This window comes from Oncorhynchus keta, unplaced genomic scaffold, assembly GCF_023373465.1.
Source record: "Oncorhynchus keta strain PuntledgeMale-10-30-2019 unplaced genomic scaffold, Oket_V2 Un_contig_19212_pilon_pilon, whole genome shotgun sequence".
NCBI classification, from domain to species: domain Eukaryota; kingdom Metazoa; phylum Chordata; class Actinopteri; order Salmoniformes; family Salmonidae; genus Oncorhynchus; species Oncorhynchus keta.
In genome coordinates this window covers 7,109-79,197 of record NW_026281343.1, presented here as the reverse complement: position 1 = coordinate 79,197, position 72,089 = coordinate 7,109, and the positions used below count along the sequence as shown (strand labels likewise).

Sequence of the window (72,089 nt, the reverse complement as noted above, 5' to 3'; positions counted from 1 at the left end):
ATCTCCACACAATACTCCATAATGACAAAGCAAAAACAGGTTTTTAGAAATTGTTGCAAATTTATAAAAATAAAATAAAAACGGAAACATCATATTTAAGTATTCAAACACTTTACTCAGTACTTTGTTGAAGCACCTTTGGCAGCAATTACATCCTCGAGTCTTCTTGGGTATGACGCTAGAAGCTTGGCACAACTGTATTTTGAGAGTTTCTCCCATTCTTCTCCGCAGATCCTATCAAGCTCTGTCAGGTTGGATTGGGAGCGCCACTGCACAGCTTTTTCAGGTCTCTCCAGAGATGTTCGATTGGGTTCACATCCAGGCTGGGTGAACAGGCAGTGGCTCGGATGGTTGATGTCCTTGATTATCTTTTTGGCCGTCCTGTGACATAGGTAGGTGTCCTGGAGGATGGGTAGAGTCAAAGGCCCGGGTCACCTCCATGTTTATTTAAAAAATCTTGTTTCGTGTTCTGGGGCCGCATGTCTTGTTCTGAGCATATATATATTATAATGCGTCTGCCACACCCAATACCCCCAGACATTCCTGTTTCATAGACAATAGCCCTAAGGTCAATAAAACAGGGGGTGGGGGGGCCATACTCTTTGAAATGTTCAAACACATCCCCCCTGTTCAAAGAGGTCCCTAGACATCAATCATCATGACAACTTCAAAGGAATAGATGCAATAAATGCATAAATTAGCACACCCTCTAACGAGTGAGAACAGGAACATATTTGCCATATATGGGCATAAGCACGTGATAAGTTCCTGCCAGGATACCCAAATATGGGCACTAGAGCACGTGATCCCTTCCCGCCAGGATGTCCTGACCGGATGCCCAAATATGGGCATGCACAAATCAACCGGACATAGGGTCATGAATCAAAAGTTTGACATGTGCCGTCTACTTTATTCTCTCTAACAGGGTCATCAAAATAGTATGCTTGAGGTTAAGTGTTACCAAAGTTATTTTCAAAATATATGTACCAGAAAGGTTTACAGAAAACTTGCAGATCAGATCTTGGCCCTCAACAAATTCCCTTCCCAAATGAGGCTGTGCTGACTGGTATGGGGTCCTCAGGGTTGTGAACAAGGAATGCTGTGTTGACCCAACATACCTTCCAACTTGATAACGTAACAAACAATTGGCGAAATTGACAAGATACATAATAAATTAAATTATATGTAAAAACAAAATGACAATACCTAAAAAAAATATATAGGAAAAGAGTTTGCCGTAAGAACATTTGTCAGTTATTCTGTGCTTTGGCACACTCAGACGAGAGTGCTCTAAAATAGGAGTAGATAGCCAGAACAAATTTCCAGCTACGTCTATCAACAGTTGTCGCAGTGACATAATTAACATTCAATTGAAATGGTTACTTGCATAATGAAGTCTTTTGTTAAGACATGTGGCTACAATTAACCATAATCCTAACTAATGATGTTACTACCCTGAATTAATTTGCAAGTGGCTAACCAAACAGGTTCAATGTTAGCTAGCTAACATTAGGCTGTAACTAGTGGCAGGTGATTGGAGCGTTGGGCCAGTAACCAAAAGATTGTTAGATCGAATCCCTGAGCTGACAAGGTAAAAATCTGACTTCTGACTTTCTGACAAAATGAGAAATGTGTAATATCTGAAATTGTAGCTAGCTAGACTATCTTACCCGTACATGGGATAGATGCTTCTCCCTTTCTGTCACGGATGCCACGGTTGCCCTTAGTTTGAAGATGTAATCCGGAGACAGGTGTTTTCCGCATCTCCTTAGCTATCATACTCTAATTCCACTGATTTCAAAACTCGGCCCTCCAGAAAGTGGAGAGCGACACTTATGCAGTTCTACTACGCAATATATATATTTTAAAGCTGCATTAGAAAGGATTACCTACACTTACTGACCAGCTCAAATAGACAGAAGCTGCTACATGGTAGACCAATCCGAAATCATCTCTCGACCAGCTCACTCTTTATCTCAGCCAATCATGGCTAGTGGGACATTTATTTCCATATTTACAGACATTTTGTTTTATTAAGGCACATCGTGAAAGTTCACATGTTCCAGAAGGAATTTATGGCCAAAAACCTATATATATTTTTTTTTAAAGTTTACGTTCAAATGGATCAGCTGTGAAGTAGTTACACGTGACATATACCTATTTTCCTGAAACAAGTCACAAATGCCTTATTTGCATATAGGCCAAAAGTGGCTCTTTGCTATGGTGCACCGGTCTGTGTAGACGCTGGTCCTGGACGAGACAGGTGTTTTATTAGGTTTTATTTGCTGCAGTGTCTATTGTCCAAATGCACGGCTGCTTTCCCACTCTATATTGCTATTGAATTTTCACAAATGCCTTACTATACGTCAATTCCCAAACATTGTATGAATCTGTGATAACCATAATCTAAGTGCTCGCTTCTCATTTTCTTCCTGGGGGTGAATATGAACAGATTTTAATAAGATTTCATGTTGCAAAACATCTGTCAGTTCCACTTTAATGTCAATAAAAAATACAATATAAATCCAGAGAAAGTGTAAAAGATTGGTGAAGAATCCAGCTACAAACTGGTCTGTTTGGCACAACTTGGGAAGCTCAAGAGAGATGGTGTGGCCACATTACCATAATATAATTATATAATAGCCTCAAATATGAGTTTTACATCTAATTGTTGTATAAGACGAATGAGTGAGTATGATACTGTTTGTATAATTGGGTAATATGATTGTGGACTGTTTAATGAAGAGAAATACAATTCCCTTTTGATTTGAACTAAATCAGAGGAACTGGTCCGTTTGAGCCCAGTTAGGGTCAGACATCCTGGGACAGCCCTCTTCTGCCATTCCGATTAAAACCCAACTTTGAGAAATTATCAGCAGACCATTTTTTTCTCCATTTGAACTATCCCCTCTAACCAAGACAGAGAGAGAGAGGGAGAGAGACGGACAATTCTAAAAAAGAAAGACTCTTCACCAGCGATCAAGACGACACGCTGAGCGTAAACATATATATTGATTACAATTGTTCCCGAATGAGTGAGCGTTCATGTGTAAAGGATTCGCATTTTAATTGTTATAATTAACTCTGTAGTGGCCCCTTTGTCTAACAAGCCGCCATGCCGGTTCAGCCCACTAGGGCACATCCTATAATTTAATGTAACCATATTTACTGTTTGTTTATGCATTTCTGTGAATTACTTAGTTAGTAATAAATACATTTAAGACAATTGATGTATGGATGACTCATAGTGAAGACTGGGTTCGTGCAGATAACCAACCATTTACGATGTTTGGAATGAGGCTAACGTGAGGTAAAATAAATAAATCATTAATCAGAAGACTATTGATCAGATATGAAAATATCTGAAAGGTTATATTGGGAAATTATAACTTTCTAATCTGAATACTTTCCTTGGTGCCCCAACTTCCTGGTTAATTACAGTTACAAGTCTATCCAACACTTGTTGAGGCACCAAGTAAAAATTTTGTGCCATCACACTCTGTGTTCAACCCCCACGTCTGGCAGCAATACGTCTGGTGATGTAGGGCACCGCTTTAGTTAGCACAGGCAGAAGAAAACCCCCAGACTGTTGTATGCTATGTCTTTTCTTTTGAAGACTGGCTCTTTTATTGGCAAAGAGTTTGATCGCGGTCTTTTGTCTCTTTAATTTTCTTAATTGGGTCAGGGTGAGTGGAATGCGTCCTTTGAGAAGATTAAAAGCAATCTCACATAGGGATAATATGAGATCTGAAGAACAGTGACCCAAGATGGCCTTCCGTTCTTTAGCTGTAGCCGTTCTTTAGCTGTAGCTTCTTAAGAGGGGTTTAAACGCAGAGACATAGCGGTTACTTTTTAGGAATGTACGCAGCCGGCCACTCCTATGAGGAGCAGGCCGGTTCGGAGCCTCAGGTTTTCTGAAGTATCTGAAGACAGGTTTCTATGATGAGTATATTGGGTAAAAGCTTGTGCAATTTCAGGATGTTCGCTACCTTCCAAAACCAGCAAACGGGGGTCAAAACCTTCTACAGCAGCCATTATATCTTAAGCTTTAAGAAACACTGGGGCTTGTAGCATAAGTCAGTAGCCAAAGGGCAATGTGGTCCCGTCAGGTAAAAGCAGTCTCTTGTCATAGTCTACCCTGAATCTTTTAGTGAGTGGGGCATTCCTTAGATGGAAGCTCTTTTTATCCTTAACAATTTTTTTGTAGGTGCTCAAAATCTCCAAGTCACTATTCGTTAATGAAGCCTTCGATCAAGCGTGTAATTGATTCCAAGTTTACACACGGGGCATTTTCATAGTTTTGAGTCACGTCTTTGGCTTTCAACACCACGTGATTGTCTTTAGTCCTAAAAGCATAGCTTTTGGGACCACAGGAGGACCATTCAGTGATATGGTCACCATCTTCGAGTTCACTCATTAAACCACCCAGATAGTTGCTAAGTGGGGGGTTCCAGTCACCCTGTTTGCTTACATAGACCACAGAGTCTGTGTGGTGGTAAAGAACCCGCCTCTGAAGCTGCTCCATGAGGGCGTACAGTTCAAGTCGGCCATAGGCCGTTGTAAATGCTGCAAGAAACACATGTATATTACCCGGGGGTAGAACCCACTTCTTGTTACGTCTCCATTGCACCAGGGCAATATCTTGACTCATGAATGAAAAATGTGAAATTTCGTATTGGTCTGAAAAAACTAATTCCAAAAATCCTTTGGGGTCTTTAATGATTGACGTTGTTAGCATATTGCATCTCTGCAAAAGCTTCCCCCAAAGAGAGTTTAAGTACAATTTCGACACATTTCTTATGGTTTTGTTGACCTCTATTCTGTCAGGGTCAAGAAGTATGCCTTCTCTGCTGTGATAGTCTTGAATGTACTTGTCTTTGCTCTCTTAATCTGTGACCGATGCAGGATAGCCTGAAGCCATTTGCTTGCATCTCAAGAAGGTCTTTATGTACTCTTTAAAAGGAGTGTCTGATTTCCTGGAAAAGTTCCACACTTCAAAGATTTTGGCCACACGATACCCCATCTCTAGAGCCTTAGAGAATTCAACTGTGACCCATAAACCTGTCAGGGCTATTTCTTGATCTGAGTGATCACAAAGTTTTTCCTGGTTGTTGTTTTCACTGCAGGTGCGACAAAGGGGAAATAAAAGTTTTCCTTGAGGTCCCTTGTAAGGCAACACTGGTATAAACAAACCCCTAGGAGGGTAGACAGTTGCGTTGATCAGACCAAAATAGTTTTGGGGTAAGTCAAAGTCCCGGTGAATAATTTCAGGATGCCCCATAGTATAGCATGAGGAACTCATTACATGAGGATAAAGGGATGTACATATCCTATTGTCTCGTCGGGTTGCGCTACATACCTCAATGTTAAAGCATTGGTACGGCCTCCATACAAGGCCTGTCGTGGTTCCAAGGGTTCTGGTGTGTCAAATCTGGAAAGGAAGGCTCGAACATGAGGATCAGACTTTTTGAGTGCGATCCATTCATGCTCCCACATCACATTCACTTTTAACCCATAAGTAGCCTGTAAAGATTCCAATTTGTCTTGTAACTCTTGGTACATTTCTCCAAAAGTCTTTTGGGTTAGAACACACATGGCCTTGGGCACAAAGCAAGATTTACAACCGTGGAAGAAACAACCGTTGTACTCAAACATGGTCTCAACACCGTCAATCTGTGTGAAACCATCTACATTGATAAGGCCCAAACGCTTTCTCACCCCTTTTCAAAGCATGTTGGATAAAAATGTCTTTATCCTGGGCCAAGTACTCCAACCATTGAATGGACCTACTAGAGTATGACTTGAATTGGCAAAGAATGCTGTAGGTAGAAAGTGTGTACGATAGGTGCCGATGCAATAGTTGTACAACTCCAGGGGTAAATGCCTGCATCTTTGACTAACTCTTCTCTGAATCTGAGGCATCCTTCACGAAGTATAAGTACATCGTTGTCACAGTACGACTACATCTCTTTGTGGAAATCAAAAGTGCTGTGACATACTGTCTCGTACCATGTCATGAATCTCTGTCGCTCTTTGGAAGATATCTGATCACAGCCGTATATTTTGGGGCTGGGATAAGATCCATTATAATGTAGATTCTCCTCAGATGTGAAGAAATGTGGAAACCAACCTTTCACAGAGTTCTCAAAACCCAAGGCCTCTGGCATTTGAGCCAATCTCATGGGAAAGAAGCTTAAACTGTCAATGTATCGCTGGTTGAAGGCGGGGTCTACAAAACACAAGATTTTACTACCTTGAGCTATGACACTGGGTGCAACGCCTTACTGTTTCAAGGGGTTCAAAAGAAGGTAGGAGTCATAGGCTCTAGAATTGTGCGCTACAAACGTGAAGTTTCTGTACTGGGGTTTTCTAAAGTGTTTTAGAAAGAGGAGTGCACAATTGGGCCCCTCTGCCGAACACTTATCAACCTTGAAAGTCATGGTAGATACAAAAATAGGCAAATTAAACCCTGACTGCTGATTAGTCTCAAAATCATAAAACACATATTTCTCTGAATGTTCATCTTCAGCCAAGGGCTGAATATGACACTCGTGTGGCACTTCTTGAACCACTTCAGCATCTGCTTTTCAAAGGCTCTTTACAGATGGGGCAATGTATGATTACACATAAAATTGTAATATCCAGACAATTCCCAGAAAATGCCTAACATATCCAAATCTAATATATTATTTTCACTAACTCACCTTCAGAAAGCTCCATTAGGACGGATTCACAGATTATCTTTTAGCTTTTCTGGGCTGATAACTCTTCGGGGCTGTTGGCCTGGTGTCTGGAGTTGCGCTTTTGCCGTTCGTACAGAATGGATAGTATCTGTTTCACTAGCCTCGCTCTGCGGTCATGTCTCCAATGAGAGACTAATGAGATCTTGTATGCAAAAATGTTTATATTGTACCCCAGAATGTTTAGAGACCCAAAAACATCAGGAGAGATGTCTCAACATATTCTGTCTGCCGGTATTTCCTTTTTGATTTCCTACAACCTCAGGGGTAGCAGCTTGGGGGGTGTCCGATGTAAATTTATAGACCGAGGTGGGGAGGACCGTTACTATATGCGCTGATTAGAAATATCATTTGTTTTAAACAGTAAGAGGTTGTCTAGACATTATATATTCTGCCACCCACATCCTTGGGGGTGAGATAAATTCGTATTTGAAAGGCATTTGTGGTAATGAATCAAAGTGCCAAGCCCAATTGTAGAGACAAACAATCCTAAACAGCCTCACGCACCTTTTTGGTTTCAAACGCCCCATGCAGAGACACACACCCCCACCCCCCTTTGTTATGAAACAAACACACACATACATGTCCCGCACACGCACACACCCCCGCGCACGCACACATCTTTTCCGAAAGCCTTTTTCTCCGGGACATGCATGTTGATAGAGCGAAAAGCCAGAGCCCCTTCCTTAAAGGTGAGATACCGCTTTAAAACCATTTATTTCATTCAGAATATTTAGTACAGACCTTTTTAAAACATGTTATAATTAGTTTTAAAAAATTACTGCGCACTATTTAACTTCTTTGGGGTAGGGGGCAGTATTCGGAAGTTTGGATGACTGAAGTGCCCAAAGTAAACTGCCTGCTACTCAGGCCTAGAGGCTGGGATATGCATATCATTGGTAGTATTTGATAGAAAACACTGACGTTTCTAAAACTGTTTGAATGATGTCTGTGAGTATAACAGAACTTATTTGGCAGGTGAAACCCCGAGGACAAACCATCCAGGAATGTTTTTTTTTTAGGTCACACTTTTTTCAATGGGTTTTCTATGGGGATCTAGATTGCTTGCAGTTCCTTTTGCTTCCACTTGATGTCAATAGTCTTTAGAAATTGGTTGATGTTTTTCCTTTGAGAAATGAAGAAGTAGCCCTGTTCAGAACGAGGGTCTAGTCTAGTGTACTGTTTTGGTGCGTGACCTGAAAGCTCGCTCCACTTTGTTTTTATCCACTATTGAACACAGTTTATCCCGTCTTAAATTGTATCGATTATTTACGTAAAAAAATACCTAAAGTTGTATTAGGAAAGTTGTTTGAAATGTTTGGACAAAGATTACAGGTAACTTATTATATATTTTGTAGACATGTTGCGTGAGTTGGAACCAATGTTTTTCTGGATCAAACGTGCCAAATAAATTGACATTTTGGAGATATAACGACAGAATTAAGCGAACAGAAGGACCATTTGTCATGTTTAATGGACATATTGGAGTGCCAACAGAAGAAGCTCTTCAAAGGTAAGGCATGAATTACATCGTTATTTCTGAGTTTTGTGTCGCGCCTGGCAGGATGAAATATGATTGTCTGTGTTTGTTTTATAGGGAGTTGTCCTCAGATAATTACATGGTTTGCTTTCGCCGTAAATCCTCTTTGAAATCTGACACCGTGGCTGGATTAACAAGAAGTCAAGCTTAATTTGACATATTGCATGTGTATTTTCAAGAATGTTAAATATTTACAATTCTGTAGTTTGAATTTCGCGCTCTGCAATTTCACTGGATGTTGGCCAGGTGGGATGTTACCGTCCCACGTACCCTAGAGAGGTTAAACATGCACGTATGTTTTATGTATAAATAGTGTAGGACTACAGTTGTACATCATGTCACACCAGACACAGTACTACACTTTTAATAACCTTTAAATGTTTATAATATGCTGTTGTAGGAAAGACTGTATTCGTATAAAATAAAATATTGTTTGAAACGCACATGCCCATTTTCCCAGAAATGCATTTTCTCCGCGACAGACCGGGCGAGAGAGAAAACGACAGATTCCCTTTCGTTAAGGGGTGAGATATAGCATTAATACCCTTTATTTAATTCTAAATCTTTAGTACAGACCTTTTAAAACATACAATAATTACTATTCCTTTCTTACAGATAAAGGGCCCTGCTATACAGTATGTTAACCCTGACATCCATTCGTCTCCAATTCACCGTCGTCAAGGCCTACTCTCTTGCACGCTCCATCTAGGCTTTGTAAGTTTTCACTCCATGGATAGACCAAACGTCTTGCATGTAGACCTTGGGTATGTCTTAAGGATAGAAGCGGCCAGCGACGTAATTGTTCACGATTTTGGAAAAGACTGTCCAGCTTATTCATCAGAGTTATGAATATAGGGAAATCAATCCATTTAAAGCTAAACACTGGCGTAAAAAAAGTTTACATCCTTGCAGGCTTTGGAAAATACATATGAACTGACAGATTTCGAGACATGGTGTGATGAAAGAAACATACGGGAACTCAAGTCCTTCTGTTCACCTGATTTAGAATTCCTCACAATCAAATGTCGACCACATTATCTACCAAGAGAATTCTCTTCGATTATAATCACAGCCGTATATATCCCCACCAAGCAGACACATCGATGGCTATGAACAAACTTTATTTGACTCTTTGCAAACTGGAATCCATTTATCCGGAGGCTGCATTCATTGTAGCTGGGGATTTTAACAAGGCTAATCTGAAAACAAGACTCCCTAAATTTTATCAGCATATCGATTGCGCAACCAGGGGTGGAAAAACCTTGGATCATTGTTACTCTAACTTCCGCGACGCATATAAGGCCCTGCCCCGCCCCCCTTTCGGAAAAGCTGACCACGACTCCATTTTGTTGATCCGTGCCTACAGACAGAAACTAAAAACAAGAAGCTCCCACGCTGAGGTCTGTCCAACGCTGGTCCGACCAAGCTGACTCCACACTCCAAGACTGCTTCCATCATGTGGACTGGGATATGTTTCGTATTGCGTCAGATAGCAATATTGACGAATACGCTGATTCGGTGTGCGAGTTCATTAGAATGTGCGTTGAAGATGTCGTTCCCATAGCAACGATTAAAACATTCCCTAACCAGAAACCGTGGATTGACGGCAGCATTCGCGTGAAACTGAAAGCGCGAACCACTGCTTTTAATCATAATGCGCCAAATACAACAGCTGTAGACCTGAGAGTGAAATGCTTACTTTATAAGCCCTTTTTTTTAAGCGTTTTTTTAAAGCGTTAAATAAATAACTAGATAAGTAAAACATTGAAAATAAAAGTAACAAATAATTAAACAGCAGCAGTAAAATGAAAATAGCGAGGCTATATACAGGGGGTACTGGTATAGAGTCAATGTTAGTCGAGGTAATTGAGGTAATATGTGCATGTAGGTAGAGTTAAAGTGACTATGCATAGATAGTAAACAGAGAGTAGCAGCAGTGTAAAAGAGGGGTCTGGGTAGCCCTTATGGCTTGGGGGTAGAAGCTGTTAAGAAGCATTTTGGACCTAGACTTGGCGCTTCGATACAGCTTGCAGTGCGGTACCAGAGAGAACAATCCATTACTAGGGTGGCTGGAGTATTTGACCATTTTTAGGGCCTTCCTCTGACACCATCTGGTATAGAGGTCATGGATGGTAGGAAGCTTGTTCCCAGTGAGGGACTGGGCCGTACGCACTACCCTCTGTAGTGCCTTGCAGACTGAGGCTGAGCAGTTGTCATACCAGGCAGTGATGCAACCAGTCATGATGCTCTCGATGGAGCAGCTGTAGAACCTTTTGGGGATCTGAGGACTAATGCCAAATCTTTTCAGTCTCCTGAGGGGGAATAGGCTTTGTCTTGCCCTTTCCACAAATAAATACATAACATACCAAAATGAACATATCATACTAATTTGAGTGTCCCGGATTTTTGTTTGCTATGTTACTTTTACACCAGAGTCCAGATTGACTCTCAATCCAACATAACTTTCTTTCTGTTTTCACATTCGGATAACCTAATATTCAGTCATAGTTAAAAGTCATGTTCATGCGAAAGGACAAAACAAGAGTTATTTTCTCATACGTTCACAGCATTCTACTGTCCTGCCAACAGCTACTACCAAATCTGTGCTGAAACCTGTGCAACCCCATGTCCCGGCCACCATGAACTTTTCCACCACCTTTGCTGAGGGATCTGCCTACAACAAAGACTTTTATTTCAATGGCACAGGCTATGTTAGCTGGTTCCAGTGCAGCTGCTATGCTGGTGGACACACCCTTAAAGTGGGGCAATACAAGCTGGATATTTAAAGTGTATGTATATTTACATATTTGATATTTGAATTGTTACGTGAAAAAAGGTCTTACTGATATGTGTCAGTGATCTTATAGGGCAATCCGTGATGTCAGACAACTGCTTTGCTGTCCACATCTGCCGGAAGTCTGGAGTTGTTCTGTCTCAGTCCGTGGCTAGGGTGAAGGGAGCTGCCAGGTCAAGGATGGTATACGGGAATTCTATCCCATCCGCCCCTTAACCTCTCTGCGCACTGAACCCGGTAGCGGGAGGAAATTCGACAACATACAGTGATCGCTAGGTAAATAGTCATATTAATGCAGGGGTACATGGTTGAGTAAGTAGCCTCTGACTTCCCCTAATGGTGTGCTACTTCCCCATAATCATATGATTATGAACCTAACCCTCAATACATGAGACTGTTATTCAGTCTAAGGAATCAAAATATAGAGCATTACCAGCATGGTGTCAAAGAATGACGTTTGTGGGATTATGGACTTGAAACTTGTTTTAACATCCATAATGAATGTTTGAACATCTTTTGAAAACATAGCAGCAGGTGTTACATGACAGATTTCAGTGGGAGATTATATGCACTCACAACAACTCTCCCTTTCTCTTTCACAGTGATATGAGAGAACTGACTGTGCTACAACTGAAGGAATTACATTTTCTGCCAAACCCTCGCCTTAGATTTTCAAAACAATTTCAGAAAGTGATTTGGAATGGTAAAATCATTACAATGGTAATCAATTCAATTCAAAATATTTACTATGTAATAGAAAGTACTAAACTGGATTTGCTGGATTAATTATCTCTAGATGTAATTTGATATCTAAATTATAAATTAGTGCAGTGATAAAAGCATCCTTCCGAATACACATTCATGGAATAAAAATTAAAATCTCCCTTCATAAAGGCATATGTTACTTCAAGGAAATAATGCTGTGGTGACTAGTCAAATACAAGCTTGTTCCTTGTTCATATAAAACATTCCCCATGCCCAGAAAACACTAGTCACCAGTGAAAGTCTACATACCCCTTGCACAGTCTTCACATTTTGCTGCCTTAAAATTACATTTAAAAAAGGATGAAATCTCTGGATGAAAATGAATACAAATGTAAAAAACGAAGATGTCTTCACATCCCAGAGTTGATACTTGGTGGAGGCACGTTTAGAAGCCATTACATTAATAAAGTCTGTAAAAAGCAGTACTCACTGAAGTGTTTTTAAGGACTAATGCAGTATTTACTGTAGTGTTGCGGACATGACTGTAGTGTTTATATTTTACTATAGTTAAACATACTTTTAGTATAATATAGTAACTACTGTATTAATGTCCATCATCATGTTTTGGGCATGCTTGTCAGCTGCAGGGACTAGAGAGTTTTTCAGGATCAAAATACATATGAAAGGAGCAAATCCCAGGGAACTCCCAAATGTAATGAGCTTGAGGAATTTTTTACAAAAACAATGGATAAATGTTGCCATAAGAGTTTGACAATGTTGAAAGAATCTTCTCCAACATTTGTCACAGCTGTAATCCCTTTTTAAATTTAATTTAAAACAGTGAAATATGAAGATAGTGGAAGTCTATACACCCCTTGCACACTGTATGTCCTGCCATGACATCTGAAGGAGGCCATATACTTCTGTGTACATAATCAACTATTTTCTATAGTCTGTCCCTAATGTAATCCCCTATGCAGAACATAGTAAAAGACCATGGAATGAATTATCATCTGGAGAAGTACAATAGAGACAATACATCAGTTCTTGATGCTTTTCTTGTCAACATTTTATTGTTTGGTTTTTACAGAATAATTTCACAAAATGTAATTGTTCGGTAAGAATAGAATTAAAGTTATCACAAACATTTATTGAAGACTGATTCTCTATCAGAGGTGATTAATCTGGGTAGTTAAAATGTCTTGTGGACGAAAGAATGTTCCATGGTGTTCAAAGGCCGCCACTGTAAGGGGTCAAAGAGCATACAACTGAGGTAGCTTTAACCCTAATTAAGTATACATTTTCACAACTTGAATGTTATTGATTGCTTTTCAGATTTGAATCAGTTCCAGATTTATACAGTTACTCACCTGCAGGTTGGGAAGTCCAGTGCATTCCAGCCATCCATGTATTCCTGCATAGTCCGGTTGAGACTAGGGCCCGGGATGTCTCCTGAAGGATTCAGTCTTCCACAAGCTCCACACACCTTGTCAGCCATGTGGGCACTCACTGTCACTATGATCTCCTGAGAGAGGCTGTATGACACCTGAAGGCCTGACATCCTCTCAATCATCACTGTCTTGTGATTGACCTTCACTGAGACCTCATTACTCATCAGGCGTGGTAGAGTCACCTTCTTACCGTTTATCTGTGAACAACATTGAAAGAGAAAGTAACACTGATGGAATAGTAAACCATCTGACAATCCTAGATACTGAAGGGAATTGGTGTCATCCATAAACGATATTTAACAATCTATATATATATATATATCAATCTATATATATATGAGGTGACTCACCCAAGTTTCATGCTTGCTGTTGACAGTGACGATCAGGTCATTAAAGTAGACATACACAGCAACAACGCTCTTGAGGCCAGTCTTCCCACAGGCCTGCAAGGCCACCACCACTCTGAACCACTCTTCCACAAGAGCATTGTCACAAACTTTGATGATCTCATAGGCCCCCATGGCTGTGATTGCGCCACTTCTTCCATTGAAAAGGGTGAAGGCACCATTAGTCTCCAACAAACACTTTTTGAGATAGCAGCCCGGGTGACCATCCTTGACCTGGCAGCTCTCGTCAGCCTTGCACTTGGTGGCCTCACACTTCACATCACCGGAGGCAGAGCAGGTGCAGAGCTCCTGGCAATCCTCTGACAACACAGACTCACCAATCTGAGGGAGATAAATAGGTATAGTATATTGTTTTTGTGGCAATGTACTGGACAAATACATGAGAGAATCTAGTTTGAGAAACAGATGCCTCACAAGTCCTCAACTGGCAGCTTCATGAAATACTACCCGCAAAACACCAGTCTCAACGTCAACAGTGCGGAGGCGACTCCGGGATGCTGGCCTTCTAGGCAGAGTTTCTCTGTCCAGTGTCTGTGTTCTTTTGCCCATCTTAATCTTTTATTTTTATTGGCCGGTCTGAGATTGCTTTTGCTTTTTCTTTGCGACTCTGCCTAGATGGATAGCATCCTGAAGTCGCCTCTTCACTGTTGACGTTGGGATTGGTGTTTTGCGGGTACTATTTAATGAAGCTGCCAGTTGCGGACTTGTGAGGTGTCTGTTTCTCAAACTAGATTCTCTAATGTATTTGTCCTCCTGCTCAGTTGTGCCCCGGGGCCTCCCATTCCTCTTTCTATTCTGGTTAACGCCAGTTTGCACTGTCCTGTGATGAGAGTAGAACACAGCATTGTATGAGATCTTCAGTTTCTTAGCAATTTCTTGCACGGAATAGCCTTAATTTCTCAGAACAAGAATAGAGTTTCAGAAGAAAGTGCCATTTTGAGCCTGCAATCGAACCCACAAATGCTGATGCTCCAGATACTCAACTAGTCTAAAGAAGGCCAGTTTTATAGCTTCTTTACATTTTCTTTAATCAGAACAACAGTTCAGCTGTGCTAACATAATTGCAAAAGTGTTTTCTAATGATCATTTAGACTTTTAAAATGATAAGCTTGGATTAGCTAACGCAATGTGCCATTGGAACACAGGAGGGATGGTTGCTGATAATGGGCCTCTGTACTATGTACTATGTACTCTGCCTATGTAGATATTCCATACAAAATCAGCCGTTTCCAGCTACAATAGTCCTTTACAACATTATCAATGTCTACACTGTATTTATGATCAATTTGGTGTTATTTTAAATGGACAAAACATTTGCTTTTCTTTCAAAAACAAGGAAATGTCTAAGTGACACCAAACTTTTGAACAGTAGTGTATATCTAATAATAATGTGTATTTGTGGAACATATTCTTCTATTGTAAAGTAAACACTACACATTGTTGGTGTATGTTCTAGGTAAACCCCACCTTGTATGTGCGTCCTTTGTGGTAGCAGCTGCACATGTCCCACTTAACACAGCCTGTCCCATTGAAGTAGTTGTCTGCATTGCAGGCACAGCCCTCGGCACAGGTGGTGGGGCAGGTGATAATGTCAGAGAGGCCGGGACATGGGTTGGCACAGATCTCAGAGCAGCTCTGGTAGTGGCTGTTGGCAGGACAGTCCAGGGCTACACAGGAATAGACTTGTGATTAGAAGTGATTAGACATGCAATATTGTGTCCAGCCACAACACTCAAGAATCAAAAATCACCTTTATTTGCCAAATACATTTACATGTACCAGGAATTTGACCTGATGAAATGGTGCTGAAAACAATCATCAGAATATACAGACCGAATATATATACAAAAGAAAGCCAAAGCCAAATGTGTCCCAATCCACAGACTTCTAAATACTTACGACAGAAGGTTGCTGTTCTCCAGTTACTGATGTTCACCCCAAAGTCCTGGCAGTCAATCATGTACGCTGATATGCTCTGACAGAGAACCTTACGGTCTCCCTCAGACAAGCAGACATCATAGACACAATCTCTGAAGTAAGAGGTGGGGTCTATCACATTGTGGCAGGCGACGAAGGGACCTTGAGGGTTTGTGATGATGCTACAGTCAGCCTCAAATATGAGTTTCTTCTTTGCCTCACACTTGGGGCAGAAGTCTCCGCTGCAGCCATCCTCACAAACCACATGTGGCACACTGATCTTCCAGGCTGCGCCAAAGGTCAGGAGGTCCTTGGTTAATTTCCCATCAGGCAGTTGAAACTCATCATTCTTGTTATCGTTGAAATTGCCACACAGACCACAGGTCTTGCCCCGGTAGTTGCCAGGGACGGTGACAATGATGTGGTACACAAGGTCATAGGTGACTCTCAGGCCGAAGTCTGTTGTGATGACATCATAGGTGCCCTCTTGGTAGGCCTGCACTGCTCCATTGTTAAGATTCACAGGGAGGCTCATCATAATTCCATTTACCTGGATGAATGGCATATCAAATGTGACCATAACAAATGGCTAGTATCAAGCCTCTTCTAATTATATGCACTAGGTTAGTTGTATACTTTATGACCTCTTATTTTCTGAAAGTGATTACGGAATTGTCTCATGTTAATTAATCAAACACAAAAAGAGTATGTGTGCATTTGTCATACAGTCAAATGAAATACTAACCATTATCATTCCTGCTTGATTCTTCCTTAGAACCAGGGTATTACCATAGACTTCTACAGCCACAAGCTTGGCAACAGACACCTTTGGATTATTTGACATGGCGTACCACTTCTCATTCTCCACCACAACAGAGAAGGGGTTGAGGCGTGTGCCCTCTAGATAGCAGCCTTGAGCTGCAGTGTAGGTGCAGGTACCTTGGAAGTCATATAAGCTGTTGTCAAAGGTCTTGTAATGTGGGTCACCTGAGATGGTGCAGACTCCCTTTCCAACAGCCTGGCAATCCCTGACACCGTTCTTCACCTCACACGTCTCATGGGGGCCACAGCTGAACTTCACACAATTCACCTGGTAAATAACATAACACATACATAATTAAGCCATGAAAATATACTTCACATCAAAAATTGTATTGTTTAGATGTATAGCTTAACACTTAATTTGATCAAGGTCAAACATGTTTCTTTTCTCAAATATTTAAATGTTCAACTAAACCATACATTGTTTCAAAATGTTAATACACATACAGCTTCATTTGAAGTATTTACAGAATTTAAACAAAAATACAGAAAATGGACTTAAAGGCAAATATATGACATTAGGCATACCTTACTAAGATCAAAGTAAACCTACCTTGCCATTGCATGTGCACTCCTCCTGACAGAGCCCATTGGGATGGAAGACTTGGCCATTTTTGTAGTATCTATCATTGTAAAGACAACCACATTGCGACAGGGGCACACATTGGTCTCCACTGAGAATGAAACCAGCATCACAAGCCCATCCTTCCTGACACAGAGTCTTACAGCTGGTGGGGGCAGACATGCTATTACAAGTAGCAGGGCAGCCATTTGCACAAATCTTATAGTGACTATTCGCAGGGTGTTTGAACTCTGGAGATAAATAGAATTAATGAACATTTGATTAGTGCATTTTGGGCAGCAACTGAAGAATAATACTGATATAAGTTCAATTTAAAAAATGGAAAGTCTGACTCACCGCAGAAGTCTTTGGACCTCCATGCAAAGACCTCAGCTCCATTCTGCTGGCATGCTGCAGTGTACGTTTGGAGGCTACTGCAGAGTGTGTTCTTGTTGCCATTGTTAAGGCATACATCGTAAACACAGTCATCGAAGAAGCTGCTGGGGTCCACCTTGGCGTGGCAGTTGCGGAAGGGTCCTTTGGGGTCTCGGATTTTACCACAGAACTCATTGGTCTCAAAATTCTCTTTCTGCGTGATGTCACAGTTTGGACAATGGTTCTTGTCTTTACAGCCATGGACGCAACCAGGGATCTCTGCAACTCTCCAGCTCTGACCTAACTCCTCTGGAGTGGCGGCTTGCTTTCCATTCTTCATCTGCATGTCATCGTTGAGTTTGAAGTTGTAGTTACCACACATGCCACACATTGCACCAGAATAAGTGTGGGGGATGGTGACAAATGATGTGGAGTGCCAGTCGTAGGACACTTTCACCCCAAAGTCAATGTGAATCACTGCAAAGCCACCACTCAGGTACACTTGCACCTTACCTTTCAGCAGTTTGACTGGGAGGTTGGTAAGCTCTTCATCTACCTGAAGAGAAAATGTAGAATGTTTGAATATGGGTGGAATGGATGAATCAAGAAGAGATACAGATATATCTATTTACAACAAACAGTGAATAATTAAGCGATAAGGACCGAGGAGGTGTGGTATATGGCCAATAAACTACGGCTAAGGGCTGTTCTTATGTACAACGAATCGCGGAGTGCCTGGACACAGCCCTTAGCCGTGGTATAGTGGCCATATATCACAAACCCCGAAGTGCCTTATTGACATTATCAACTGGTTACCAAAGTAATTGGAGCAGTAAAAATCCATGTTTTGTCATACCCGTGGTTTATGGTCTGATATACCATGGCTGTCAGCCAATCAGCATTCAATTTTCGAACCACCCAGTTTATAAGAGTGAATATATCCCAACATAACTCACCAGAACTAAACCTTTGTGCTCTTTACTGATGATAATGGTGTGTCCATAAACAACAACCTCCACCAACTTAGTGCTGGACCCTGCTTTTTTACCACGGCCATCATTTTGCACTAGGACATCAAAGTGCTCAAGGGCTTTGTTGTTGGTGCAAACGCCAGCCATCTGATACACACAGGTACCCTGGAAGCTGTAATGGTGGCCATCGAAGGTGCGGTAGTGTGGGTCACCAGACACCATACATGTGGAATAGACCATCGGGTGGCAGTCTCTCTTCCCATCAACCATCTGGCACTCTTGCCCAAGAGGACAGCCAGTGCTCTTGCATTCCATTTTCAAGCTGGATGAGTTGCAAGTACACCTCTCGATGCAGTGCTCATCAACCCAGAGGGATGCTCCAGCTTTCACAAAGCGATCATTGTACAGGCAGCCACACTGTGCCTTGGGAACACACTTTTTTCCATTAAGCACATAGCCCTTGTCACACGTACAGCCCTTCACACAACTGGTTTTGCACATGGAGAGACCTTCTGGGTCGTCACAGGTGGCAGGGCAGCCCCTTCCACACACCTCATAGTGACTGTTCTTTGGGCATTCGGGGGCATCTTTTGGGAGGATTAAGGGCAGAAATGATAAGAAAAGTATGGTTACACTGTCACAGCTAGTGTTCACCAGTCACCCTCGGGAGAATCCCTGTTGCTTGATACAAAATATGACACATTTGATTGACATACCTGGGTTACCAGAGGCAGGGGATCCATAGCCATTGGCATAAGCCCCACCAATGCTGTAGATAGCGAATGGGGAGTTTGTGTGGGCTATCTGGTGGAAGCTAGCTCCAGTACCATACAAGACCTCAGCCCATGAGTACTCGGTTCCGTCCACTTTGTGCCACTCGATGTTTAAGGGCATTGGGAGCTTGTCTACCGTGAACCCACCCAGGTCCTTGGTAAGAGCCACCATTACGAACATGTTGTGGAAGCCAGCTTGCCCTTCTAGAGAGTATGAAGTGCTGAATTGATCAGTTGGTAGAATGGTGAACAGAAAAGGGTCGTAGTATTGCTTCTTTCCTACGTCACCTCCGTTGAACTCATACAGGACCTGAATGCCTTTGTCAGCACTCAAGTAATAGGAATTTGGCCAGGTGACAATGAGCTCCAACGATTGTCCTGGGAACATTGGTAGTGTAAGGAAATCGATACCAGTTTGAATGACTTTGACTTGAGTGAACTGAGATGTTTGGATATAAAGACTATCATATCTGTTGATGTCTTTATGGAAAGGCAGTGGTGCAACAATGAATTCCTTCCCCCAACTCTTAACGGGCTGGAGCTGCTCATAGACATGGTTGCAGCCAGTGTATTTCTTAGTACAGCTGTGTCCTGAGAGAACTCCTACTGGAAACTTAGAGATCACTTTGGTGCTACTCAGATCAAACTGGCTCTGAATCTGTACACTCTCAAAGGGCAAAAGATCGATTGTCAGCTTGCTGCCTGCAAAATACTTTTGTCTTTGGAATGTCACCGGGCCAGTCAGATAGACCTCAACCCCAAAGTTCTTCTCTTTGTAGTTGATGATGGAAAACTCTTTGGAGAACCTATCACCAGCGGTCGACATGGGGGTGAAGATGAAGTACTCTGTTCCCCAGTCCTTCACGGGGTAGACAACAGAGGTGTCAGCAGTTTCCTTTTTGTAGTTGAGTGACAACACTGTGACCTCCTGGGAAGCTTCGATCAGGACAGTGGGGAGGTTCTTTTTACTGCCAATCATCTCTACTCCTTTGGGTAAGTCAAAGGACACGCTTTTACCAGGGTCAACTGTCTTCTCATAGACCTTCCCAAGGGCAGTTACCTTGACCTTAGTGGGTTGGAGGGAGGTGGGGGGAGATGCCACTTCAATCTTAAAGCTTGCGCCTTTATAGTCTTCAATATAATTTTGCATGAAGGCTGTGGCAAACTCTTTCCCTGCCGGCCCAGCAGAGCAAAGTCCTAGAAAACAATGTTTCAAAAATGTTCATAAAATCTATGGGGGAAAAATTAAAGTTCACTAAGGATAATAATTATTCAAGCCATCAACATCACACTATCTATTTTTGAGGCAACATAAATTCTGAAGGTAAAGTTAATAGTAAGGTTAATGCTACATAGTGCTACATAATTACAATATTATGATTTAGTTAGGGAAAAAACCTTTGTTATCTGACTCAGTTTAGCTTGAAGACAAAGACAACCTTGGTCATTTTCAGGAGAAAAACAACAAAATTACAACAGTTTACTATAAAATTCCGTAGTAAAGTGTAATACAGTATACCATAGTATACTTCACACTGTAGTATCCCTAGATCATGTATAGAACTTAGGGACAGTTTGAAATTTACTGGGGGGAGAGGCAGGTCCAACTCAAGGTGTCATCCCCCAAAAATGCATCCCCCCAAATATTTCCACATGACCCTCCCCTTGTACTGTAAAATAAAATTAACACCCTCCCCCTCATATAATTAACTCAAAATAATGTTGACAAGAACACATAACAATAACTGTAGCGATCCTGTGTTTATAAATGTTGGTATGACTTTATGCTTTTGTGGCACAATAGACCCCAGACAGGGCTACGGGCAAGAAGCTTGAGTGTTCACCAACCACCACAGACGAGCTCATTCTTCCTGTCTATTTCTGTAAGTACAGACGCTGGGAGACGAGAAGCAAGTACAGGGAGTGAATAGTTCATGAATAAACAGACAGGAAACAAAACACAAACAGTGTCTGGACAAGGGACACATAACGACAATAATGCTGACTCTGACAGATATAGGAGAGGTAATTAATAACGTCATTGAGTCCAGGGGAGTCCGATGAACTGTTGATGCACGGAACGATGGCGGCTACATGCACCAGAGGGAGCGGGAGCAGATGTGACAGTACCCCCCTTCTAGGGGCACCACCTGGCGTCCTACCTGGGCAAGCCTGACAGGCCGGCCGAGGCGTGGAAACCTGACGAGCCGGCTGAGTCATGGCGTCGTAGCCTGCCAAACCAACCAAAGCTTGATAACCTCTTGCACCAACTGAGGTATGTGGGAGCCTGACGAGCCAGCTGAGGCATCCCCGGTTGCTTCGACAGTGGCACCCGGACCCGACGTCACCAACAAAAACTAAAAACTCCCTGATGCTTCAAATAGTGGTGTCAGCATTTTGTAAGGATAGACGCTAGGAGACGGGAAGCAAGTACAGGGAGTGAATATTTAATGAATAAACAGAGAGGAAACAAAACACGAATAGCGTCGGACATGGGAAACATAACGACATTAATGCTGACTCGGGAAAGAAACTGAGGAAGTGACAGATATAGGGGAGGTAATTATTAACGTGATGGAGTCCTGGTGAGTCCATAGAAGCACTTATGCGTGTAACGATGGTGACAGGTGTGCATAATGATGAGTAGCAATGCCGGCCTCGAGCACCAGAGAGGGGAAGCGGGTGCAGACGTGACAGTTTCATTACACTGTGACCAATGATCAGCTAGGGGGAAATCAGATTTTCTACATATTCATAATTATATAAAATATATGCAACAAATTTTCCACCGAAGGTTTCTGTGCCATTGCCCCACACAACCAATTAACAAAGCAAACCGACTTTGGGCACTTCAATAACATCGATTGCTTGTTCAACACCAAAGTAGTAGACTGTTAATCTGGATAAAGAGAAAATACATCCCTCCCTACTAGAGCTGGCCCTATTTTGGTCGACTGAGATTTCTTTATTTAAGCAGTCTCAAACAAATATATTTTTTGATAGTGCACAAGACACCAATCTGATTTGCGCCTGTCTCAGTGGACTAATCCATTGTGGAGGCTGTAGGGGTGGCACAGTCCATCACTCTAAGACATGTGCTACTGAAATTGTATATGGTTATATTATGTAAGAACAATGGTGCAACTAGGGTTGCAAAATTACTGGAACTTTCAGTAAATTCCCTGGTTTTCCCAAAATACAGTTTAGAGGTGAACCTGAATCAGGATGGAATAAACAGGAAATCCGGAGTCTTCCAATTAGTATTTTTGGAAACCCAGTGAATGTATAGAACATTCCTCGAATTTTGCAACCCTGGGTGCAACACTAATAAAAAGTTGTATTATTTTATGACCAATGTGCTTTCACCCACGTTAGATAGCGGTCGCTGTCCGCAGTTCTGAAACATAGCTTAATCTTCTATGCGCAGTTGAATTGGTACCTTTTCCTAGACCATGTTGCTATGTGCATAATGGAAAAGTTAAACAGTATATTGGTGTTGAGAACAATGCGGCGGAGGCAGCAGTCGAGTGAGAAGAAAAAACAACCCTTGCCTTGTCTAAGAATAACACAGATAACACTGCTACTCCTACTGCTCTCTCTTCGTCCGCCCACGTGTTCTCGCACACCCCGAGAGCTTCTGGTCAGCGGGGTGGTGGCACCGGGATCCTCATCTCTCCCAAGTGGTCATTCTCTCTTTCTCCCCTTACCCATCTGTCTATCGCCTCCTTTGAATTTCATGCTGTCACAGTTACCAGCCCTTTCAAGCTTAACATCCTTATCATTTATCGCCCTCCAGGTCCCCTCGGAGAGTTCATCAATGAGCTTGATGCCTTGATAAGCTCCTTTCCTGAGGACGGCTCACCTCTCACAGTTCTGGGCGACTTTAACCTCCCCACGTCTACCTTTGACTCATTCCTCTCTGCCTCCTTCTTTCCACTCCTCTCCTCTTTTGACCTCACCCTCTCACCTTCCCCCTACTCACAAGGCAGGCAATACGCTCGACCTCATCTTTACTAGATGCTGTTCTTCCACTAACCTCATTGCAACTCCCCTCCAAGTCTCCGACCACTACCTTGTATCCTTTTCCCTCTCGCTCTCATCCAACACTTCCCACACTGCCCCTACTCGGATGGTATCGCGCCGTCCCAACCTTCGCTCTCTCTCCCCCGCTACTCTCTCCTCTTCCATCCTATCATCTCTTCCCTCTGCTCAAACCTTCTCCAACCTATCTCCTGATTCTGCCTCCTCAACCCTCCTCTCCTCCCTTTCTGCATCCTTTGACTCTCTATGTCCCCTATCCTCCAGGCCGGCTCGGTCCTCCCCTCCCGCTCCGTGGCTCGACGACTCATTGCGAGCTCACAGAACAGGGCTCCGGGCAGCCGAGCGGAAATGGAGGAAAACTCGCCTCCCTGCGGACCTGGCATCCTTTCACTCCCTCCTCTCTACATTTTCCCCCTCTGTCTCTGCTGCTAAAGCCACTTTCTACCACTCTAAATTCCAAGCATCTGCCTCTAACCCTAGGAAGCTCTTTGCCACCTTCCCCTCCCTCCTGAATCCTCCTCCCCCTCCCCCCTCTCTCCTCCCTCTCTGCAGATGACTTCGTCAACCATTTTGAAAAGAAGGTCGACGACATCCGATCCTCGTTTGCTAAGTCAAACGACACCGCTGGTTCTGCTCACACTGCCCTACCCTGTGCTCTGACCTCTTTCTCCCCTCTCTCTCCAGATGAAATCTCGCGTCTTGTGACGGCCGGCCGCCCAACAACCTGCCCGATTGACCCTATCCCCTCCTCTCTTCTCCAGACCATTTCCGGAGACCTTCTCCCTTACCTCACCTCGCTCATCAACTCATCCCTGACCGCTGGCTACGTCCCTTCAGTCTTCAAGAGAGCGAGAGTTGCACCCCTTCTGAAAAAACCTACACTCGATCCCTCCGATGTCATCAACTACAGACCAGTATCCCTTCTTTCTTTTCTCTCCAAAACTCTTGAACGTGCCGTCCTTGGCCAGCTCTCCCGCTATCTATCTCAGAATGACCTTCTTTATCCAAATCAGTCAGGTTTCAAGACTAGTCATTCAACTGAGACTGCTCTTCTCTGTATCACGGAGGCGCTCCGCACTGCTAAAGCTAACTCTCTCTCCTCTGCTCTCATCCTTCTAGACCTATCGGCTGCCTTCGATACTGTGAACCATCAGATCCTCCTCTCCACCCTCTCCGAGTTGGGCATCTCCGGCGCGGCCCACGCTTGGATTGCGTCCTACCTGACAGGTCGCTCCTACCAGGTGGCGTGGCGAGAATCTGTCTCCTCACCACGCGCTCTCACCACTGGTGTCCCCAGGGCTCTGTTCTAGGCCCTCTCCTATTCTCGCTATACACCAAGTCACTTGGCTCTGTCATAACCTCACATGGTCTCTCCTATCATTGCTATGCAGACGACACACAATTAATCTTCTCCTTTCCCCCTTCTGATGACCAGGTGGCGAATCGCATCTCTGCATGTCTGGCAGACATATCAGTGTGGATGACGGATCACCACCTCAAGCTGAACCTCGGCAAGACGGAGCTGCTCTTCCTCCCGGGGAAGGACTGCCCGTTCCATGATCTCGCCATCACGGTTGACAACTCCATTGTGTCCTCCTCCCAGAGCGCTAAGAACCTTGGCGTGATCCTGGACAACACCCTGTCGTTCTCAACTAACATCAAGGCGGTGGCCCATTCCTGTAGGTTCATGCTCTACAACATCCGCAGAGTACGACCCTGCCTCACACAGGAAGCGGCGCAGGTCCTAATCCAGGCACTTGTCATCTCCCGTCTGGATTACTGCAACTCGCTGTTGGCTGGGCTCCCTGCCTGTGCCATTAAACCCCTACAACTCATCCAGAACGCCGCAGCCCGTCTGGTGTTCAACCTTCCCAAGTTCTCTCACGTCACCCCGCTCCTCCGCTCTCTCCACTGGCTTCCAGTTGAAGCTCGCATCCGCTACAAGACCATGGTGCTTGCCTACGGAGCTGTGAGGGGAACGGCACCTCAGTACCTCCAGGCTCTGATCAGGCCCTACACCCAAACAAGGGCACTGCGTTCATCCACCTCTGGCCTGCTCGCCTCCCTACCACTGAGGAAGTACAGTTCCCGCTCAGCCCAGTCAAAACTGTTCGCTGCTCTGGCCCCCAATGGTGGAACAAACTCCCCCACGACGCCAGGACAGCGGAGTCAATCACCACCTTCCGGAGACACCTGAAACCCCACCTCTTTAAGGAATACCTAGGATAGGATAAAGTAATCCTTCTCACCCCCCTTCAAAGATTTTAGATGCACTATTGTAAAGTGGCTGTTCCACTGGATGTCATAAGGTGAATGCACCAATTTGTAAGTCGCTCTGGATAAGAGCGTCTGCTAAATGACTTAAATGTAAATGTAAGAAAAGTGAGGAGAGAGGAAAACCCATCTTAATTAGGTCTGTAATCAATAGCCTAACGGTTAAATGTGCCTGGCTTTATAAACAATCCATATATATCTACAGAAATAAGACAAATCCTATTTCTGTTGCCTTTTGAGTTGTGAGCTCTAAGCCTCACGCAACTCCAACATGTTGAATAAAGCAATTTTACAATTTCGGCTGTTTTGAATCTTTGCCATGCTGTAAGAATTTTATTTTTTTAGTCATGGACACTCCCACTCCCTACCTTGTAAGCTTACCCAGTATCTAAGGCTTGGCTTGACAATCTCACAATGTCATTAAACTTCTTGGTGTTTTGTAACAGATGTCTCTGTTCATTCATCACATTGATGCTGCACAGCTTAGGAATGATTGATTTTATCAGTTAACAAAATACATATATAGACAAAGATTTTAAAAAGTGACTGGGATTGCACAATAAAGTCAGGGACTTATTACCATTGTCCAATTTTTTACATAAATATATACAATTAGGCTACAGAGATAGACACATTGCAGAGATACAGACAACAAAATATGCTCAACCTCCAGATAAGAATGAGGGGGGAGTTTAAGTAGAATTCTTTAGCTTGTTTGTCTGGTCTGTAGCTATCGGCTATTCTTTAGATGCTTGGGGCTGCTGGTGAACTATGATGTGCAGGTATAATCAAATTGATACTGGACTAGCGCACTTGCCATAGTCTTTAGGGTGTCTACAGCTAAGTTTCCATCCAATTGGAGACACATTTTCATGTGAATATTCTAAAATATGTATAAAAGCATTATATATATTCCAGAGTTTCTGCTAGACAATGTGACTGTGAAGATTTTAATTTACTGGATATTTGAGAAATGTACATCCTTTCAGATCCGACCTGGCACAGCCAGCGCCGTCAATAGACAAGGGATATTAGCACATTTAATTGTCCTTAAAAACAGCCTATAACAACAACAACAAAAATCCTTGCGTTTTGATGTGTAGCATATGCAAAAGTTTATAGCCTAGGCATAGGCCTATCAGCTTACAGTGTATTCTGAAAATATTCAGACCCCTTCACTTTTTCCACATTTGTTACGTTAAAGCTTTATTCTAAAATAAATCCTCAACAATCTACACACAACACCCCATAACGACAAAAGGTTTTTCGACATTTTTGCAAATGCATAATTTTTTTTTTATACTTTAGTATTCAGACCCTTTGTTATGAGACTCAAAATTGAGCTCAGGTACATCCTGTTTCCATTGATCATCCTTCAGATGCTTCTACAATTTGATTGGAGTCCATCTGGGGTAAATTCAATTGATAGGACATGATTTGGAAAGGCACACACATGTCTATATCAGGTCCCACAGTTGACAGTGCATGTGAGAGCAAAAACCAAGCAATGAGGTCAAAGGAATTGTCCATAGAGCTCCGAGACAGGATTGTGTCAAGGCACAGATCTGGGGAAGGGTACCAAAAAATGTCTGCAGCATTGAAGGTCCCCAAGAACACAGTGGCCTCCACAATTCTTAAATGGAAGGAGTTTGGAATCACCAAGACTCTTTCTAGAGCTAGCCGCCCGGCCAAACTGAGCATTCGGGGGAGAAGGGCCTTGGTCAGGGAGGTGACCAAGAACCCACAGAGTTCCTCTGTGAAGATGGGAGAACCTCCCAGAAGCACAATTATCTCTGCAGTACTCCACCAATCAGGCCTCGATGGGAGAGAGACCAGACAGAAGCCATTCCTCAGTAAAAGGCACATGATAGCCCGCTTGGAGTTTTCCAAAAGGCACCTGAAGGACTCTCAGACCATGAGAAACAAGATTCTCTGATCTGATGAAACCAAGATTGAACACTTTGGCCTTCGTGCCAAGCGTCACATTTGGAGGAAACCTGGCAGCATCCCTACGTTGAAGCATGGTGGTGGCAGAATCATGCTGTGAGGATGTTATTAGCGGCATGGACTGGGAGAATAGTCAGGATCGAGGGAAAGATGAATATCTCTGGAGAGACCTGAAAATAGCTGTGCAGCGACGCTCCCCGTCCAATCGGACAGCGCTTGAGAGGATCTGCAGAGAAGAATTGGCCTGTAGGTTTCCACTATATGATATTCATCTAAAAATATATAGCCTACATAAAGAAAGAGAAGCTTAGGCCTAGCCCCAGAGAGATATAGAGATATGCTGGTGGCATGCTACATACAACACCGACATGCATTACTTTGTTAGATGGCTATTGTGTCTGCTACTCAGAAATAGATGTAGGCTTCAGAAGGTGTCTAATTCATTCATTTATCAGAAAATGTTGTATAACGATAAGCATTATATTGTTATCAGCTTTGTATTTTTCGGGGGGCAAAAAGATGGCAATTAGGTCTATCGGCTAAGGGAAACCCTGGACCATTTTCCTACCAGAATTGTGTTTCCATCAAATTGACTTGTTGCAGATAAAAGTCTGTGCGTGAATATGTAGCCGCATAAACATTTATTTTGAGGTTAAATTCCCACATACCGAATAAAAAAAAATTGCATTATCACCTCTGTGCCTACTGATGGTTTTGTCACAAAAAAATGTTGTTTATAGGTAGTCTTTACTGAATGTGCCCACTCTGGTATTGGTATGTGCACTCTAGCCAACAGTTCCCAGATACAGTGGAGGTATAGCCCACTACATGATGAGATTATTATGGACAAAAGTGCAAGATTACTTTTATTGTCAAATGTTAGCCAAGCATCGATTATCATTCACCATAATAAGACCCTAGATATTTATTGGAAAGGAGCATCAACCTCATCACTGTGCACTTTCACCACCCTGTGAAGTTCATCATAATTTATTTCATCTGTAGCTTAACAACCTGCATGCTTTCTCATGATGTTGTGACATTTTTCTTTATCTGACATGTAGGCTACTTTACACTAATCAATGTCAAGCCATTTTGATGAGGATGAAATTATATTTGGGATGAATGTGCGCAGGCCTTGAAGAGACTTTTGAAGTAGCCTAATCAGATTAAAACATTGTGACTGGTTGTGTTATGCCATATATAAAACGTAATACAATTTATAAGTTAAATGATAAATATTTAGGCTATATTGAAGCGTTGGTTCTAGGTGCGCAAAGAATAACCGCTCAGATTGGAGAGGAGACAGGGCATGTGTTAAGCTTTCCTGAATAAATGGGCCTGCTGGAGGCATATGTGGCCACATTATTATAGAAGGACTTGGGAGAATGATGATCTGCAACAGACAGAGTGCATTATCAGAAGTAAAAATAGAGCCAATACTTTCAGACTGCTACTGTGCCTTATCTGTCGAGAGTATACTCACAACTGATCTAAAATGAGTTATTCAAGTTATTCCAATTTAATTTTCAATGCAGCCTAGAGTAGAATGTTGTACTTGCTTGAAAACAATAATGCTATTATTCATTGCATTGTAGTGTTGTAGGCTAGTCTAGGTAGGATAATTGTATTGTCCCTAAACAACATCAATAGAGGAGATTTGAGCTGTGTGTCACATCTTGACTGTTCTTTCATGCACAATGATGCACCTGGGCTCTCCACTGCCTATCCTTATTCCTTTTGGTTCTTATGGAGTCATATTACAATTAATGCAGTTTTGAATGCTTTTATGTGTGGTATGATTGCTAGTTAGCCTATTGAAGATCTGGACAAACAATCCACCTACCACTATTGTTACTATGAATGGTTACTATGAGTGCAGGATAGACCATTAGACAGGTAGACTATAGTGACCTGTGGTATAGTAAAAGTTAGCACATGGAAAAGCGTAGTGCGTAAGGAAAGTACTAAACACCTTGATTAAGGGGAGACACATGCAAGTAAAACATGCAAATAGCAAATGTAAACCGGGGGAAAAATGCACTACCCTCCCCTGTACCCAAATAAATTTTAAAAATCCCCCCAGAGCAACAAAAAAAAGTTTTACAACCCACCCTATTTTGGATCACCCCTCTTCCCCAGTAGTAAATAGCTATCTGTCCCTTACTATCTAATTTTGTAGAATACTATACTACACACTGTAGTATCCCTCGATCATCTGGTGCTGTTGGTAGGCTGGACACACGGCATTTTCAACCATGCTTTTTTCGGATAATAACTAGTTCAATGCATCCACCGTGGGCCCAGTTTCATAATATTCCCATATGCACAGGTGCTTGCCGTAGTTTTGAAGTAATCCAGAAAAAAACAGGCCTTATTTTAGGGCGTTTTTCACCCTAATTAGTTTTCAACCTAATAGTTCTATTGAGCACTGTGTCACCAACTCGCCTTCCAAACGTTCTATTCCCAGTTTATTGTTGTTCTACGTCACAATGCCTGTTTGCTATTGTTGGCAATGAGATATGCGTTGCTACCACGTTGCTGGTAGTTAAAATATTAATAGCAAGTTAAAGAACTCTGAGGTCGTCCCATTGTTTACTATAGGGAAATATAGGTGTGTCTGTTTATTTTGCCAAATATCTCACAATATGTATATTTAGATTTTTTCAAACTGGACACCATTTTAAATATGATAATCTCCCCCTTTCTAATTTTGTAAGGCTGGGCAGCGTACTCTGTTGTCATCAAACGCTAGCCCTGAAATTACCTTTTGCCCATGGAACGCTGAGCTCCCCACATTGTGAGGCATGCTGGCTGGTATATTTCGCCAAATATCTCCAATGTGTATATTTAGATTTGTTCAAGTCGGACACCATTTTAATCAGGATAATCTCCTCTTTCTATTTACATAAGGTTGGGCAATGAACTCTGCTGTCATCGATCGCTTGACCAGAAATAGTCAAAAGTTTTTATATTTCTCTACTTCCTCACCATCGAGGTGCGGATGTTTACTTTCTATACAAGTTGTTATTTTTCATCCTAAGAACAGATTGTTGTGGTAAAATAAAAACATTTACATTTTTTTGGTGCGATTTTGGCGAAATGGAATTCTAAGTGTCACTCCAATCAAAACAGGCTCTGCGAACGTTCTATTCCATTCATTGCTATGGGCTCTTGCTAGTGTTCCAGCTTAGCCAACGTTCTTTTGCCATTTTTCAGCCTTGGGTGAATTTTGACTCATTCTATTGTCCAGCCTACTGTAGGGCAGCCCCCGACGTGACTCTACCTACAGTAGTTGCCGAGGTAACCAAACAAACATATTTCCTAGTTTAGCTAACCAAAACTATCAGCCCTAGCTTGCTATTATTAAAATATAATTCAACAATACCAATACTGTTTTCAATTTGACTTTTACGTTCAAAAGCAGCTCAAACAAAACTTGGAAAAATGTACTATAACCATTGAATTCATGTAAATATCCTGTGCGTTATATACTGTAGGTAAATAATGCACACTCTAGAAAGCCCTTCAAACCAATCAGAAAGGAATACGCGACAATTCCATGGTATAATTAAGTGATAAGGCCTGGGGGGGGGTGTGGTATACGGCCATTATACCACAGATAGTAAAAAAAGCAGAAAAAAAGATTATACCATGGCATTGTTGAATACTTTTTTCTGATTGACTTGAAGGGCTTTCTAGTGTGTTCAGTATTTCCAATAACGCACTGTATATTTGCACGGTAAATAATCTGGAAAATAATGCAACTCCGTGGAAGGCCAGTCTCACTCTGCTACCGCGTCGTGGAACACACCTTCCACGTCGTTCATAATTTTCCATAGAATGCATAGCCCCTCATTGATTATCCCCTCATATACCAAGGCTAACGGCTATACTTAACGCAACAAGGTGTGCCTGGAAAAAGTCATTAGCCATGGTATATTGGCCATATACCACAAACCCCCAAGGTAGCATATTGCTATTATAAACTGGTTGCCAACGTAATTAGAACAGTAAATAGTTTTTTTTGTTGTCAATTGTGTATATGGTCTGCTGTACCATGGCTTTCTGCCAATCACCCTTCAGGGCTCGAACCACCCCGTTTATAATACAGTATTCTACAGTCATGTCCGCAAAAAATTACTTGCTCACTATCTACTACTTACCAGTAAGCAGCAGAACCACGAAGCATTGCAGTGACCCCTTCATCCTTACGGCCCAAAGAAAAATACAAATGGTTATCCCTTGACACCACACAACAACCTTTCTGTGAGAAGGACCGGAATGTATAAGCAGTAAAACATCTAAAGGGCATGCCAAATGGATTCTACATATGGTAGACTAGTGTAAAGACAACTTTAGACACATCAGAAACACCCCAAACATAGTATTGTCAAGGGAAATGAGTAATACAATTATTTTTCTACAAACTTACAAAAAATCTGAAATATCTTACCTGGATGACTGGCTTGATGGGCTCCTGGGTGCATGCCTTATATTTGGTTGGGCTTCCAAATAAGAGCGAATCAGTAAAGAGGTGCCAGCTGCCAAGACACCTGCCAAGACAGGTGTCACCTGTGTACATGGCAAACCCTTCTGTCCAGATGTTATCACTGATCAGATCTTTTATCGACATACACCCACACAGTCCGGATGCTTGGTTGCTGTTAATGTGTATTCTATTAGCAACTCAAAACCATTTGCTGTATCCACAACAATGCAGAGTTTAACGGTCCATTTTTATCTCAATATCAAATCACTTCACTGGAACTAAGGGGCCTCGCACGAACCATGACAAACAACCCCTGACCATTATTCCTCCTCCACCAAACTTTACAGTTGGCACTATGCATTCGGGCAGATAGCGTTCTTCATGAATCTCCCAACGATCAGTTCTTGTGCTGAAGCTGATTCCAGAGGCAGTTTGGAACTCGGTAGTGAGTGTTGTAACCGCTGACAGATGATTTTTACACGCTATGCACTTCAGCACTCTGCGGTCATTTTCTGTGAGCTTGCGTGGACTACCACTTCGCGGCTGAGCCGTTGTTGCTCCTAGATGTTTCCACTTCAGCACTTACAGTTGTCAGGGGCAGCTCAAGCAGGTTAGAAATTTGACAAACTGACTTATTGAAAAGGTGGCATCCTATGACGGTGCCACATTGAAAGTCACTGAGCTCTTCAGTGCGGACCATTTTACTGCCAATGTTTGTGTATGGAGATTGCATGGCTGTGTGCTCGATTTTATATACAATGGGAGATGCTGAAATAGCCGAATCCACTCATTTGAAGGGGTGTCCACATACTTTTGTATATATAGTGTACAAGCATCATAAAACCTATAAAACAATACATTAATCTAAAATCTGTTTTTTGGACCTAACTTGCTTACCATATTTTCCATATGGTTTCTGCCTTCACAGACTCCATGCAATGGTGAGCTCTACATTTTTAATGGTCATGTTATTCATTTTGTGTGTGGTTTCCTAGAAACAAGGAATGGCTCAACTAACCCTTTGGCACGTCTTACCCCACTGTCTCCTACCACTTAGGTTCGAGCCCGCTTGGCTAATGCATCTCCTCACAAATGTGTTGTTAAACATAATAATGTAATGGTTACAGAATTTCTTACTGTAATATGCATTCATTTCAAAGGATGTGGAACCAATGTTTGGTTCTATTTTTCTGCAATGTTTCCCGACTATTTTCACCTTTAACTTATTGGTTTTCTGAGCTAGTCTTCATAGACAGATGTGACTCATGGTTTATAGCTCATTATCTGCTGAGGAAATTGCATGTGATGCTATTGAATAACAGTTACAGTATCTAGGTTCAGGGTGGTGAATGAAAACGTTGCTTTAGTCACACCCTACAGGAACTTCAAACCCACACACACAAATTGTGAAATGATGGATGGAGATTGTTTGACATTGTTAAAAGGAAAGATTAACATTGTGCAGAACACACATTTCATTGTTTCACAGATATTCGGTTGATAACAGAGAAAGTTATTGCAATCAAGATCCACTTTCTCAGGTTACAAGTTCAACATGGACAGGTAAAACATTTAAAACAACACATTTCACTGCACCTATCCGGTGTACGTGACAATAAAACATATACAATTTATTTATTTTTATTTGATGCAAAGTTCTAACCAGTAGGCTAAATCCCAATGTGCTTTCATAAGACAGTTCAACATTAATATTTGGGTTTGCAATAACCTTTTTTGAAATGAAACATTTACTGATGCCATTATTTGTCCTTGCCAAGATGTCCGTTTCTGGATGAGGCCTGTTGGATACTGCCTGCATGGAGACCATGTGAGTGTGCTAGTGAGTGAGTATGCTAGTGCTTGTTTAAGCTATAGCCTGTGTGCTTACCAAAGTTGTTATGGTACAATAGAAAACTGGGCATTTTGGCACAAAGTGCACATTTTGTTTTGTTTTAGGCGTATAATGACTGAATATTCACGGAATGAAGTCAAGGAATGCTCGACTGACTAACGCTTATAGGTGTTAGTCAGAAAAATCCCCCCCCCCCTCAGGTATTTTTCCTTGTTGTTATACACTCACACAGCTAACTTTGCACTTCATTCATGGAGTTATTGGCAGACTTCATTCTTGCTACTTCACCTCATTATTGTAGCCCTGAGTGACACACCATAACAATTTTAATAGTATTAATGGCCCTGAAAATGAGTAAATGGTCTGGACATAAGATGACAAGTGTTTTATTTTTTCAAATTTTATTTCACCTTTATTTAACCAGGTAAGCTAGTTGAGAAGAAGTTCTCATTTACAACTGCGACCTGGTCTGGGTTAAATGCGGAAGAAGCCTTTCAGTTGAATACATTCAGTTGTACAACTGACTCCCCTTTCCCTTTCCCAATGGTGGTCACACCTGATACAGACAGACTGGTTTTCTTATCCAAGCCCCTACCTTTTTTTAAGGTATCAATCTGTGACCAACAGATGCATATCTGTATTCCCAGGCATGTGAAATCCATAGACTAGGGCCTTATGAATTTATTTCAATTGACAGATTTCCTTATATGAACTGTAACTCTTTGAAATTGTTGCATGTTGAGTTCATATTTTGTTCGGTGTATTCGGAAAATATTCCGATTCCTTCCCTTTTTCCCCAGTTTGTTACGTTATAGCTTTATTCTAAAATTGATTTAATGCACATTTTTCCTCATCAATCTACACACAATACCCCATAATGATTAAAAAAACAGGTTTTTAGAAATGTTTGCTAATTTCTTAAAAATGTCAAACAGTAATACCTTATTTACATATTATTTACTTATTTACAAAAGACCCTTTGTTATGAGACTCGAAATTGAGCTCAGGTGCATCCTGTTTCCATTGATCATCCTTGAGATGTTTCTACAACTTGTTTGGAGTTGATCTGTGGTAAATTCAGTAAAGTGGACATGATTTGGAAAGGCACAAACCTGTCTATATAAGGTCCCACAGTTGACAGTGCATGTCAGAGCAAAAACCAAGCCATGAGGTCAAAGGAATTGTCCGTAAAGCTCTGAGACAGGATTATGTCGAGACACAGATCTGGGGAACGGTACCAAAATATTTCTGCAGCATTGAAGAACACAGTGGCCTCCATCATTCAAAAATGGAAGAAGTTTGGAACCAACAAGACTGGCCGCCCGGCCAAACTGAGCAATCAGGGGAGAAGGGCCTTAGCGGGCAGGTGACCAAGAACCCGATGGTCACTCTGATAGAGCTCCAGAGTTCCTCTGTGGAGATGGGAGAACAAGGACAGAACCATCTCTGCCTGCAGCACTACACCAATCAGGCCTTTATGGTAGAGTGGCTAGATGGAAGCCACTCCCCAATAAAAGGCACAAGACAGCCCACTTGGAGTTTGCCAAAAGCACCTAAAGGACTCTCAGGCCATGAGAAACAAGATCCTCTGGTCTGATGAAACCAAAATTGAATTCTTTGGCTTGAATGCCAAGTATCTCGTCTGGAGGAAACCTGGCACCAGGTGAAGCATGGTGGTGGCAGCGTCATGCTGTGGGGATGTTTTTCAGCGGCAGGGACTTGGAGACTAGTCAGGATTGAGGGAAAGATGAACGGAGCAAAGTACAGACAGATCCTCGATGAAAATCTGCCCCAGAGCACTCAGGACCTCATACTGGGGCAAAGGTTCATCTTCCAACAGGACAACGACCCTAGGCACACAGCCAACACAACGCAGGAGTGACTTCAGGCCAAATCTTTGATTGTCCTTGAGTGGCCCATCCAGAGCCCGGACTTGAATCTGATCGAACATCTCTGGACAGACTTGAAAATACCTAGGCAGCAATGCTCCCCATCCAACTTGACAGAGCTTGAGAGGATCTGCAGAGAAAAATGGGAGAAAATCCCCAAACAGATGTGCCAAGCTTGTAGCGTCATACCCAAGAAGACGTGAGGCTGTAATCGCTTCTAAAGATGCTTCAACAAAGTACTGACTAAAGGGTCTGAATACTTATGTAAATGTGATATTTCAGTTTTATTTTTGTATAGATTTGCACAAATTTCGAAAAACCTATTTTTGCTTTGTCATTATGGGGTATTGATGAGAAAACAACTATTTAATCAATTTTATCTGTAACGTAACACAATGTGAATAAAGGTTTTGAATACTTGATGAATGCACTGTATGTAAGAAAGTTACTATCTGAGGTATGAACTGTGGTACAATTATGTACCTATAACTAAAGGTACAAAGGACGTACCTTACAGGGTACCACCCCAGTGACAAGCAATTGTAACCCTTTAGGAACAAAAAAAGAGTGTAGTCCTAAAAGTCAAACAGTTATGAATGATAGGCTAACTGGCTTCAGCTGATCATCATATGGCAAAATGTTATTTAAGAAGTAATTCCCAAAATAGTGGATATATGACTTGATGGAAGAAAGGGTAACAAAGCAAACATTGTAATCCAAGAGATCTATTTAGCAATTGGCATATTTTACTATTTTAGCAGCACTCATTCGATTTGCAGCACTCGCTATCATCAGATGCTTGTTTTATGCCGAACACGAAAGCTCAGGAAAATGATCAGGGACAGTAGGCTACGATAATGTACTGTAGGCCTAATTATGCTAAAAAATAATGCTTAAATCATTTTTACATTGTATTCCATTTCCAGCAAGACTATTCAAGTGATCGACTCACTGATGGTTAAAGATGATGAGCGATCAGCAAAGGTCATCTGGAATCTGCTGGCATCACGGCACAACATCAACATCGCTCTAATCACAGTCATTAGACAGTTGAAGAAACTTGAGTGGATTTTTGGAAATGCACAGTAAGAATTTTATATTTTTATTTAAAATATTTTTTTAAATATTTTATATTATATATATATATATGTAAATATATATATATATATATATTTGTACATATATATATATATATATATATATATATACAGTGGGGCAAAAAAAGTATTTAGTCAGCCACCAATTGTGCAAGTTCTCCCACTTAAAAAGATGAGAGAGGCCTGTAATTTTCATCATAGGTACACTTCTATGACAGACAAAATGTGATTTTTTCCCCCAGAAAATCACTTTGTAGGATTTTTAATTAATTTATTTGCAAATTATGGTGGAAAATAAGTATTTGGTCACCTACAAACAAGCAAGATTTCTGGTTCTCACAGACCTGTAACTTCTTCTTTAATTGTCCTCTGTCCTCCACTCGTTACCTGTATTAATGGCACCTGTCACAACCTCAAACAGTCACACTCCAAACTCCACTATGACCAAGACCAAAGAGCTGTCAAAGGACACCAGAAACAACATTGTAGACCTGCACCAGGCTGGGAAGACTGAATCTGCAATAGGTAAGCAGCTTGGTTTGAAGAAATCAACTGTGGGAGCAATTATTAGGAAATGGAAGACATACAAGACCACTGATAATCTCCCTCGATCTGGGGCTCCACGCAAGATCTCACCCTGTGGGGTCAAAATGATCACAAGAACGGTGAGCTAAAATCCCAGAACCACACAGGGGGACCTAGGGAATGACCTGCAGAGAGCTGGGACCAAAGTAACAAAGCCTACCATCAGTAACACACTACGCCGCCAGGGACTCAAATCCTGCAGTGCCAGACTGCTTAAGCCAGTACATGTCCAGGTCCATCTGAAGTTTGCTAGAGAGCATTTGGATGATCCAGAAGAAGATTGGGAGAATGTCATATGGTCAGATGAAACCAAAATATAACTTTTTGGTAAAAACTCAACTCGTCACGTTTGGAGGACAAAGAATGCTGAGTTGCATCCAAAGAACACCATACCTACTGTGAAGCATGGGGGTGGAAACATCATGCTTTTGGGCTGTTTTTCTGCAAAGGGACCAGGACGACTGATCCGTGTAAATGAAAGAATGAATGGGGCCATGTATCGTGAGATTTTGAGTGAAAACCTCCTTCCATCAGCAAGGGCATTGAAGATGAAACGTGGCTGGGTCTTTCAGCATGACAATGATCACAAACACACTGCCAGGGCAACAAAGGAGTGGCTTTGTAAGAAGCATTTCAAGGTCCTGGAGTGGCCTAGCCAGTCTCCAGATCTCAACCCCATAGAAAATCTTTGGAGGGAGTTGAAAGTCCGTGTTGCCCAGCAACAGCCCCAAAACATCACTGCTCTAGAGGAGATCTGCAGGGAGGAATGGGCCAAAATACCAGCAAAAGTGTGTGAAAACCTTGTGAAGACTTACAGAAAAAGTTTGACCTCTGTCATTGCCAACAAAGGGTATATAACAAAGTATTGAGATAAACTTTTGTTATTGACCAAATACTTATTTTCCACCATAATTTGCAAATAAATTCATAAAAAAATCCTACAATGTGATTTTCTGGATTTTTTTCTCATTTTGCCTGTCATAATTGTAGTGTACCTATGATGAAAATTACAGGCCTCTCATCTTTTTAAATGGGAGAACTTGTTCAATTGGTGGCTGACTAAATACTTTTTTGCCCCACTGTATATATATATCATTATATTTTTTCAGAACATTAACCATGTGTGTTCTCTTGTTTTGTACTGTTCTGTAGTTTCGACCCAATGATTCGTCTGACAAACAAAGAACTTTGCATGCTGCAGTCCCAGGCATGGATCAAAGCTGGCGAGACATTCAATGACGTCATCTTCACAGATGAATCAACCATGGCCCTTGAGAAAAAAAGGAAGAAGATCAAGCAAGCCGAGTCCCAAGCATCCCCTCAAACTCCATGTGTGGGGGGCAATTCTCAGCAGGGACCAGGCCCTTATTTGATGGTAAGTTTAGCTATTTACAAAGCAAAAAGTACATCAAATATTATAGCCTACACCTTCCACAATAATTCATTGTTGCCTCCTTTTTCAGGTATCATGGTTTGAGATTTCTTTGAGGAAGAAATCATGAAGAGATATGCTGGACCCTATGTCAGAGAGGTGTTTCTGGGAACACGTTGTTTCTTTCAAGGTAGGATTATAGCAATATTTTGTTACGTTTAGGTCTATTTACATGTACATTTCTAGTATTGTAACTAATGTTGGCTGTTAGCCTACATTTTCTCTTCTCCAAATGCAGACAATGACCAAAAACTGGGTCAAGACACCAGTAGAGTAAGTAGACCTTTATGTAGTAAAATAAAGGTTAAATAAAGACCTACAGCACTGTTGCTACTCTAGGGGCAGTATTTTCATTTTTGGATGAAAAACGTTCCCGTTTTAAACAAGATATTTTGTCACGAAAAGATGCTCCACTGTGCATATAATTGACAGTTTTGGATAGAAAACACTCTGACGTTTCCAAAACTGCAAAGATATTGTCTGTGAGTGGAGCAGAACTGATGTTACAGGCGAAACCCAGATAAAAATCCAATCAGGAAGTGCCGCATTTTTTTTAACCGCCTCATGCCAATGACTCCTTATATGGCTGTGAATGAGCTACGAATGAGCTTACATTTTCTACGTATTCCCCAAGGTGTCTACAGCATTGTGACGTTTTTTTAAGCATTTATGTTGAAGAATAGCCGTAAGGGACCACATTTAGCAAGTGGTCACATGATGTCTCCCGCAGAAAATCTTGCGTAAAGTACTGAGGTAGCCATTTTTCCAATCGCTTCTTATAAGAAACCAATTGTCCTGACGGATATATTATCGGATAGATATGTTAAAAACACCTTGAGGCTTGATTCTAAACAACGTTTGCCATGTTTCTGTCGATTATTATGGAGTTAATTTGGCAAAAAGTTCGGCATTGTTGTTTCCGGTCGATTTCTCAGCCAAACGTGAAGAACAAACAGGAGCTATTTCGCCTACAAAAATAATATTTTTGGAAAAAAGGAACATTTGCTATCTAACTGGGAGTCTCCTGAGCGAAAACATCCGAAGGTCTTCAAAGGTAAATTATTTAATTTGATTGCTTTTCTTATTTTCGTGAAAATGTTGCCTGCTGCCAGCAGAGCCTAGCATAGCATTATGCCATGATAAACTTAATAATAATAATAATAATAATACTTACACAAATGCTTGTCTAGCGTTGGCTGTAAATGCATATTTTGAAAATCTGAGATGACAGTGTGATTAACAAAAGGCTAAGCTGTGTCTCAATATATTTCATTTGTGATTTTCATGAATAGGAACATTTTCTAGGGGTATTTATGTCCACTGCGTTATGCTAATTCGTTTGAGGTTATGATTACGCTCCCGGATCCGGGTTTGAGAGTCACAAGAATTAAACAGCACATTACTCAACACTAGTGAGACTCATCTTGCCTAAGGTAGGCCTACACTATATCTAAAAGTATTTTTTTTTACTCTACATGTAGGTCTCCTGATTTAAACCCGATCAAACTTGTTTGGCATCAACTGAAAACATGAATCCGTAACCAAGCCTACAAGCAAAGATGAAGGCCATCCTGAAGGCCATCAAGACTGACGACACACCAACGCAACAAATATATTGATCATCTCAGCAAGATGTACAGTAGTTGAAATAAACATCTGCATTTTGAAAGTCTTTATTTTATTAATGAAAGCAAAAATATATTGATGAACAGATACTGTGCAGTATATTGTATGCTTTATCCAACATTTTGTGGTTGCATGAGGTTTTGAGTTAGAAATGAAAAACTTTAGAGTACTTAAAACCTGTTAGGGATGATGCGAATTTTCGCAGCTTTTTGTTAAGAATCTCGTAACATTTCAAAGTCCTGCTACTCATGCCAGGAATATAGTATATGCATATGATAAGTATGTGTGTATAGAAAACACTCTGAAGTCTCTCAAACTGGTTAAATTGTGTCTGTGGCTATAACAGAATGTGTTTAGGAGTAAAAAACCCTGGTAAAACTGTTTACCAAAAACACAAAAAAAATATTAATCCGCCATTCAATGTATTGTCTAAGGCGAAAGAAAATAAATGACGATCCCCTGTAAACGCCTACAGCTTCCACACGATGTCGCCAGTACTGGCATTTCAAGTCTGCTTTATCCTTGGTTAGATGACGTATAGGCCCTTCCTGTTTTAGGCTCACCACAGGATGTTGTGAAATTGAAAACATGAACGATGATTTCAAGACTTGCTGCTATCGAATACAGATCGCCCCGTGATCAATTTTATAAATTATTAACGTTTATTAATACCTAAAGTTGGTTTAGAAAAGTAGTTTGAAGTGATTTGTAAAAGTTTATAGGCAACTTTTGTAATTTTAAAAAGTGACGTTGCGTCTTGTAAAGGGGCATTTTCCTGGATCAGACCGGCTTTCAGCAAATGACATTTTGGGTATATACAATGACGGATTTAATCGGGAAAAAGACCCAATTGTGATGTTTATGGGACATATAGGAGTGCCAACAAAGAAGCTCGTCAAAGGTAATGAATGTTTTATATTTTATTTCTGTGTTTTGTGTAGCGCCGGCTACCGCAAAATCTTTTGTTTAGGTGTCGTTCAGCTATTTTGGGGGGTGCATGCTATCAGATAATAGCTTCTCATGCTTTCGCCGAAAAGCATTTTACAAATCTGACTTGGTGGCTAGATTCACAACGAGTGTAGCTTTAATTCAGTACCTTGCATGTGTGTTTTAATGAAAGTTTGAGTTTTATCGAGTACTACAGGTGGTGCTCTTTAATTGCATGGATTTAGGTTCCTGCAAAGGAACTAAATTCCGCATCATTCCTAAGAGGTTTTAAACCTCTTAGGGATGATGCGGAATTTAGTGCAAAGGAACTAAATTCCGCATCATTCCTAAGAGGTTTTAAACCTCTTAGGGATGATGCGGAATTTAGTGCAAAGGAACTAAATTCCGCATCATTCCTAAGAGGTTTTAAACCTCTTAGGGATGATGCGGAATTTAGTTCCTTTGCAGGAACCTAAATCCGCATCGAATACATTGCAATTGGGGGGGATTTTCTCACCTACAGTTGCCAGGCTATTAAACTACAATTTTGTAAATAAATTGATGTATGAAGAGTCTATAGTCATACTAATAGCCCATCATGGAAACATTGTTTGCATGATGGGCTATACCTGCTACAAATGCACGTGCATTTGCAATATGAGTCTATAGTGAAAAAACATCACCAAATGGACATGATGAAGTCAACACAACGAGTGATGGAAAGGAACAACTATCACTGCCCGGCCATCCCGAGTTCATCAGGCCAGTCAATTTTGCATTTCTGCAGGATTTTTGAGCATGTCAAATTTCTTATGGCATTTGGCCCCCAAAAAAGTGACTTTTGACTTCCTATGAAATCATATTGCAAATGGACAAATCATATTCCTTATGCACAAGTTTAAAAAAAAATTCTGATCATAAAATTGGACAAAAGTATATTCATACAGTTCTTACACATGTGTAATTGACAAAAAAAAAATCGAAAGAATTTAGAAAAACGGTCCAGAAAGCACTTTTTTTAAGGGGTGATAAGTTTTTGACCAAAAAATAATAATTTTTTCAAAATTTTGCTTTTGGATGTTGACTTGGGTTACATTTCCATTATGAAAAACCAAGGTGGAGCGGATTCGCCACCTGTTGGATTTTTAAAGTGTTACAACTGGCAATTGCCAAATGGCATTTGCAATACACTTTGGATGAATCAACGCCAAATTGGGTGGTATTGGACAATGTGTATATGGTTTGTCCGATGCCAATGACTTCCCATTCATTTTTGTCCAATACAGGGGGGTATTCCCTTACTGACCTAAGACAGGGAATTTTTACTAGGATTAAATGTCAGGTATTGTGAAAAACTGAGTTTAAATGTATTTGGCTGTGTTTGTAAACATTCGACTTTAACTGTATGAAACACTTATGCAGTTCTACTACGGAATATATATATTTTTTAAGCCGCTTTAGACAGGATTACCTACACTTACTGACCAGCTCAAATAGATAGCAGCATGCTACATTGCAGACCAATCTGAAATCATCTCCCGGCATGTCCAGCCCACTCATTATCTCAGCAAATCATGACTAGCGGGAAGGTTGCTCTCTTTTTCTGTGGCTAAACCAACTAGGTTCATAATTTAACTATTTTAGTCACATTTATCGATGGCATACAAGTTGTTTTATTAAGGCTCGTCGTGATTTGATTTGATTTTGATTTGATTTGAAAGTTCAAATGTTCCAGAAGGCATTTATGCCTAAAGACGTATAAATAAAATGTTTTAAAAAATTACGTTCAAATGGATCTCCTGTGAAGTAGTGGCGTGCAACATGTACCTATTTTCCTGAAACAAGTCACAAATGCCTTATTTGTATATAGTCCTAAAGTGGCTCTGATTTGCTATGGCGCACCAGTCTGTGTAGACGCTGGTCCTGGACGAGACAGATTTTTTATTATGTTTAATTCACTGCAGTGTCTATTAATTGTCCAAATGCACGGCTGCTTTCCCACTCTATATTGCTATTGACTTTTCACAAATGCCTTACTATACATCATTCCCAAACATTATATGAATTTGTGAAAAACATAATCTAAAATGCTTGCTTGTCATATTCTTCATGGGGTGTATATGGAACGGATTTCAATAACATTTCATGTTGCTAAAAAGCTGTCACTTCCACAATGATAATAAAAATACAAAATAAATTGTCATGAATGCTACATCCATATCGATGAAAGACACATCCATAAAAAAAAATTTGGTGAGTTTAAATGCAGACCAGAAGTGAGTGAGAATGAGGTGAAAATCTGTTTTGAAAGATAATCTCTCTTTACCCTTTCTGGGAAGGGGGTTTCGCTAGCGGAACACCTGGTCTTCAGCCAGTGAAATTGCAGGGCGCCAAATTCAAACAACAGAAATCTCATAATTACAATTCCTCAAACATATAAGTATTATACACCATTTTAAAGATAAACTTCTTGTTAATCCAACCACAGTGTCCGATTTCAAAAAGGCTTTACGGCGAAAGCACACCATGCGATTATGTTATGACAGCGCCTAGCCACAAAAATTGATGATTGATGATCTTCATCTGGTGACACTCCAATAAATGTTACACAATAAATGTTTGTTTAGTTCGACAAAGATAATCTTTATGTCCAAAAACCTCCTTTTGTTTGCGCATTTAGTTCAGTAATCCATATGCACAAAGCGCGGGCACACATCCAGATGAAAAGTCCAAAACGTTCCATTAAAGTTCGTAGAAACATGTCAAACAATGTCTATAATCAATCATTAGGATCTTTTTATCATAAATATTAAATATTATTTCAACCGGACAACAGCGTTGACAATAGAAAAGAAAGATAAGCAACGATATACCCACGGCCATGAGTGACAAACTTTCAGCTGAGCCACTTGCTCTGAGTGGTCTTATTCTCTCCCCTTTCACAATAGAAGCCTGAAACAACTTCTAAAGACTGTTGACATCTACTGGAAGCCTTAGGAAGTGCAATCTGACCACACAGACACTGGATATTGGATAGGCATTCACTTGAAAACTACAAACCTCAGAATTCCCAAATCATGGTTTGATTTTTCTCAGGTTTTTGCCTGCCATATGAGTTCTGTTAAACTCACATACATTATTTTAACAGTTTTGGAAACTGTACAGTGTTTTCTATCCAAATCTTCTAATTTTATGCATATTCTAGCTTCTGGGCCTGACTAACAGAGTTTACTCTGGGCATGCTTTTCATCCAAACTTCCCAATACTGCCCCCTATCCCAAACAGGTTTAATTCAAACACGTCTTCCCCAGGTGAACGTCATCTAGACTAACCTCCCACTGAGCCGATACAATTGTGCAGTTTTATTCGGACAGCACGAATTATGTCATATTGACAGACTTTGTGTACGCCACCGCCACGATCCCTGACAATTACAGAGACAATAACTTTATTGGTAACAAGAATAATGAGTTCCTGCTTACTGGTGAACAGATGTCCAAAGACGTCAACTCCTTTGGGGCTACCTGGAAGGTCAGCATGCTTGGGGTGGTTTGTGAAGACTGCTGCAGCAGAGACTTCTGCCCCAAGTGTAACACTAAGAAGAAAGGAGTGTTTGGTGCTGACTGTGGTATCATCACGGATCCTAAAGGACCCTTTGCCGCCTGCACCATAAGATAGACCCCCCCTCTTACTTCAGAGACTTCCACTGTGACATCTGTAAGGCTGAGGGAGAGGTAATATGCTTTGCCACAATGTCGCTCCTTACCACAGTGTTGCTCGTTACATGTTAGACTGTCAGCACTTTGGTGTAAAGATCAAAAGCTGGAAATCTCCAACCTTTTGCCATAAGTAGTTTAGGGTTTGTACTGATGCTAGACCAAACTCTCTCAGGCTGGTCTCATAGAATAGACATACATGTAACTTACTCAAATAAATTCCAGGATGCTCAAATTAGTATTATATGTTACGTTTGGTATGGCTAATTACTACTTTTGAGCTACTTTGAAACTACTTAGCATGTTAGCTAACCCATCCCCTAACCTTAACCCCTAAACCCTAGCCTAGCTAACTTTAGCCACCTATCTTACTTTAGCCCTAACAAATTGTCATCTGGAACATGTCATACATATTGCAAATTCGTAACATATTGTACGAATTGCAATTCGTGATGTGAATTGTAATTTGTAACATATCATACTAAATGGATGATGATCAAATCAAATTTGTATTTGTCACATGCGCCAAATACAACAGTTGTAGACCTTACAGTGAAATGCTTACTTACAAGCCCTTAACCAACAATGATTTAACAGTTAACAAAAAATGTGTGAAGTAAAAATGTTTAAATAGAAGTAACAAATAATTAAAAAGAAGCAGTAAAATGATAATAGCAGTAAAATGATAATAGCGAGGCTACAAGTACAGAGTCAATGTTAGTAAAGGTAATTGAGGTAACATGTACATGTAGGTAGAGTTAAAGTGACTATGCATAGATAATAAACAAAGACTAGCAGCAGCGTAAAAGAGTAGTCTGAGTAGCCCTTTGATGGCCCCAGTGATGTACTGGGTTGTACGCACTTCCCTCTGTAGTGCCTTGCAGACTGAGGCTGAGCAGTTGCCATACCAGGCAGTGATGCAACCAGTCATGATGCTCTCGATGGAGCAGCTGTAGAACCTTTTGGGGATCTGAGGACTAATGCCAAATCTTTTCAGTCTCCTGAGGGGGAATAGGCTTTGTCTTGCCCTTTTCACAAATGAATACATAACATACCAAAATTAACATATCATACTGTTATGAGAATTATGTTCTCAATGTTCATAAAACAATTCAATTAATTAAACTACTCAGTCTGCTAATCAGGATTTGTAAGATACTAATTGAAATGAAACAGAGGGAGGCCCAGCTAAAATAGTCAAGGTTTATTCACCAGAGCGCTGGTTAGTTGTACAAAACCATTCATTTTATACTGGCTTCTTACGCACATACTTCCACACACAAACATTAGGTATCCTACGCACACAGTGTCCTGCTACCCAGACGACAATGATTATGGGAGTCCGTGAAAATCACTCTGTCCTCCCTCAAGATAGTACTTCCCAGGGTTTCCCTCTCAGTGGCCCCCAGCCAAGGTCGGCACCAAATCTTGGTCAGACAGACTGTTTTTAAGATACTATAATAGACATATCGTACAGATATATTGTTATCCTCTAATTCTGACTAAAAACTACACTCGCGGACATATAATTCCACGAACTAAAACCACACACATCATTAGAATAATCTCATGATTCCAATCAATTTCATCAGGATTCTAATCAATTTCATGCAATCATATGGTTTCAGGGTAGAAATTCAAATCATTCATATGAACATATAAATCCCGTTAACACATACTAATTTGAGTATCCCGGATTTTCATTTGCTATGTTACTTTTACACCAGAGTCCAGGTTGACACTCAATCCAACATAACTTTCTGTTTTCACATTCGGATAACCTATTATTCAAGTGTTATGTGAAAAAAAGTCTCACTGACATGTGTCTGTGATCTTTTTAGATAGGGCAATCTGTGATGTCAGACAACTGCTTTGCGGTCCACATCTGCCAGAAATCTGGAGCTGTTCTGTCACAGTCCATGGCATGCTAGAGTGAAGGGAGCTGCCAGGTCAAGGATGGTATACGGGAATTCTATCCCATCCGCCCCCTTAATGCAGGGGTACATGGTTGAGTATGTAGCCTCTGACTTCTTCTAATGGTGAGGCACTTCACCATAGTGTTATATGATTATGAAGCTAACCTTCAATATATGAGACTGTAAGTCTAAAGGAATCAAAATATAGAGCCTTACAAGCATGGTGTCAAACAATGACGGTTGTGGGATTATGGACTTGAAACTTGTTTTAACTTCCATAATGAAGGTTTGAACGTCTTTTGAAAACATAGCAGCAGGTGTTACACGACAGATTTCAGTGGGAATGATATGCACTCACAACAACTCTCCCTTTCTCTTTTACAGTGATATGAGAGAACTGACTGTGCTACAACTGAAGAACAATTTGCTATTGAATAATCCCACCAAGAATACATTTTGCCTAAATCACTGTGACCATTTGTCAAATATTTGTAACAAACACTATTTCAAATATGTTTAGAAGGAATGACATTTTCTGCCAAACCCTCGCCTCAGATTTTCAAAACAATTTCATAAAGTAATTTGGAATGGTAAAATCATTACAATGGTAATTAAGTCAAAATTCTAAATATGTACTATGTAATAGAAAGTACTAAACTGGATTTGCTGGATTAATCATCTCTAGATGTAATTTGATATCTAAATGATAGTGAATTATAAATTAGTGTTGTGATAAAAGTATCCTTCCCAAATGCACATTCTTGGAATAAAAAATAAAATCTCCCTTCATAAATGGGTATGATACTTCAAGGAAATAATGCTGTGGTGACCAGTCCAAATTTTTATTTATTTTTATTTAACTAGGCAAGTCAGTTAAGAACAAATTCTTATTTTCAATGACAGCCTAGTGGGTTAACTGCCTGTTCAGGGGAAGAACAGATTTGTACCTTGTCAGCTCGGGGGTTTGAACTTGCAACCTTCACGGTTACTAGTCCAACGCTCTAACCACTAGGCTACCCTGCCGCCCCAAGCTTGTTTCATGTTCATATAAAACATTCCCCATGCCCAGAAAACACTAGTCACCAGTGAAAGTCTACACACCCCTTGCACAGTCTTCACATTTTGCTGCCTTAAATTTAATTTAAGGATGAAATCTCTGGATGAAAATGATACAATATTCTAATTAATACACATTTTTAAAACTAAGATGTCTTCACACCCCAAAGTTGATACTTGGTGAATGCACCTTTAGAAGCCATTACATTAATAAGGTCTGCAAAAAGCAGTACTCGCTGTAGTGTTTTTGAGGACTAATGCAGTATTTACTGCAGTGTTGCGGACATGACTGTAGTGTTTACATTTTACTATAGTGTAAACATACTTTTATTACAATATAGTAACTACTGTATTAATGTCCAGCATCATGTTATGGGCATGCTTGTCACCTGCAGGGACTAGAGTTTTTCAGGATCAAAATACATATGAAAGGAGCAAATCCCAGGTAAAAAGTTAGTTTCCCAACCAAATGTAATGAGCTTGAGGAATTTTTACAAAAACAATGGATAAATGTTGCCATAAGAGTTTGACAATGTTGAAAGAATCTTATCCAAAATTATTCACAGCTGTAATCCCTTTTTAAATTTAATTTAAAACAGTGAAATATGAAGATAGTGGAAGTCTATACACCCCTTGCACACTGTATGTCCTGCCATGACATCTGAAGGAGGCCATATACTTCTGTGTACATAATCAACTATTTTCTATAGTCTGTCCCTAATGTAATCCCCTATGCAGAACATAGTAAAAGACCATGGAATGAATTATCATCTGGAGAAGTACAATAGAGACAATACATCAGTTCTTGATGCTTTTCTTGTCGACATTTTATTGTTTGGTTTTTACAGAATAATTTCACAAAATGTAATTGTTCTGTAAGAATAGAATTAAAGTTATCACAAACATTTATTGAAGACGGATTCTCTATCAGAGGTGATTAATCTGGGTAGTTAAAATGTCTTGTGGACGAAAGAATGTTCCATGGTGTTCAAAGGCCGCCACTGTAAGGGGTCAAAGAGCATACAACTGAGGTAGCTTTAACCCTAATTAAGTATACATTTTCACAACTTGAATGTTATTGATTGCTTTTCAGATTTGAATCAGTTCCAGATTTATACAGTTACTCACCTGCAGGTTGGTAAGTCCGGTGCATTCCAGCCATCCATGTATTCCTGCATAGTCCGGTTGAGACTAGGGCCCGGGATGTCTCCTGAAGGATTCAGTCTTCCACAAGCTCCACACACCTTGTCAGCCATGTGGGCACTCACTGTCACTATGATCTCCTGAGAGAGGCTGTATGACACCTGAAGGCCTGACATCCTCTCAATCATCACTGTCTTGTCATTAACCTTCACTGAGACCTCATTACTCATCAGGCGTGGTAGAGTCACCTTCTTACCGTTTATCTGTGAACAACATTGAAAGAGAAAGTAACACTGATGGAATAGTAAACCATCTGAAAATCCTAGATACTGAAGGCAATTGGTGTTATCCATAAACAATATTTAATAATAAATATACGAGGTGACTCACCCATGTTTCATGCTTGCTGTTGACAGTGACGATCAGGTCATTAAAGTAGACGTACACAGCAACAACGCTCTTGAGGCCAGTCTTCCCACAGTCCTGCAAGGTCACCACCACTCTGAACCACTCTTCCACAAGAGCATTGTCACAAACTTTGATGATCTCATAGGCCCCCATGGCTGTGATTGTGCCACTTCTTTCATTGAAAAGGGTGAAGGCACCATTAGTCTCCAACAAACACTTTTTGAGATAGCAGCCACGTTGACCATCCTTGACCTGGCAGCTCTCATCAGCCTTGCACTTGGTGGCCTCACACTTCACATCACCAGAGGCAGAGCAGGTGCAGAGCTCCTGGCAATCCTCTGACAACACAGACTCACCAATCTGAGGGAGAAAAATAGGTACAGTACATTGTTATTGTGGCAGCGTTATAAGGATGCAGTTCTTATCATATAGATATATACATTTTATCTTTGAATTTACATTTAATAATACCTTCTTGGACTATCCGCTACAATACATTACAGTATACACATATTTACTGAAATATATCCATCTGACAATAATGTGTATTTGTGGTACATATTCTTCCACTGTAATGTAAACACTACACATTGTTGGTGTATGTTCTAGGTAAACTCCACCTTGTAGGTGCGTCCTTTGTGGTAACAGCTGCACATGTCCCACTTAACACAGCCTGTCCCATTGAAGTAGTAGTCTACATTGCAGGCACAGCCCTCAGCACAGGTGGTGGGGCAGGTGATAATGTCAGAGAGGCCGGGACATGGAGTGGCACAGATCTCAGAGCAGCTCTGGTAATGGCTGTTGGCAGGACAGTCCAGGGCTACACAGGAATAGACTAAGTGATTAGACATGCAATATTGTGTCCAGCCACAACACTCAAGAATCAAAAATCACCTTTATTTGCCAAATACATTTACATGTACCAGGAATTTGACCTGATGAAATGGTGCTGAAAACAATCATCAGAATATACAGACCGAATATATATACAAAAGAAAGCCAAAGCCAAATGTGTCCCAATCCACAGACTTCTAAATACTTACGACAGAAGGTTGCTGTTCTCCAGTTACTGATGTTCACCCCAAAGTCCTGGCAGTCAATCATGTACGCTGATATGCTCTGACAGAGAACCTTACGGTCTCCCTCAGACAAGCAGACATCATAGACACAATCTCTGAAGTAAGAGGTGGGGTCTATCACATTGTGGCAGGCGACGAAGGGACCTTGAGGGTTTGTGATGATGCTACAGTCAGCCTCAAATATGAGTTTCTTCTTTGCCTCACACTTGGGGCAGAAGTCTCCGCTGCAGCCATCCTCACAAACCACATGTGGCACACTGATCTTCCAGGCTGCGCCAAAGGTCAGGAGGTCCTTGGTTAATTTCCCATCAGGCAGTTGAAACTCATCATTCTTGTTATCGTTGAAATTGCCACACAGACCACAGGTCTTGCCCCGGTAGTTGCCAGGGACGGTGACAATGATGTGGTACACAAGGTCATAGGTGACTCTCAGGCCGAAGTCTGTTGTGATGACATCATAGGTGCCCTCTTGGTAGGCCTGCACTGCTCCATTGTTAAGATTCACAGGAGGCTCATCATAATTCCATTTACCTGGATGAATGGCATATCAAATGTGACCATAACAAATGGCTAGTATCAAGCCTCTTCTAATTATATGCACTAGGTTAGTTGTATACTTTATGACCTCTTATTTTCTGAAAGTGATTACGGAATTGTCTCATGTTAATTAATCAAACACAAAAAGAGTATGTGTGCATTTGTCATACAGTCAAATGAAATACTAACCATTATCATTCCTGCTTGATTCTTCCTTAGAACCAGGGTATTACCATAGACTTCTACAGCCACAAGCTTGGCAACAGACACCTTTGGATTATTTGACATGGCGTACCATTTCTCATTCTCCACCACAACAGAGAAGGGGTTGAGGCGTGTGCCCTCTAGATAGCAGCCTTGAGCTGCAGTGTAGGTGCAGGTACCTTGGAAGTCATATAAGCTGTTGTCAAAGGTCTTGTAATGTGGGTCACCTGAGATGGTGCAGACTCCCTTTCCAACAGCCTGGCAATGCCTTACCCCATTCTTCACCTCACACGTCTCATGGGGACCACAGCTGAACTTCACACACTTCACCTGATCAATAAAACAAGACATAATTAAGCCATGAAAATATCCTTCACATCAAATAACTTTTATTGTTTAGATGTATAGATTAACACTTGATCAGATCAAGGGCAAATATGTTTCTTTGCTCAAATATTAAGATGTTCAACTAAACCATGCATCGTTCCAACATGTTAATATACATACAGCTACATTTGAAGTATTTACAGAATTTAAACAAAATACAGAAAATGGACCAAAAGGCAAATACATGACATTAGGCATACCTTACTAAGACCAATGTAAACATACCTTGCCATTGCATGTGCACTCCTCCTGACAGAGCCCATTGGGATGGAAGACTTGGCCATTTTTGTAGTATTTATCATTGTAAAGACAACCACATTGTGACAGGGGCACACACTTTTTTCCATTAAGCACATAGCCCTTGTCACACATACAGCTCTTCACACAACTGGTATTGCACATGGAGGGACCTTCTGGGTCTTCACAGGTGGCAGGACAGCCCCTTCCACACACCTCATAGTGGCTGTTCTCTGGGCATTCAGGGGCATCTTTTGGGGGGATTAAGGGCAGAAATTATAAGAAAAATATGGGTACTCTGTCACAGCTAGTGTTCACCAGTCACCCTTGGGAGAATCCCTGTTGCTTGAAACACAATACGACACATTTGATTGACATACCTGGGTTACCAGAGGCAGGCGATCCATAGCCATTGGCATAAGCTCCACCAATGCTGTAGATAGCGAATGGGGAGTTAGCGTGGGCTATCTGGTGGAAGCTAGCTCCAGTACCATACAAGACCTCAGCCCATGAGTACTCAGTTCCGTCCACTTTGTGCCACTCAATTTTTAAGGGCATTGGGAGCTTGTCTACCGTGAACCCACCCAGGTCCTTGGTAAGAGCCACCATTACGAACATGTTGTGGAAGCCAGCTTGCCCTTCTAGAGAGTATGAAGTGCTGAATTGATCAGTTGGTAGAATGGTGAACAGAAAAGGGTCGTAGTATTGCTTCTTTCCTATGTCACCTCCGTTGAACTCATACAGGACCTGAATGCCTTTGTCAGCACTCAAGTAATAGGAATTTGGCCAGGTGACAATGAGCTCCAATGATTGTCCTGGGAACATTGGTAGTGTAAGGAAATCGATACCAGTTTGAATGACTTTGACTTGAGTGAACTGAGATGTTTGGATATAAAGACTATCATATCTGTTGATGTCTTTATGGAAAGGCAGTGGTGCAACAATGAATTCCTTCCCCCAACTCTTAACGGGCTGGAGCTGCTCATAGACATGGTTGCAGCCAGTATATTTCTTAGTACAGCTGTGTCCTGAGAGAACTCCTACTGGAAACTTAGAGATCACTTTGGTGCTACTCAGATCAAACTGGCTCTGAATCTGTACACTCTCAAAGGGCAAAAGATCGATTGTCAGCTTGCTTCCTGCAAAATACTTTTGCCTTTGGAATGTCACCGGGCCAGTCAGATAGACCTCAACCCCAAAGTTCTTCTCTTTGTAGTTGATGATGGAAAACTCTTTGGAGAACCTATCACCAGCGGTCGACATGGGGGTGAAGATGAAGTACTCTGTTCCCCAGTCCTTCACGGGGTAGACAACAGAGGTGTCAGCAGTTTCCTTTTTGTAGTTGAGTGACAACACTGTGACCTCCTGGGAAGCTTCGATCAGGACAGTGGGGAGGTTCTTTTTACTGCCAATCATCTCTACTCCTTTGGGTAAGTCAAAGGACACGCTTTTACCAGGGTCAACTGTCTTCTCATAGACCTTCCCAAGGGCAGTTACCTTGACCTTAGTGGGTTGGAGGGAGGTGGGGGGAGATGCCACTTCAATCTTAAAGCTTGAGCCTTTATAGTCTTCAATATAATTTTGCATGAAGGCTGTGGCAAACTCTTTCCCTGCCGGCCCAGCAGAGCAAAGTCCTAGAAAACAATGTTTCAAAAATGTTCATAAAATCTATGGGGGAAAAATTAAAGTTCACTAAGGATAATAATTATGCAAGCCACCAACATCACACTATCTATTTTTGAAGCAACATAAATTCTGAAGGTAAAGTTAATAGTACAGATAGAATAGTGCGACATAATGATAATATTATGATTTAGTAAGGGAAAAACTTTTGTTATCTGACTCAGTTTAGCTTGAAGACAAAGACAACCTTGGTAATTTTCAGGAGAGAAATAACACCCCACATGAAAAAAATACTACAGTTTACAATCAAATTCCGTAGTAAAGTGTAGTACAGTATATTGTAGAATACTGCTCCACACTGTGGTATTCCTAGATCATGTGTAGAACTTGGGGATAGATCAAAATCCCCCCAGTACATTTTGATCTATCCCCAAGTTCTACACATGATCTAGGAATACCACAGTGTGGAGCAGTATTCTACAATATACTGTACTACACTTTACTACGGAATTTGATTGTAAACTGTAGTATTTTTTTCATGTGGGGTGTTGTTTCTCTCCTGAAAATTACCAAGGTTGTCTTTGTCTTCAAGCTAAACTGAGTCAGATAACAAAAGTTTTTCCCTTACATCCCCCCAAAAATACACCCCCTCCCAAACATAAAAAAACATTTGCAACATGACCCTCCCCTTGTACTGTAAAATAAAATGAACATGCTCCCTCCTGATGTAATTAACTCAAAATAATGTTGTCAAGAACAAATAACAATAACTGTAGCGATCCTGTGTTTATGAATGTTTATGTGACTTCATGCTTTTGTGGCACAGTAGACACCACACAGGGCTACGGGCAAGAAGGTTGAGGGTTCGCTAACCACCACAGACGAGCTCAGTCTTCCTGTCTGTTTCTGTAAGTATAGACGCTGGGAGATGAGAAGAAAATACAGGGAGTGAATATTTAATGATTTAACAGACAGGAAACAAAACACGAGCAGCGTCTGGACAAGGGACACATAACGACATTAATGCTGACTCATGAAAGAATCTGAGTAAGTGACAGATATAGGGGAGGTAATTAATAACGTGATGGAGTCTAGGTGAGTCCTGTGATGTGCGTAATGATGAGCAGCCTGGCGGCCTCGAGCACCAGAGAGCAGGAGAGGGGGCAGACATGACAGTTTCATTACACTATGATCAACTATGGGGAAATCAGATTTTCTACATTTTGATGCCATATTTATAATTATATAAAATATATGCAACAAATTTTCCCCCAACAGGTTTCTGTGCCAATGCACCACACAAACAATTAACAAAACAAACCTACTTTGGGCACTTCAATATCATTGTTTGCTTGTTTAACATGAAAATAGTAGACTCTCAATCTGGATAACTAGAAAATGCATCCCTCCCTACTAGAGCTGGCCCCATTTTGGTCGACTGAGATTTCTTAATTAAAGCAGTCTCAAATATGTTGTTTTTTTTCATAGCGCACAAGACACCAATCTGATTTCAGCCTGTCTCAGTGGACTAATCCATTGTGGAGGCTGTAGGGATGGCACAGTCCATCACTCTAAGACATGTGCAACTGAAATTGTATATGGTTATATTATGTAAGAACAATGGTGCAACTAGGGTTGCAAAATTACTAGAACTTTCAATAAATTCCCTGGTTTTCCCAAAATACAGGATGGAGGTGTATTGGAATCGGGATGGAATAAACAGGAAATCCGGAATCCTCCAACCACGATTTTTGGAAAATCAGTGAATTTATAGAACATTCCTGGAATTTTGCAACCCTAGGTGCAACACTAATAAAAAAAAAAACATTATTTTATGACCAATGTGATTTCACCCGCGTTGGATAGCGGTTGCGGTCTGCAGTTCTGAAACATAGCTTAATCTTCTATGCGCAGTTGAATTGGCACCTTTTCCTAGACCGCGTTGCTATGTGCATAATGGAAAAGTTAACCAGTATATTGGTGTTGAGAACAATGTGACGGAGGCAGCAGCGGAGTGTGAAGAGAAAACAGCCCTTGCCTTGTCTAAGAAAAGTGAGGAGAGAGAATTAGGTCTGTAATCAATAGCCTAACACATTACATGTGCCTGGCTTTATTAACAATCCATATATATCTACAGAAATAAGACAGATCCGACTTCTGTTGCCTTTTGAGTAGTGAGTTCTAAGCCTCACGCAATTTGACAATTTCGGCTGTTTTGAATATTTGCTATGCTATAAGAAATACAATTTTATTTCATGGACAGCCTCACTCCCTACCTTGTAAAATTACCCAGTATCTAAGGCTTGACAATATCGCAATGTCATTAAACTTTTTGGTGTTTTCTAACAGATGTCTCTGTCCATTCATCAAATTGCTGCTGCACAGTTTTTGGATTGGACTGATAAAACCAATCCAAAAAATACATATATAGACAAAGATTTTTAAAAGTGACTGGGATTGCACAAAAAAAAAGTCAGGGACTTATTACCATTGTGGGTCACATTTTACATAAATATACACTACCGTTCAAAAGCTTGGGGTCACTTGGAAATGGCCATTATCAGCAACCATCACTCCTGTGGTCCAATGACACGTTGTGTTAGCTAATCTAAGTTTATCATTTGAAAATGCTAATTGATCATTAGAAAACCCTTTTGCAATTATGTTAGCACAGCTGAAAATTGTTTCAGAAGAAAGTAATTTGCTTCTGGCTATTTTGAGCCTGTAATCGAACCCACAAATGCTGATGATCCAGATACTCAACTATTCTAAAGAAGGCCAGTTTTACTTCTTCTTTAAATCAGCACAGCAGTTTTCAACTCTGCAAACGTAATTGCAAAGGGGTTTTCTAATGAAAATTAGCATTTTAAAATGATAAACTTGATAATGGGCCTCTGTACGCCTATGTAGATATTCCATTAAATATCAGCCGCTTCCAGCAACAAGTCATTTTCAACATTAACAATGTCTATACTGTATATTTAAAAAACTTTTCTTTCAAAAACAAGGATATTTCTAAGCGACCCAAAACTGTTGAGTGGTAGTGTATACGTAGATACAGACACGTTACAGATATACAGACAAAAATATGCTCAACCTCCAGATGAGAATGAAGGGGGAGTTTAAGTACAATTCTTTCAAGCTTGTTTGTCTGGTCTGTAGATATTGGCCATTCTTTAGATGCTTGGGGCTGCTGGTGAACCATGATGTGCATGCATTATCAAATTGATACTGGACTAGCGCACTTGCCATAGTCTTTAGGGTGTCTATAGCTAGGTTCCATCATATTGGAGACACATTTTCATGCGAATATTCTAAAATCGGTATAAAAACAATATATGTATTCCAGTGTTTCTGCTGAACAATGTGACCGTGAAGATTTTAATTTACTGGATATTTGAGAAATTTATCAGACATCCTTTCAGATCTGACCTGGCACAGCCAGTGCCGCCTATAACCAAGGGATATTGGCCAAATGAAGCACATTTAAATGTCCTTCATCAGGATCGGACCCCTTTTTTCAATTTTCACCTAAAATGACAAATCTAACTGCCTGTAACTCAGGCCCTGAAGCAAGGATATGCATATTGTTGATAGCATTTGAAAGGAAACGCATTGAAGTTTGTGGAAATGTGAAATGAATGTAGGAGAATATAACACAAAATATCTGGTGAAAGATAATACAAATAAAAAAAAATGTTATTTTGTATTTCTTTTGTACCATCATCTTTGAAATGCAAGAGAAAGGTCATCACGTTTTATTCCAGCCCAGCTGAAATTTAGATTTTGTCCACTAGATGGCAGCTGTGTATGTGAAAAGTTGTAGACTGATCCAATGAACCATTGTATTTCTGTTCAAAATGTTGTATCAAGACTGCCCAAATGTGCCTAATTGGTTCATTAATAACTTGTCTTGTTCAAAACTGTGCACTCTCCTCCAACAATAGCATGGTATACTTTCACTGTAATAGCTAGTGTAAATTAGTGCATTTAGATGAACAATAATTTAAGCTTTCTGCCAATATCAGATATGTCTTTGTCCTGGGAAATGTTCTTGTTACTTACAACCTCATGCTAATCGCATTAGGGCACCCACCGATCCTGAAGAAGTTATTAAAAACAGCCTATAACAACATCAAAAACACTATTCATTGGGTGTTGATGTGTAGCATATGCAAAACCTTATAGCCTATGCCTGCATAGGCCTATCGGCTAACAGTGGATTCTGAAAATATTCAGACGTCTTCAATTTTTCCACATTTTGTTACATTCCAGATTTATTATAAAATGGATTAAATAATAAAAATCCTCAACATTTTACCCACAATACCCAATAACGACAAAGTGAAGAGAGGTTTTCAGAAATGTTTGCAAAAGTATTAAAAACCAAAATACATTATTTACATATGAGACTCGAAATTGAGCTCAGGTGCATTCTGTTTCCATAGATCATCCTTTAGATGTTTCTGCAATATGGTTGGAATCCATCTGTGCTAAATTCAATTGATTTGGAAAGGCACACACATCTATATAAGTTTCCACAGTTGATAGTGCAGTAAAAGGCACATGACAGCCCGCTTGGAGTTTTCCAAAAAGCACCTAAAAGACTCTCAGACCATGAGAACAAGATTCTCTGGTTTGATGAAACCAAGATTGAACACTTTGGCCAGAGTGCCAAGCGTCACACCTGGAGGAAACCTGGCACCATCCCTACGTTGAAGCATGGTGGTGGCAGAATCATGCTGTGAGGATGTTATTAGCGGCATGGACTGGGAGACTAGTCGGGATCGAGGGAAATGTGAATATCTCTGGAGAGACCTGAAAATAGCTGTGCAGCGACGCTCCCCGGCAAACCGGACAGCATTTGAGAGGATCTGCAGATAAGAATGGGAGAAACTCCCAAAATACAGGTGTACCACGCTGTCTCAAGGCTGTAATCGCTGCCAGAGGTGCTTCAACAAAGTACTGAGTAGAGGGTCTGAATACTTATATAGAACATGAAAAACTGAAATATCACATTTACACATTTTCGGGGTATTGTGTGTAGATTGATGGGGGGGTGATTTAATACATTTGTAGAATACGGCTGTAACGTAACAAAATGTGGAAAAAGTCAAGGGGTCTGAATACTTTCTGAAAGCACTGTAGGTTTCCACTGTATGATATTCATCTAAAAAAGAGAAGCTTAGGCCTAGCCCCAGAGAGAGAGATATGCTGACGATAAGCATTGTATTGTTATCAGCTTTGTATTTTTCTGTAGGAAAAAAGCCTGCAATTAGGTTTATCGGCTACGGGAAACCCTGGCTCCTTTTCAGAGTTGTGTTTCCATCAAATTGACTTGTTGCAGAAAAAAGTCTGTGCGTGAATATGTAGTCCGCATAAACATTTATTTTGAGGTTAAATTCCCACATACCGAATAAAAAATACAGGTTAAATGGGTTTCCATCGCATTATCACCTCTGTGCCTACTGATGGTTTTGTCACAAAAAATGTTGTTTATAGGTAGTCTATACTGAATGTGCCCACTCTGGTATTGGTATGTGCACTCTAGCCAACAGTTAGCAGATACAGTGGAGGTATAGCCCACTACATGATGAGATTATTATGGACAAAAGTGCAAGATTTTTTTATTTGTCAAATGTTAGCCAAGCATCGATTATCATTCACCATAATAAGACCCTAGATATTTATTGGAAAGGAGCATCAACCTCATCACTGTGCACTTTCACCACCCTGTGAAGTTCATCATAATTTATTTCATCTGTAGCTTAATAACCTGCATGCTTTCTCATGATGTTGTGGCATTTTTCTTTATCCGACGTGTAGGCTACTTTACGCTAATCAATGTCAAGCCATTTTGAAGAGGATGAAATTATATTTGGGAGGAATGCGCAGGCCTTCAAGAGACTTTTGAAGTAGCCTAATCAGATTAAAACATTGTGACTGGCTGTGCTGTGCCACATATAAAAAGGTAATATAATTTCTAAGTGATATTATAAATATTTAGGATATATTGTGCAAAGAATAACCGCTCAGATTGGAGAGGAGGCAGGGCATGTGTTCAGCTTTCCTGAATAACTGGGCCTGCTGGAGGCATATGTGGCCACATTGCTATAGGACAACTTGGGGAAATGATGATCTGCAACAGACTGTGCATTCAGTAACAGAAGTTTAAAAAAAATACAGCCAGACTGGTCTGCTACTGTGCCTTATCTACAGTCGAGAGGATCCTGTGTTCTGCCTTTCACCCAGGACAACGGAATGAATGCCAGCCGGCGACCCCAAAAAACGACTTCATAAAAGGGGCAGACGAAGCGGTCTTCTGGTCAGACTCTGGAGACGGGCACATCATGCACCACTCCCTAGCATACTTCTCGCCAATGTCCAGTCTCTCGACAACAAGGTTGATGAAATCCGAGCAAGGGTAGCATTCCAGAGGGACATCAGGGACTGTAACGTTCTTTGCTTCACGGAAACATGGCTCACTGGAGAGACGCTATCGGAGTCGGTGCAGCCAGCTGGTTTCTCCACGCATCGCGCCGACAGAAACAAACATCTTTCTGGTAAGAAGAGGGGCGGGGGAGTATGCTTCATGGTTAACGAGACGTGGTGTGGTCACAACAACATACAGGAACTCAAGTCCTTCTGTTCACCTGATTTAGAATTCCTCACAATCAAATGTCGACCGCATTATCTACCAAGGGAATTCTCCTCGATTATAATCACAGCCGTATATATTCCCCCCCAAGCAGACACAACGATGGCTCTGAAAGAACTTTATTTGACTCTTTGCAAACTGGAATCCATATATCCTGAGGCTGCATTCATTGTAGCTGGGGATTTTAACAAGGCTAATCTGAAAACAAGACTCACTAAATTGTATCAGCATATCGATTGCGCAACCAGGGCTGGAAAAACCTTGGATCATTGCTATTCTAACTTCCGCGACGCATATAAGGCCCTGCCCCGCTCTCCTTTCGGAAAAGCTAACCACGACTCCATTTTGTTGCTCCCTGCATACAGACAGAAACTAAAACAAGCTGATAATAATACGCTGATTCGGTGTGCGAGTTCATTAGAACGTGCGTTGAAGATGTCGTTCCCATAGCAACGTTTAAAACATTCCCAAACCAGAAATTGATAGATTGATGGCAGCATTCGCGTGAAACTGAAAGCACAAACGGTGACCGGAAACATGACCGAATACAAACAGTGTAGCTATTCCCTCCGCAAGGCAATCAAACAAGCTAAGCGTCAGTATAGAGACAAAGTAGAATCTCAATTCAGCGGCTCAGACACAAGAGTTATGTGGCAGGGTCTACAGTCAATCACGTATTACAAAAAGAAAACCAGCCCCGTCACGGACCAGGATGTCTTGCTCAGAGGCAGACTAAATAACTTTTTTGCCCGCTTTGAGGACAATACAGTGCCACTGACACGGCCCGCAACCAAAACATGCAGACTCTCCTTCACTGCAGCCAACGTGAGGAAAACATTTAAACGTGTTACATTTACATTTACATTTAAGTCATTTAGCAGACGCTCTTATCCAGAGCGACTTACAAATTGGTGCATTCACCTTATGACATCCAGTGGAACAGCCACTTTACAATAGTGCATCTAAATCTTTTAAGGGGGGTGAGAAGGATTACTTTATCCTATCCTAGGTATTCCTTAAAGAGGTGGGGTTTCAGGTGTCTCCGGAAGGTGGTGATTGACTCCGCTGTCCTGGCGTCGTGAGGGAGTGTGTTCCACCATTGGGGAGCCAGAGCAGCGAACAGTTTTGACTGGGCTGAGCGGGAACTGTACTTCCTCAGTGGTAGGGAGGCGAGCAGACCAGAGGTGGATGAACGCAGTGCCCTTGTTTGGGTGTAGGGCCTGATCAGAGCCTGGAGGTACTGAGGTGCCGTTCCCCTCACAGCTCCGTAGGCAAGCACCATGGTCTTGTAGCGAATGCGAGCTTCAACTGGAAGCCAGTGGAGAGAGCGGAGGAGCGGGGTGTTAACCCTCGCAAGGCTGCAGGCCCAGACGGCATCCCCAGCCGCGCCCTCAGAGCATGCGCAGACCAGCTGGCTGGTGTGTTTACGGAAATATTCAATCAATCCCTATCCCAGTCTGCTGTTCCCACATGCTTCAAGAGGGCCACCATTGTTCCTGTTCCCAAGAAAGCTAAGGTAACTGAGCTAAACGACTACCGCCCCGTAGCACTCACTCCCGTCATCATGAAGTGCTTTGAGAGACTAGTCAAGGACCATATCACCTCCACCCTACCTGACACCCTAGACCCACTCCAATTTGCTTACCGCCCAAATAGGTCCACAGATGATGCAATCTCAACCAAACTGCACACTGCCCTAACCCATCTGGACAAGAGGAATACCTATGTGAGTATGCTGTTCATCGACTACAGCCCGGCATTTAACACCATAGTACCCTCCAAGCTCGTCATCAAGCTCGAGACCCTGGATCTCGACCCCGCCCTGTGCAACTGGGTACTGGACTTCCTGACGGGCCGCCCCCAGGTGGTGAGGGTAGGCAACAACATCTCCACCCCGCTGATCCTCAACACTGGGGCCCCAAAAGGGTGCGTTCTGTGTCCTCTCCTGTAATCCCTGTTCACCCACGACTGCGTGGCCACGCACGCATCCAACTCAATCATCAAGTTTGCGGACGACACAACAGTGATAGGCTTGATTACCAACAACGACGAGACGGCCTACAGGGAGGAGGTGAGGGCCCTCGGAGTGTGGTGTCAGGAAAATAACCTCACACTCAACGTCAACAAAACTAAGGAGATGATTGTGGACTTCAGGAAACAGCAGAGGGAACAACCCCCTATCCAGGAGGCCTACAGGGAGGAGGCTGAAGAAATTCGGCTTGTCACCAAAAGCACTCACAAACTTCTACAGATGCACAATCGAGAGCATCCTGGCGGGCTGTATCACCGCCTGGTACGGCAACTGCTCCGCCCACAACCGTAAGGCTCTCCAGAGGGTAGTGAGGTCTGCACAACGCATCACCGGGGGCAAACTACCTGCCCTCCAGGACACCTACACCACCCGATGTCACAGGAAGGCCATAAAGATCATCAAGGACAACAACCACCCGAGCCACTGCCTGTTCACCCCGCTATCATCCAGAAGGCGAGGTCAGTACAGGTGAATCAAAGCTGGGACCGAGAGACTGAAAACAGCTTCTATCTCAAGGCCATCAGACTGTTAAACAGCCACCACTAACATTGAGTGGCTGCTGCCAACACACTGACTCAACTCCAGCCACTTTAATAATGGGAATTGATGGGAAATGTAAAATATATCACTAGCCACTTTAAACAATGCTACCTAATATAATGTTTACATACCCTACATCATTCATCTCATATGTATACGTATATACTGTACTCTATATCATGTACTGCATCTTTATGTAATACATGTATCACTAGCCACTTTAACTATGCCACTTTGTTTACATACTCACCTCATATGTATATACTGTACTCGATACCATCTACTGTATCTTGCCTATGCCGCTCTGTACCATCACGCATTCATATATCTTTATGTACATATTCTTTATCCCCTTATACTTGTGTCTATAAGGTAGTAGTTTTGGAATTGTTAGCTAGATTACTTGTTGGTTATTACTGCATTGTCGGAAATAGAAGCACAAGCATTTCGCTACACTCGCATTAACATCTGCTAACCATGTGTATGTGACAAATACATTTGATTTGAAGATAGACCATTAGACAGGTAGACTTTAGTGACCTGTGGTATAGTAAAAGTTAGCACATGGAAAGCGTAGTGCGTAAGGAAAGTACTAAACACCTCATTAAGTTCACCACGACACAACATTGGTAGGCCTGATCACCAACAACGATGAGACAGCCAATAGGGAGGAGGTCAGAGACCTGGCCAGGTGGTGCCAGAATAACAACCTATCCCTCAACGTAACCAAGACTAAGGAGATGATTGTGGACTACAGGAAAAGGAGGACTGAGCACGTCCCCATTCTCATCGTGGGGCTGTAATGGAGCAGGTTGAGAGCTTCAAGTTCCTTGGTGTCCACATCAACAACAAACTAGAATGGTCCAAAAACACCAAAAGAGGGCACGACAAAGCCTATTCCCCCTCAGGAAACTAAAAAGATTTGGCATGGGTCCTGAGATCCTCAAAGGGTACAACAGCTGCAACATCGAGAGCATCCTGACTGGTTGCATCACTGCCTGGTACGGTATTTGCTCGGCCTCTGACCGTAAGGCACTACAGAGGGTAGTGTGTACGGCCCAGTACATCACTGGGGCTATACTGCCTGCCATTCAGGACGTCTACACCAGGCGGTGTCAGAGGAAGGCCCTAAAAATTGTCAAAGATCCCAGCCATCCCAGTAATAGACTGTTCTCTCCACTACCGCATGGCAAGCGGTACCAGAGTGTCAAGTCTAGAACAAAAAGGCTTCTCAACAGTTTTTACAAAGAAGCCATAAGACTCCTGAACAGGTAATCAAATGGCTACCCGGACTATTGCATTGTGTGCCCCCCTCAACCCCTATTTTTAACGCTGCTGCTACTCTCTGTTTATCATATATGCATAGTCACTTTAACTATACATTCATGTACATTCTACCTCAATCACCCTGACTAACCGGTGTCTGTATGTAGCCTTGCTACTTTTATAGGCTCGCTACTGTACATAGCCTGTCTTTTTACTGTTGTTTTATTTCTTTACTTACCTATTGTTCACCTAATACCTTTTTTGCACTATTGGCTAGAGCCTGTAAGTCAGCATTTCACTGTAATGTCTACACCTGTTGTTTTCGGCGCACGTGACAAATAAACTTTGATTTTATTTGGAAATAGCAATCTGTCCCTTACTATCTAATTTGTAGTATACTATAGTACACACTGTAGTATCCCTCGATCATCTAGTGCTGTAGGGCAGCCCCCGAAGTGACTCTTCTTCTCAACACTCTTTGCAAAAGTTTTTATTGTCTTCTCAGAAATTCTCAGGTAGCAGAGGTTCTCCCCGAGTTGATGATCCATTTTACATCATGGCTATAATTGACCACATTTGCCAGTAGAAATGTGTTCAACATCCACTGAAGTAGCTAGCAAGTGTACTACCTACAGTAGTTGCCAAGGTAACCAACCAAACAGACTTCCTAGTTTAGTTAACCAAAACCATCAGACAGAGCGTGCTATTATGAAAATCAATTCAACAATACCAATACTGTTTTCAATTAGACTTTTGCTTTCAAAAGCAGCTCAAACAAAACTTGTAAAAATTAACTATGGCCATTGAATTCTACTGTGCAAATATACAGGTAAATAATACATTCTCTAGAATGCCCTTCAAGCCAATCAGAAAAAAGTATGCCACAATTCCATGGTATAATTAAGTGATAAGTCCCGAGAGGGTGTGGTATATGACCATTAAACCACAGATAGTTCAAAAATATATTTGATTATTACCATGGCATTGTTGAATACTAATTTCTGATTGGCTTGAAGGGCATTCTAGAGCATGCAATATTTCCCTATAACGTACTGTATATTTGCACGGTAAACAATCTGGAAAATAATGCAATTCCTTGGAACGTTGTTCATTATTTTTCGTAGAAGGCATAGCCCCTCGTTGGTTATCCCTTACATATACCACGGCTAAGGGCTGTTGTTATGCACAACGCAACAAGGAGTGCCTGGATAAAGTAATTAGCCATGGTATATTGGCCAAATACCACACACCCCCGAGGTGGCTTATTGCTATTATAAACTGGTTGCCAACGTAATTAGAACAGTAAATAGTATATTTTGTCATTTGTGTATACGGTCTGCTATACCACGGCTTTCAGCCAATCAGCATTCAGGGCTCGAACCTCCCAGTTTATAATACAGTATCTTAAAGTCATGTGCACAAAAAATAGCTTGCTTACTATCTAGTACTTACCACTAAGCAGCAGAACCGTGAAACATTGCAGCGACCCCTTCATCCTTACGGCCAAAAACAAATACAAATGGTTATCCCCTGACACTACATAACAACCTTTGTGAGATTGACAGGAATGTATAAGCAGTAAAACATCTAAAGGGCATGCCAAATGGATTCTACATATGGTAGAATACATAACTTCAGAAACATCCCAAACATAGTATTGTCGAGGGAAATGAGTAATACAAAGATGTTTTTTTAGACCTACTAGTCAAAAAACGTTTTAAAAAATCTGAAATCTCTTACCTGGATGACTGGCTTGATGGGTTCCTGGGTGCATGCCTTATATTTGGTTGGTCTTCCAGATTACAGCCAATCAGTACAGAGCAGAACCTTTATCAGGTGCCACCTGCCAAGACAGGTGTCACCTCTGTACATGACAAACCCTTCTGTCCAGATGTTATCACTGATCAGATCTTTTATCGACATACACCCACACAATCCGGATGCTTGGTTGCTGTTAATGTGTATTCTATTAGCAACTCAAAACCATTTGCTGTATCCACAACAATGCAGAGTTTAACGGTCCAATGCAGCCATTTTTATCTCAATATCAAATCACTTCTGGGTACCAATTAAGTACTTTACTGTCATTGTTTTCAATTAAATTGGTCAGAAATACAATTTCTTATTGGACTAATACTTAATTTATTGCCTGGTGATGACACCAGGCTGGCAAAAAATGCCACAGGCTGAAATGTCAGACCGTCTTTTCAAGCAGCTCTTACACTAAAAAGGCATTATCAACATTTTCACAATTTTATTCCAATCTCAAAGTGTGGAAGTATCCCCTAAGTTTATTTGGTACACCCATCTAGTACCTTTGCCTCCGGAACAGCCTGAATTCTTCAGGGCATGGAAACATTACTCAATTGGTATCAAGGGACCGAACATGTGTCAGGAAATCATTCCCCACACCATTACATCACTGTCAGCAGCCTGTACAGTTGATACCAGGCAGAATGGGCCCATGGACTCTTGCTGATTATGCCAAATTCTGGCTCTGCAATCAGCATGATGCAACAGGAACCGGGATTTGTCGGACCGGGCAATGTTTTTCCATTCCTCAAATTGTCCAGTGTTGGTGATGGCTTGCCTACTGGAGCTAATGCTTCTTGTTTTTAGCTGATTGGAGTGGAACCTGGTGTGGTCGTCTGCTGCAATAGCCCATCTGTGAAAAGGACCGACGAGTTGTGCTTTCCGAGATGCCGTTCTGCACACCACTGTTGTGCTGTGCTGTTATTTGCCTGTTTGTGGCCCGCTTGTTAGCTTGCACGATTCTTGCCATCTCATCAACAAGCTGTTTTCGCCCACAGGACTGTCCCTGGCTGGATGTTTTTTGGTTGTCGCATCATTCTCAGTAAACTCTAGACACCTTAGCTTGTGAAAAGCTCAGGAGGCCGGCTGTTTCTGAGATACCAGCACGCCTGGCACCGACGATCACACCACGCTCAAAATCGCATAGGTCACTCCTTTTGCCCATTCTAACGTTCAATCGAACAGTAACTGAATGCCTTGATGCCTTTCTGACTGCTTTATATAGCAAGCCACGGCCACATGAGCAAACCATTTTCGTGAATTGGGTGGTGGACCTAATAAACTGGCCCTTATATAAGACACAGGAAAATCACGTTTTTGACTGCATTGGGCGTTTAAGTAAAAAATACTGATAAATATGAAATATAGATAAATTGATGACATTTGGTAGCTTCTGTGAAATGTTATTGTAATATTCAGTAGATGTAATATCTAATGGCATATCATCCCCAACAAATAGATTGCAGTTGAGTTGGTCATCCAGCATCCTTATGGCATTCGGTGAAATTGATTATTGTAAAGTGTAGACCTATGTATTACCATCATCAAACTGCTGAAAGTGATCTGTCTTCACAAATTAAATGGGTTAGCCTAGTGGTGACAAGTGACAAGGTGAAAAACTTTAGCAAGACACTTAACCGTAACCCTAATTTCACCATCCACAATGGCAGACCCTGGCTGTGACCCCACTCTCTGAGGGTGTCTCAGGGAGTGGGAAATGAAAAAAACACATATAAATTACACACTTGTACATGTGAAATAGAAGAAAAAAAATATAGCACCCACCAAATGAACCTCTAGCTCTAGTTAGATCCCTGTAGACCTACTCTGTTAAGGGTTCTAGCGTAGGATGGCTTATGGATGGGGGAACACTTTCAGCCCACCTTTACTTGGAGATACATCCTTCATTCTAGATTTGGAAGGCACCGGCATCTTATAAATAAAAGCCTGTTTTCCAGTTGCAGATGGAACGACGATAACTAGGAAATAATCAGAAAGACATTAAATCCACTTTTTGTACCGAGTGAGAAATGCCTCTTGTATGTGTGTATATCTTTCTTATGGCCCGCTGTGTGACTGAAGTGCTGTCATCTTCTTCTACATGTGGCCGCATTGCTTAGAAAATGACTATTTCCTTCAAAGATTTTTGGACATGCAAGATGTCCAGCAGCTAATATGACAGTTTAAAAACATAGCTTGTCCAAAAAAAGTGGTCCTTTGGTGCAACTTACCTTGGGCATGAGGTAAATTGAGCATAGGGACAGGGTAAGCATGATTAGCCATTGGCTCAACATGCCCCTAGCCAAATGGCACAATTTACCCCAAAGCAACCTTTTTGACTATATTAGCCCACACAGCTACAAGGATTCACTTTCATGCTAGGTTCAGGACCTCATATGCAGCTTATAGAGACCCCAACTGATGTATAAAACAGTCTTAAAACTATCTACTTTGGTTGAGTTACACTACTAGACCAAAATTATGTGAACACCTGCTTGTTGCACATCTCATTCCAAAATCATGGGCATCAATATGGAGTTGGTCCCTCCTTCGCTGCTATAACAGCCTCCACTCTTCTGGGAAGGCTTTCCACTAGATGTTGGAACTTTGCTGCGGGGACTTTCTTCCATTCAGCCACAAAAGCGTTAGTGAGGTCGGGCACTGATGATGGGCGATTAGGCCTGGCTCGCAGTCGGCATTCCAAATCATCCCAAAGGTGTTTGATGGGGTTGTCAGGGCTCTGTGCAGGCCAGTAAAGTTCTTCCACACCGATCTCCACAAACCATTTCTGTATGGACTTCGCTTTGTGCATGGCGACATTGTCATGCTGAAACAGGAAAGGACCTTCCCAAAGTTGGAAGCACAGAATCGTCCTGAATGTCATTATATGCTGTAGCATTAAGATTTCCCTTCACACAAAACATGACAAACAGCCACAGACCATTATTCCTCATCCACCAAACTTTACAGTTGGCACTATGCATTTGGACAGGTAGCGTTCTTCTGGCATCCGCCAAACCTGTATTCATTCATCTGTCGGACTGCCAGATGGTGAAGTGGGATTCATCACTGCAGAGAATGCCTTTCCATTGCTCCAAAGTCCAATGAAGGCGTGCTTAACATGACTCCAGCCAAAGCTTGGCAATGCGCATGGTGATCTGAGGCTTGCGTGCGGCTGCTCAGCCATGAAAACGTATTTCATGAAGTTCCCGACTAACGGTTATTGTGCTGACGTTGCTTCCGGGGGGAGTTTGGAACTCAGTAGTGAGTGTTGCAACCGCTACGCACTTCAGCACTTAGCGGTCACGTTCTGTGAGCTTGTGTGGCCTACCACTTAGTGGCTGAGCCGTTGTAGCTCCTAGACTTTTCCACTTCACAATAACAGCACTTACAGTTGACCGGGGCAGCTCTAGCAGGGCAGAAATCTGACAAACTGACTCATTGAAAATGTGGCATCCTATGACGGTGCCACATTGAAAGTCACTGACCTCTTCAGAACGGGTTGTTCTACTGCCAATATTTGTCTATGGAGATTGCATGGCTGTGTGCTCGATATTATACACAACAGGTGTGGCTGAAGTAGCCGAATCCACTCATTTTAAGGTGTGTCCACATGCTTGTATACTAAATATTTTGGACCTAACTTGCTTACCACAATTTCCACAATGCATCTGCTCACAAATATGTTGTTAAACATAATAATGTAATGGTTACATCTTACTGTAATATGCATTAATTTCAAAGGATGTGGAACCAATGTTTGGTTCTATTTTTCTGCAATGTTTCCTGACTATTTTCACATTAAACATATTGGTTTTCTGAGCTGGTCTTCATAGACAGATGTGACTCATGGTTTTTAGTATGTATGTGATGTTATTGAATAACAATTACAGTATTTATATTCAGGGTGGTGAATGAAAACATTGTTTTAGACACACCCTACAGGAACTGATGCCATGATGCCATGATGTGTTCTTGCCAGGATGTCAGTTTCTGAATGAGGCCTGTTGGATACTGCCTGCATGGAGACCATGTGAGTGTGCGAGTGAGTGAGTATGCTAGTGCTTGTTTAAGCTAAAGCCTGTGTGCTTACCAAACTTGTCATGGTACAATAGAAAACTGGGCATTTTGGCACAAATTACACATTTTGTTTTGTTCTAGGCGTATAATGACTGAATATTCTTGGAACAAAGTCAAGGAATGCTGGTCTGACTAACGCTATAGGTGGGCCATAGAGCGTGTAATTCTGTGCTGTGCACAGCAACCTCCCCCAGTGTAATGGCTCTCGTTGGTGGTAGGAAGAGTGGACCAAGACCACAATCGAGAGCATCCTGGCAGGCTGTATCACCGCCTGGTACGGCAACTGCTCCGCCCACAACCGTAAGGCTCTCCAGAGGGTAGTGAGGTCTGCACAACGCATCACCGGGGGCAAACTACCTGCCCTCCAGGACACCTACACCACCCGATGTTACAGGAAGGCTATAAAGATCATCAAGGACAACAACCACCCGAGCCACTGCCTGTTCACCCCGCTATCATCCAGAAGGCGAGGTCAGTACAGGTGCATCAAAGCTGGGACCGAGAGACTGAAAAACAGCTTCTATCTCAAGGCCATCAGACTGTTAAACAGCCACCACTAATATTGAGTGGCTGCTGCCAACACACTAACTCAACTCCAGCCACTTTAATAATGGGAATTGATGGGAAATGTTGTAAAATATATCACTAGCCACTTTAAACAATGCTACCTAATATAATGTTGACATACCCTACATCATTCATCTCATATGTATACGTATATACTGTACTCTATATCATCTACTGCATCCTTATGTAATACATGTATCACTAGCCACTTTAACTATGCCACTTTGTTTACATACTCATCTCATATGTATATACTGTACTCGATACCATCTACTGTATCTTGCCTATGCTGCTCTGTACCATCACTCATTCATATATCTTTATGTACATATTCTTTATGCCCTTACACTTGTGTCTATAAGGTAGTAGTTTTGGAATTGTTAGCTAGATTACTTGTTGGTTATTACTGCATTGTCGGAACTAGAAGCACAAGCATTTCGCTACACTCGCATTAACATCTGCTAACCATGTGTATGTGACAAATAAAATTTGATTATGATTATGATTTTTGTTCAGTTTTACGATTCAGAAAGTATTCCGACCCCTTCCCTTTTTCCACATTTTGTTACATTATAGCCTTATTCTAAAATATATTAAATAAAAAAATGGCCTCAATCTACACACACTACCATTATGACAAATTGAAAACAGGTTTAGAAATGTTTGCTAATTTCTTAAAAATGTAAAACAGAAATACCTTATTTACATAAGAATGTAGAACCTTTGCTATGAGACTCGATATTGAGCTCAGGTACGTCCTTTTTCGATTGATCATCCTTGAGATGATTCTACAACTTGATTGCAGCCCACCTGTGGTAAATTAAATTAATCTGACATGATTTGGAAAGGCACGCATCTGTCTATGTAAAAAGGTCCCACAGTTGACAGTGCATGTCAGAACAAAAACCAAACCATGGGGGTCGAAGGAATTGCCCGTAGAGCTCCAAGACATGGTTGTGTCGAGGCACTGATCTGGGGAACGGTACCAAAATATTTATGCAGTATGGAAGTTCCCCAAGAACACAGTGGCCTTGATCATTCAAAAATGGAATAAGTTTGGAACCAACAAGACTCTTCCTAGAGCTGGCTGCCCAGCCAAACTGAGCAATCGGGGGAGAAGGGCCTTGGGCAGTGAGGTGGCCAAAAACCCAATGGTCACTCTGATAGAGCTCCCGAATTCCTCTGTAGAGATGGGAGAACCTTCCAGAAGGACAGCCATCTCTACAACACTCTACCAATTAGGCCTTTATGGTAGAGTGGCAGATGGAAGCCACTCCTCAGTAAAAGGCACATGACAGCCAGCTTGGAGTTTGCCAACAAAGGACACAATACACCAACAATTGGTCTAGGATTCTCTTGTCTGATGAAAGCAAGATTGAACTCTGTGACCTGAATGCCAAGAGTCACGTCTGGAGGAAACCTGGCACGATTCCTACGGTGAAGCATGGCGGTGACAGAATCATGCTGTGGGGATGTTTTTCAGCAACAGCAACTGGGAAACTAGTCCTTGTTGAAAACCTTCTCCAAAGCGCTCAGGACCTCAGACTGGGGTGAAGGTTCACCTTCCAAGAGGACAAAAACCCTAAGCACACAGCCAAGACAATGCAAG

General features: G+C 41.5%; 2 protein-coding genes across 2 annotated transcripts; both read right to left on the bottom strand.

The window, feature by feature from the left end:
• Positions 1-12,823: 12,823 nt before the first annotated feature.
• On the bottom strand, positions 12,824-65,779 carry LOC118379200 (IgGFc-binding protein-like). The gene is made up of 12 exons (XM_052504453.1): positions 65,762-65,779; positions 31,486-31,529; positions 19,001-20,254; positions 18,270-18,871; positions 17,296-17,869; positions 16,930-17,189; positions 16,300-16,644; positions 15,537-16,104; positions 15,105-15,304; positions 13,581-13,958; positions 13,150-13,427; positions 12,824-13,022 (listed from the first exon to the last, which is right to left on the bottom strand). Exons 2-12 carry the CDS (start codon positions 31,526-31,528, stop codon positions 13,010-13,012), a joined length of 4,515 nt encoding a protein of 1,504 aa, XP_052360413.1. The 5' UTR covers position 31,529; positions 65,762-65,779; the 3' UTR covers positions 12,824-13,009.
• LOC118379201 (IgGFc-binding protein-like) lies at positions 50,644-65,594 on the bottom strand. Its single transcript, XM_052504454.1, has 5 exons — positions 65,474-65,594; positions 52,283-53,536; positions 51,891-52,153; positions 51,264-51,608; positions 50,644-51,068 (listed from the first exon to the last, which is right to left on the bottom strand). The coding sequence occupies exons 1-5, from the start codon at positions 65,514-65,516 to the stop codon at positions 51,039-51,041; spliced, it is 1,935 nt and encodes a 644-aa protein (XP_052360414.1). The 5' UTR covers positions 65,517-65,594; the 3' UTR covers positions 50,644-51,038.
• Positions 65,780-72,089: the final 6,310 nt, after the last annotated feature.

Bases quoted from the DNA above. Each gene is read 5' to 3' on its own strand.
- LOC118379200 (XM_052504453.1), bottom strand. From the start codon at position 31,528: ATGAAGGGGTCACTGCAATGCTTCGTGGTTCTGCTGCTTACTG. The intron at 16,645-16,929 runs GTAGGTTTACTT...GTTATTTACCAG, and splicing joins AGTGCACATGCAATGGCAAG to GTGAATTGTGTGAAGTTCAG. The intron at 15,305-15,536 runs GTAAGTATTTAG...ATTCCTGTGTAG, and splicing joins GAGAACAGCAACCTTCTGTC to CCCTGGACTGTCCTGCCAAC.
- LOC118379201 (XM_052504454.1), bottom strand. From the start codon at position 65,516: ATGAAGGGGTCGCTGCAATGTTTCACGGTTCTGCTGCTTAGTG. The intron at 53,537-65,473 runs GTAAGTACTAGA...ATTGTTTTCTAG, and splicing joins CACGGTTCTGCTGCTTAGTG to GACTTTGCTCTGCTGGGCCG. The intron at 51,609-51,890 runs GTATGTTTACAT...TTTATTGATCAG, and splicing joins AGTGCACATGCAATGGCAAG to GTGAAGTGTGTGAAGTTCAG.